General features: G+C 40.7%; 2 protein-coding genes and 1 pseudogene across 2 annotated transcripts; all 3 read left to right on the top strand.

Moving 5' to 3' along the window:
- Positions 1-25,107: 25,107 nt before the first annotated feature.
- Positions 25,108-59,212, top strand: Fcar (Fc alpha receptor). The gene is made up of 5 exons (NM_201992.1): positions 25,108-25,175; positions 25,847-25,882; positions 37,251-37,532; positions 55,312-55,599; positions 58,145-59,212. The coding sequence occupies exons 1-5, from the start codon at positions 25,142-25,144 to the stop codon at positions 58,345-58,347; spliced, it is 843 nt and encodes a 280-aa protein (NP_973721.1). The 5' UTR covers positions 25,108-25,141; the 3' UTR covers positions 58,348-59,212.
- On the top strand, positions 37,779-44,492 carry LOC134485277 (thioredoxin domain-containing protein 11-like; annotated as a pseudogene).
- Positions 59,213-63,075: 3,863 nt separating the features above from the next.
- On the top strand, positions 63,076-70,922 carry Ncr1 (natural cytotoxicity triggering receptor 1). The gene is made up of 8 exons (NM_057199.2): positions 63,076-63,143; positions 63,222-63,257; positions 63,444-63,728; positions 66,050-66,328; positions 66,532-66,582; positions 68,614-68,661; positions 68,771-69,066; positions 70,694-70,922. Exons 1-7 carry the CDS (start codon positions 63,110-63,112, stop codon positions 69,013-69,015), a joined length of 978 nt encoding a protein of 325 aa, NP_476547.1. The 5' UTR covers positions 63,076-63,109; the 3' UTR covers positions 69,016-69,066; positions 70,694-70,922.
- Positions 70,923-72,089: the final 1,167 nt, after the last annotated feature.

The following is a 72,089-nucleotide window of genomic DNA, read 5'->3' as shown; positions in this document are numbered from 1 at the left end:
TCTGTATCAATTCACTGGAATATATCGTGCATGTTTTATAAAACTTTCTTCCAGTTTTTCATATAATATGCCCTATAGCAAAATAATAATTGCAAACTATACTATGAAAAAATTTATTCTAATTATATTAGTTTTCTGATGCTTTATTAGAAAATATTGTGAGTTAGAAGTGTAACAAACTATCCACTGTGTACAGTAGTGTAGGTCTAGGAATATCACAGGAAATTTCTCTGTTCTGAATTCCTTGGGTCTGAAGTCATGATATGATATGAAAGTCTTCATTTTTATCCAGTACTCATCATCCTCTACAGGATTTCTCTTTTGTCTTAGAGATGGTTTTGCATGTCCATCTAAAATTGCCTTACCTGAAAGCTTGCTTTCTAAGATAGTAGTCCTGGAAAGCAGAGGGTATTTAAAGATCTAGGTCCCAGTATGAGGTTCTTAGGTCAGTCAAGGAGCTACCTTCAAGGGGATTAAAGTAAAGACACTGTTAGAAATGCTCAAAACTCTACTTCCAATCAGTCTTCCTATCTTCTTCTAAGATACGATATTTATCAGAAAGCCAGTAACTAGGAGCACTGACAAACCTGAGAGCAGAGGTAAGACTAACTCTTCTGCTCTGAACAACCTGCCTGCAGGCCTCAATACACACAAAGCCAGGAGCAGTCTGGGACAGAACACTTCAGGTTTCTGCCTTCTCCTGGAACTGAACGGGTCTCACAGCTCTCTATTCCAAAGCCCATAGGGGAGAGAGATAGACACTCAGAAATGAGGATATTACTGAGAGCTCAGGAAAGACATCCACTTCTGCTTACATTCCCAGCCCAAGAAGAACCAGTCTAGTGCCCCCTGGGCACAGGAAGCTAGGAACAATCTGGGGCAGGACCCTTCTTGTTTCTGTGTGGACCCAGAGCTGAAAGCCAGTTGCCAGGAGTGGTGACACACTTGAGAGCAGAGGGAAGACCAATACTACTGCCATGAACAACCTGCCTGGAGGCCTCAGGACACACAAACCCAGAAGCAGTCTTGGAAAGTGACCTTCCAGTTTCTGCCTGTGCCTGAAGCTAAACTGGTCCCACAGTTCTCTGTACCCAGATCAGTCTGAAAGCAAACAGGTCTACAGGACAGCAGACATGTGAGAGGCAATGGCAGAAACATAACCAACATAAAAAAATAATACTTGGTATCATCAGAGCGCAGTTCACTCACCAAAGCAAATACTGGATACACAGAAACACCCACCCCGGAAAAGAAAGGTTTGGATTAAAAATCACATCTCATGATGATGATAGAGGACTTTAAGGACATAAATAACTCCCTTAAAGAAATACAGAACAACACAAGTAAGCAAATAGAAGCACTTAAAGAGGAAACACAAAGATCCCTGAAAGAATTACAGGAAAACACAACCAAACAGGTGAAGGAATTGAACAAAACCATCCAGGATTTAAAAATGGAAATAAAACAATAAAGAAATCACAAAGGGAGATAAACCTGGAGATAGAAAACATAGGAAACAATTCAGGAGCAATAGACAAAAGCATCACCAACAGAATACAAGAGATAGAAGTGAGAATCTCAGAGGCAGAAGATACCATAGAAATTGTTGACACAACTGTAAAATAAAATTAAAAACACAAAAGCTCCTAACCCAAAACATCCAGGAAATCCAGGACAAATTGAGAAGATCAAACCTAAGAGTAATAGGAATAGAAGAGAACAAAGACTCCAAAATTAAAGGTTAAGTAAATATCTTCAACAAAATTATAGTAGAAAACATCCCTAACCTAAAGAAAGAGATTCCCTCTTCTGGTTTTTAGCGGGAATCCCAATCTCATGCTCCCTGCCTCCAGCTCACTGCTCCCAAAACCCGTGGGGGAGAGAGCTCACCGCCCGGACAGGTGGGCATTCCTGAGACTGCAGAGCGGAAGAGACCACCAACACTGCCCACCCCTGCCCACATCCCTGGCCCAAGAGGGAACTGTATACGGCCTCTGGGTTCCTGTAGATAAGGGCACAGGAGCAGCAGGTCTGCAGCGTCTGAGACACCACTGGGACCTGAAGGGACCGACCTGATAAACAGTTATCTGCACCCAAATCCCATGGGAGGGAGAGCTAAACCATCAGGGAGGCAGACACGCCTGGGAAACCAGAAGAGACTACACTCAGCCCACATCTCTGACTCCAGATGAAAACACCAAACGAAATCTGGGACTCTGGTGCACGGGGGCTCCCAGAAAGAGCAGCGCAGGCCCTCCTGGTTGCTGCTCCCATGGAGAGCTCATAAGCAACACCCCACGAGCAAACATGAGCCTCAGGACCACAGGTAAGACCAACTTTTCTGCTCCAGGCGACCTGCCTGGTGAACTCAGGGAACAGGACCACAGGAACAGCTGAAGACCTGTAGATAGGAAAAACTACACACCCGAAAGCAGAACACTCTGTTCCCATAACTGGATGAAAGAAAATAGGAAAACAGGTCTACAGCACTCCTGACACACAGGCTTATACGACAGTCTAGCCACTGTCAGAAACAGCAGAACAAAGTAATACTAGAGATAATCTCAGGGCGAGAGGCAAGTGCAGGAACCCAAGCAACAGAAACCAAGACTACATGGCAACATCGGAGCCCAATTCTCGCACCAAAGCAAACACAGAATATTGAAACACACCAAAAAAGCAAGATCTAGTTTCAAAATAATATTTGATCATGATGCTGGAGGACTTCAAGAAAGACTTGAAGAACTCCCTTAGAAAAATGCAGGAAAACATAAATAAACAAGTAGAAGCCTACAGAGAGGAATCCCAAAAATCCGTGAAAGAATTCCAGGAAAACACAATCAAACAGTTGAAGGAATTAAAAATGGAAATAGAAGCAATCAAGAAAGAAGACATGGAAACAATTCTGGATATAGAAAACCAAAGGAAAAGACAAGGAGCCACAGATACAAGCATCACCAACAGAATACAAGAGATAGAAGAGGGAATCTGAGGAGCAGAAGATTCCATAGAAGTCCTCGACCCAACTGTCAAAGATAATGTAAAGCGGAAAAACATACAGGTCGAAAACATACAGGAAATCCAGGACTCAATGAGAAGATCAAACCCAAGGATAATAGGTATAGAAGAGAGTGAAGACTCCCAGCTCAAAGGACCAGTAAATATCGTCAAAAAAATCATAGAAGAAAACTTCCCTAACCTAAAGAAAGAGATGCCCATTAACATACAAGAAGCCTACCGAACTCCAAATAGATTGGACCAGAAAAGAAACACCTCCCATCACATAATAGTCAAAACACCAAGTGCAAAAAATAAAGAAAGAATATTAAAAGAAGTAAAGGAAAAAGGTCAAGTAACATATAAAGACAGACCTATCAGAATCACACCAGACTTTTCACCAGAGACTATGAAAGCCAGAATATCCTAGACAGATGTCATCCAGATACTAAGAGAACAAAAATGCATGCCCAGGTTACTGTATCCTGCAAAAAGCTCAATTAACACAGATGGAGAAACCAAGATATTCCATGACAAAACCAAATTTACACAATATCGTTCTGCAAATGGTAAAGCCCAACATAAGGAGGGAAGCTACACACTACAATAAGCAAGAAACTAATCATCTTGGCAACAAAACAAAGAGAAGAAAAGGACACAAACATAAACTCACATAACAGGAAGCAATAATCACTATTCCTTAATATCTCTCAACATCAATGGCTTCAACTTCCCAATAAAAAGACATAGATTAACAAACTGGATACTCAATGAGGACCCTACATTCTGCTGCCTACAGGAAACACACCTCAGAGACAAAGACAGACACTACCTCAGAGTGAAAGGCTAGAAAACTACTTTCCAAGCAAATGTTCAGAAGAAGCAAGCTGGAGTAGCCATTCTAATATGAAATAAAATCAATTTTCAACTGAAAGTCATCAAAAAAGATAAGGAAGGACACTTCATATTCATCAAAGGAAAAATACACCAAGATGAACTCTCAATCCTAAATATCTATGCCGCAAATACAAGGGCACCTACATACATAAAAGAAACCTTAATAAAGCTCAAAACACACATTGCACCTCACACAATAATAGTAGGAGATTTCAAAAACCCACTCTCATCAATGGACAGAACATAGAAACAGAAATTAAACAGAGACGTAGACAGACTAATAAAAGTCATGAACCAAATGGACTTAACAGATATTTATAGAACATTCTATCCTAAAGCGAAAGGATATACATTCTTCTCAGCTCCTCATGGTACTTTCTCCAAAATTGACCATATAATTGGTCAAAAAACGGGCCTCAACAGGTACAGAAAGATAGAAATAATCCCAAGTGTCCTATCAGACTACCACAGCCTAAAGCTGATCTTCAATAAAAATAAGGGAAGAACGCCAACATATATGTGGAAGTTGAACAATGCTCTACTCAATGATAACCTGGTCAAGGAAGAAATAAAGAAAGAAATTAAAGACTTCTTAGAATTTAATGAAAATGTAGGTAAAACATACCCAAACTTATGGGACACAATGAAAGCTGTGCTAAGAGGAAAACTCATAGCTCTGAGTGCCTGCAGAAAGAAACAAGAGAGAGCATATGTCACACCTAAAAGCTCTAGAATAAAAGAAGAGAATACACCCAGGAGGAGTAAAAGGCAGGAAATAATCAAACTCGGAGCTGAAATCATCCAAGAAGAAAGAAAAAGGACCATAGAAAGGATCAACAGAACCAAAAGTTAGTTCCTTGAGAAAATCAACACGATAGATAAACCCTTTGCCAGACTAACAAGAAGACAAAGAGAGTGTGTCCAAATTAACAAAATCAGAAATGAAAAGGGAGACATAACTACAGATTCAGAGGAAATTCAAAAAATCATCAGATCTTACTATAAAAGCCTATATTCAACAAAACTTGAAAATCTGCAGGAAATATACCAGGTACCGAAATTAAATCAGGAACAGATAAACCAGTTAAACAACCCCATAACTCCTAAGGAAATAGAAGCTGTCAATAAAGGTCTCCCAACCAAAAGAGCCCAGGTCCAGACGGGTTTAGTGCAGAATTCTATCAGACCAACATAGACGACCTCATACTAATACTATTCAAACTATTCCACAAAATTGAAACAGATGGAGCACTACCGAATTCCTTCTATGAAGCCACAATTACTCTTATACCTAAACCACACAAAGACCCAACAAAGAAAGAAAACTTCAGACCAATTTCCCTTATGAATATACACACAAAAATGCTCAATAAAATTCTGGCAAACCCTCTTTCTTGCCTGCCTGCCTGCCTTCCTCGTGGGACGGAGCCACTGTTAAATCCTTGGACTTCCATTCACAGCTGCTGCCGATCGTTGTTGGGGAGTTGAACTACAGACTCAGCTCTCTGCTCCCAGACCCTGTGAGAGAGAGACCCAACCGCCTGGTCAGGTGGGGACTCCTGAGGCTGCAGAGCGGAAGAGACCACCAACACTGCCCACCCCTGCCCACATCCCTGGCCCAAGAGGAAACTGTATAAGGCCTCTGGGCTCCCGTGGGGGAGGACCCAGGAGTGGCAGGACCCCTGCCTGAGACACCACTGGAACCTGAAGGAAACAGACCGGATAAACAGTTCTCTGCACCCAAATCCCGTGGGAGGGAGAGCTAAACCTTCAGAGAGGCAGACAAGCCTGGGAAACCAGAAGAGACTGCACTCTGCACACACATCTCAGACGCCAGAGAAAAACACCAAAGGCCATCTGGAACCCTGGTGCACTGAAGCTCCCGGAAGGGGCGGCGCATATCTTCCTGGTTGCTGCCGCCACAGAGAGCCCGAGGACAGCACCCCGCGAGCGAACTTGAGCCTCAGGACCACAGGTAAGACCAACTTTTCTGCTGCAAGTGACCTGCCTGGTGACCTCAAGACACAGGCCCACAGGAACAGCTGAAGACCTGTAGAGAGGAAAAACTACACACCCGAAAGCAGAACACTCTGTCCCCATAACTAACTGAAAGAGAGGAAAAGAGGTCTACAGCACTCCTGACACACAGGCTTATAGGACAGTTTAGCCACTGTCAGAAATAGCAGAACAAAGTAACACTAGAGATAATCAGATGGCGAGAGGCAAGTGCAGGAACCCAAGCAACAGAAACCAAGACTACAAGGCACCATCGGAGCCCAATTCTCCCATCAAAAAAAACATGGAATATCCAAACACACCAGAAAAGCAAGATCTAGTTGCAAAATCATTTTTGATCATGATGCTGGAGAACTTCAAGAAAGACGTGAAGAACTCCCTTAGAGAACAAGTAGAAGCCTACAGAGAGGAATCGCAAAATGCCTGAAAGAATTCCAGGAAAACATAAATAAACAAGTAGAAGCCTATAGAGAGGAGACACAAAAATCCCTGAAAGAATTCCAGGAAAACATAAATAAACAAGTAGAAGGCCATAGAGAGGAGACACAAAAATCCCTGAAAGAATTCCAGGAAAACACAACCAAACAGTTGAAGGAATTAAAAATGGAAATAGAAGCAATCAGGAAAGAACACATGGAAACAACCCTGGATATAGAAAACCAAAAGAAGAGACAAGGAGCTGTAGATACAAGCTTCACCAACAGAATACAAGAGATGGAAGAGAGAATCTCAGGAGCAGAAGATTCCATAGAAATCATTGACTCAACTGTCAAAGATAATGTAAAGCTGAAAAAGCTACTGGTCGAAAACATACAGGAAATCCAGGACTCAATGAGAAGATCAAACCTAAGGATAATAGGTATAGAAGAGAGTGAAGACTCCCACCTCAAAGGACCAGTAAATATTTTCAACAAAATCATAGAAGAAAACTTCCCTAAACTAAAGAAAGAAATACCCATAGGCATACAAGAAGCCTACAGAACTCCAAATAGATTGGACTAGAGAAGAAACACCTCCCGTCACATAATTGTCAAAACACCAAACGCACAAAAAAAAGAAAGAATATTAAAAGCAGTAAGGGAAAAAGGTCAAGTAACATATAAAGGCAGACCTATCAGAATCACACCAGACTTCTCGCCAGAAACTATGAAGGCCAGAAGATCCTGGACTAATGTCATACAGACCCTAAGAGAAAACAAATGCCAGCCCAGGTTACTGTATCCTGCAAAACTCTCAATTAACATAGATGGAGAAACCAAGATATTCCATGACAAAATCAAATTTACACAATATTTTTCTACAAATCCAGCACTACAAAGGATAATAAATGGTAAAGCCCAACATAAGGAGGCAAGCTATACCTAGAAGAAGCAAGAAACTAATCGTCTTGGCAACAAAACAAAGAGAATGAAAGCACACAAACATAACCTCACATCCAAATATGAATATAACGGTAAGCAATAATCACTATTCCTTAATATCTCTCAACATCAATGGTCTCAACAACCCAATAAAAAGATATAGATTAACAAACTGGATACTCAACGAGGACGCTGCATTCTGCTGCCTACAGGAAACACACCTCAGAGACAAAGACAGTCACTAACTCAGAGTGAAAGGCTGGAAAACAACTTTCCAAGCAAAGGGTCAGAAGAAGCAAGCTGGAGTAGCCATTCTAATATGAAATAAAATCAATTTTCAACTAAAAGTCATCAAAAAAGATAAGGAAGGACACTTCATATTCATCAAAGGAAAAATCCACCAAGATGAACTCTCAATCCTAAATATCTATGCCCCAAATACAAGGGCACCTACATACATAAAAGAAACCTTACTAAAGCTCAAAACACACATTGCACCTCACACAATAATAGTGGGAGACTTCAACACCCCACATTCATCAATGGACAGATCATGGAAACACAAATTAAACAGAGATGTGGACAGGCTAAGAGAAGTCATGAGCCAAATGGACTTAACTGATATTTATAGAACATTCTATCCTAAAGCAAAAGGATATACCTTCTTCTCAGCTCCTCATGGTACTTTCTCCAAAATTAACCATATAATTGGTCAAAGAACGGGCCTCAACAGATACAGAAAGATAGAAATAATCCCATGCGTGCTATCGGACCACCACGGCCTAAAACTGGTCTTCAATAACAATAAGGGAAGAATGCCCACATATACGTGGAAATTGAACAATGCTCTACTCAATGATAACTTGGTCAAGGAAGAAATAAAGAAAGAAATTAAAAACGTTTTAGAATTTAATGGAAATGAAGGTACCACATACCCAAACTTATGGGACACAATGAAAGCTGTGCTAAGAGGAAAACTCATAGCGCTGAGTGCCTGCAGAAAGAAACAGGAAATAGCATATGTCAGCAGCTGGACAGCACACCTAAAAGCTCTAAAACAAAAAGAAGCAAATACACCCAGGAGGGGTAGAAGGCAGGAAATAATCAAACTCAGAGCTGAAATAAACCAAGTAGAAACAAAAAGGACCATAGAAAGAATCAACAGAACCAAAAGTTGGTTCTTTGAGAAAATCAACAAGATAGATAAACCCTTAGCCAGACTAACGAGAGGACACAGAGAGTGCGTCCAAATTAACAAAATCAGAAATGAAAAGGGAGACATAACTACAGATTCAGAGGAAATTCAAAAAATCATCAGATCTTACTATAAAAACCTATATTCAACAAAACTTGAAAATCTTCAGGAAATGGACAATTTCCTAGACAGATACCAGGTATCAAAGTTAAATCAGGAACAGATAAACCAGTTAAACAACCCCATAACTCCTAAGGAAATAGAAGCAGTCATTAAAGGTCTCCCAACCAAAAAGAGCCCAGGTCCAGACGGGTTTAGTGCACAATTCTATCAAACCTTCATAGAAGACCTCATACCAATATTATCCAAACAATTCCACATTATTGAAACAGATGGAGCACGACCGAATACCTTCTACGAAGCCACAATTACTCTTATACCTAAACCACACAAAGACACAACAAATAAAGAGAACTTCAGACCAATTTCCCTTATGTATATCGATGCAAAAATACCCAATAAATTTCTGGCAAACTGAATTCAAGAGCACATCAAAACAATCATCCACCATGATCAAGTAGGCTTCATCCCAGGCATGCAGGGATGGTTTAATACAGGGAAAACCATCAACGTGATCCATTATATAAACAAACTGAAAGAACAAAACCACATGATCATTTCAATAGATGCTGAGAAAGCATTTGACAAAATTCAACACCCCTTCATGATAAAAGTCATGGAGAGAATAGGAATTCAAAGCCCGTACCTAAACATAGTAAAAGCCATATACAGCAAACCAGTTGCTAACATTAAACAAAATGGAGAGAAACTTGAAGCAATCCCACTAAAATCAGGGACTAGACAAGGCTGCCCACTCTCTCCCTACTTATTCAATATAATTCTTGAAGTTCCAGCCAGAGCAATCAGACAACAAAAGGAGATCAAGGGGATACAGATCGGAAAAGAAGAGGTCAAAATATCACTATTTGCAGATGATATGACAGTTTATTTAAGTGATCCCAAAAGTTCCACCAGAGAAATACTAAAGCTGATAAACAACTTCAGCAAAGTGGCTGGGTATAAAATTAACTCAAATAAATCAGTTGCGTTCCTCTATACAAAAGAGAAACAAGCCGAGAAAGAAATTAGGGAAACGACACCCTTCATAATAGACCCAAATAATATAAAGTACCTCTGTGTGACTTTAACCAAGCAAGTAAAAGACCTGTACAATAAGAACTTCAAGACACTGAGGAAAGAAATTGAAGAAGACCTCAGAAGATGGAAAGATCTCCCATGCTCATGGATTGGCAGGATTAATATAGTAAAAATGGCCATTTTACCAAAAGCAATCTACGGATTCAATGCAGTCCCCATCAAAATACCAATCCAATTCTTCAAAGAGTTAGACAGAGCAATTTACAAATTCATCTGGAATAACAAAAAACCCAGGATAGCTAAAACTATCCTCAACAATAAAAGGACTTCAGGGGGAATCTCTATCCCTGAACTCAAGCAGTATTACAGAGCAATAGTGATAAAAACTGCATGGTATTGGTACAGAGACAGACAGACGAATGGAATAGAATTGAAGACCCAGAAATGAACCCACACACCTATGGGCACTTGATTTTTGACAAAGGAGCCAAAACCATCCAATGGAAAAAAGATAGCATTTTCAGCAAATGGTACTGGTTCAACTGGAGGTCAACATGTAGAAGAATGCAGATCGATCCATGCTTATCACCCTGAACAAAGCTTAAGTCCAATTGGATCAAGGACCTCCACACCAAACCAGACACACTCAAACTAATAGAAGAAAAACTAGGGAAGCATCTGGAACACATGGGCACTGGAAAAAATATCCTGAACAAAACACCAATGGCTTATGCTCTAAGATCAAGAATCAACAAATGGGATCTCATAAAACTGCAAAGCTTCTGTAAGGCAAAGGACACAGTGGTTAGGACAAAACGGCAACCAACAGATTGGGAAAAGATCTTTACCAATCCTACAACAGATAGAGGCCTTATATCCAAAATATACAAAGAACTCAAGAAGTTAGACCGCAGGGAAACAAATAACCCTGTTAAAAAATGGGGTTCAGAGCTAAACAAAGAATTCACAGCTGAGGAATGCCTAATGTCTGAGAAACACCTAAAGAAATGTTCAACATCCTTAGTCATAAGGGAAATGCAAATCAAAACAACCCTGAGATTTCACCTCACACCAGTGAGAATGGCTAGGATCAAAAATTCAGGTGACAGCAGATGCTGGCGAGGATGTGGAGAAAGAGGAACACTCCTCCATTGTTGGTGGGATTGCAGACTGGTACAACCATTCTGGAAATCAGTCTGGAGGTTCCTCAGAAAATTGGACATTGAACTGCCTGAGGATCCAACTATACCTCTCTTAGGCATATACCCAAAAGATGCCTCAACATATAAACGAGACACGTGCTCCACTATGTTCATCGTAGCCTTATTTATAATAGCCAGAAACTGGAAAGAACCCAGATGCCCTTCAACAGAGGCATGGATACAGAAAATGTGGTACATCTACACAATGGAATATTACTCAGCTATCAAAAACAACGAGTTTATGAAATTCGTAGGCAAATGGTTGGAACTGGTAAATATCATCCTGAGTGAGCTAACCCAATCACAGAAAGACATACATGGTATGCACTCATTGATAAGTGGCTATTAGCCCAAATGCTTGAATTACCCTAGATCCCTAGAACAAACTCAAGACGGATGATCAAAATGTGAATGCTTCACTCCTTCTTTAAATGCGGAAAAAGAATACCCTTGGCAGGGAAGGGAGAGGCAAAGATTAAAACAGAGACTGAAGGAACACCCATTCAGAGCCTGCCCCACAGTTGGCCCATACATATACAGCCACCCAATTAGACAAGATGGATGAAGCAAAGAAGTGCAGACTGACAGGAGCTGGATGTAGATCGCTCCTGAGAGACACAGCCAGAATACAGCAAATACAGAGGCGATTGCCAGCAGCAAACCACTGAACTGAGAATAGGACCCCCGTTGAAGGAATCAGAGAAAGAACTGGAAGACCTTGAAGGGGCTCGAGACCCCATATGTACAACAATGCCAAGCAACCAGAGCTTCCAGGGACTAAGCCACTACCTAAAGACTATACATGGACTGACCATGGACTCTGACCTCATAGGTAGCAAGGAATATCCTAGTAAGAGCACCAGTGGAAGGGGAAGCCCTGGGTCCTGCTAAGACTGAACCCCCAGTGAACTAGACTGTGGGGGGGAGGGCGGCAATGGGGGAAGGGTTAGGAGGGGAACACCGATAAGGAAGGGGAGGGGGGAGGGGGATGTTTGCCCGGAAAACGGGAAAAGGAATAACACTCGAAATGTATATAAGAAATACTCAAGTTAATAAAAAAAAAAATTCTGGCAAACCGAATCCAAGAGCACATCAAAACAATCATCCACCATGATCAAGTAGGCTTCATCCCAGGCATGCAGGGATGGTTTAATATACGGAAAACCATCAACGTGATCCATTATATAAACAAACTGAAAGAACAAAACCACATGATCATTTCATTAGATGCTGAGAAAGCATTTGACAAAATTCAACACCCCTTCATGATAAAAGTCCTGGAAAGAATAGGAATTCAAAGCCCGTACCTAAACATAGTAAAAGCCATATACAGCAAACCAGTTGCTAACATTAAACAAAATGGAGAGAAACTTGAAGCAATCCCACTAAAATCAGGGACTAGACAAGGCTGCCCACTCTCTCCCTACTTATTCAATATAATTCTTGAAGTTCCAGCCAGAGCAATCAGACAACAAAAGGAGATCAAGGGGATACAGTTTGGAAAAGAAGAAGTCAAAATATCACTATTTGCAGATGATATGATAGTATATTTAAGTGATCCCAAAATTTCCACCAGAGAACTACTAAAGCTGATAAACAACTTCAGCAAAGTGGCTGGGTATAAAATTAACTCAAATAAATCAGTAGCCTTCCTCTACACAAAAGAGAAACAAGCCGAGAAAGAAATTAGGGAAACAACACCATTCATTATAGATCCAAATAATATAAAGTACCTCGGTGTGACTTTAACCAAGCAAGTAAAAGATCTGTACAATAAGAACGCCAAGCCTCTGAAGAAAGAAATTGAAGAAGACCTCAGAAGATGGAAAGATCTCCCATGCTCATGGATTGGCAGGATTAATATAGTAAAAAAGGCCATTCTACCAAAAGCGATCTACAGATTCAATGCAATCCCCATCAAAATACCAATCCAATTCTTCAGAGATTTTGACAGAACAATTTGCAAATTCATCTGGAATAACATGAAACTCAGGATAGCTAAAACTATCCTCAACAATAAAAGGACTTCAGGGGGAATCACTATCCCTGAACTCAAGCAGTATTACAGAGCAATAGTGATAAAAACTGCATGGTATTGGTACAGAGACAGACAGATAGACCAATGGAATAGAATTGAAGACCCAGAAATGAACCCACACACCTATGGGCACTTGATTTTTGACAAAGGAGCGAAAACCATCCAATGGAAAAAAGATAGCATTTTCAGCAAATGGTGCTGGTTCAACTGGAGTTCAACATATGGAAGAATGCAGATCGATCCATGCTTATCACCCTGAACAAAGCTTAAGTCCAAGTGGATCAAGGACCTCCACATCAAACCAGATACACTCAAACTAATAGAAGAAAAACTAGGGAAGCATCTTGAACACATGGGCACTGGAAAAAATTTCCTGAACAAAACACCAATGGCTTATGCTCTAAGTTCAAGAATCAACAAATGGGATCTCATAAAACTGCAAAGCTTCTGTAAGGCAAAGGACACTGTGGTTAGGACAAAACGGCAACCAACAGATTGGGAAAAGATCTTTACCAATCCTACAACAGATAGAGGCCTTATATCCAAAATATACAAAGAACTCAAGAAGTTAGACCACAGGGAAACAAATAACCCTATTAAAAATGGGATTCAGAGCTAAACAAAGAATTCACAGCTGAGGAATGCTGAATGGCTGAGAAACACCTAAAGAAATGTTCAACATCTTTAGTCATAAGGGAAATGCAAATCAAAACAACCCTGAGATTTCACCTCACACCAGTGAGAATGGCTAAGATCAAAAACTTGGTGACAGCAAATGCTAGCGAGGATGCGGAGAAAGAGGAACACTCCTCCATTGTTGGTGGGATTGCAGACTGGTACAACCATTCTGGAAATCAGTCTGGAGGTTCCTCAGAAAATTGGCCATTGAACTGCCTGAGGATCCAGTTATACCTCTCTTGAGCATATACCCAAAAGATTCCCCAACATATAAAAAAGACACTTGCTCCACTATGTTCATCACAGCCTTATTTATAATAGCCAGAAGCTGGAAAGAACCCAGATGCCCTTCAACAGAAGAATGGATACAGAAAATGTGGTACATCTTCACAATGGAATATTACTCAGCTATCAAAAACAATGACTTTATGAAATTCGTAGGCAAATGAAGGGAACTGGAAAATATCATCGTGAGTGAGGTAACCCAATCACAGAAAAACACACATGGTATGCACTCATTGATAAGTGGCTATTAGCCCAAATGCTTGAATTACCCTAGATGCATAGAACACATGAAACTCAAGACGGATGATCAAAATTTGAATGCTTCACTCCTTCTCTAAAAGGGGAACAAGAATACCCTGGGCAGGGAATAGAGAGGCAAAGATTAAAACAGAGACAGAAGGAACACCCATTCAGAGCCTGCCCCACATGTGGCCCATACATATACAGCCACCCAAGTAGACAAGATGGATGAAGCAAAGAAGTGCAGGCCGACAGGAGCCGGATGTAGATCTCTCCTGAGAGACACAGCCAGAATACAGCAAATACAGAGGCGAATGCCAGCAGCAAACCACTGAACTGAGAACGGGACCCCCGTTAAAAGTATCAGAGAAAGAACTGGAAGAGCTTGAAGGAGCTCGAGACCCCATATGTACAACAATGCTAAGCAACCAGAGCTTCCAGGGACTAAGCCACTACCTAAAGACTATACATGGACTGACCCTGGATTCTGACCTCATAGGTAGCAATGAATATTCTAGTAAGATCACCAGTGGAAGGGGAAGCCCTTGGTCCTGCTAAGACTGAACCCCCAGTGAACGTGATTGCTGGGGGGAGGGCGGCAATGGGGGGAGGATGGGGAGGGGAACACACATACAGAAGAGGAGGGGGAGGGGTTAGGGGGATGTTGGCCCGGGAACCGGGAAAGGGAATAACACTCAAAATGTAATAAGAAATACTCAAGTTGATAAAAAAAAAAACCCTCAGGTGACTTTAGACGCTCTGAGGATGTGGAGAAAGAGGAACACTCCTCCATTGCTGGTGGGATTGCAGACTGGTACAACCATTCTGGAAATCAGTCTGGAGGTTCCTCCGAAAATTGGACATTGAACTGCCTGAGGATCCAGTTATACCTCTCTTGGGCATATACCCAAAAGATTCCCCAACATATAAAAAAGACACTTGCTCCACTATGTTCATAGCAGCCTCATTTATAATAACCAGAAGTTGGAAAGAACCCAGATGCCCTTCAACAGAAGAATGGATACAGAAAATGTGGTACATCTACACAATGGAATATTACTCAGCTATCAAAAACAATGACTTTATGAAATTCGTAGACAAATGGTTGGAACTGGAAAATATCATCGTGAGTGAGGTAACCCAATCACAGAAAAACACACATGGTATGCACTCATTGATAAGTGGCTATTAGCCCAAATGCTTGAATTACCCTAGATGCATAATACATGAAACTCAAGATGGATATTTAAAATGTGAATGCTTCACTCCTTCTTTAAAAGGGGAACAAGAATACCCTTGGCAGGGAATAGAGAGGCAAAGATTAAAACAAACAGAGAAGGAACACCCATTCAGAGCCTGCCCCACATGTGTCCCATACATATACAGCCACCCAATTAGACAAGATGGATGAAGCAAAGAAGTGCAGGCTGACAGGAGAGGGATGTAGATCTCTCCTGAGGGTCACAGCCAGAATACAGCAAATGCATAGGCGAATGCCATCATTAAACCACTGAACTGAGAACGGGACTCCAGTCGAAGGAATCAGAGAAAGGACTGAAAGAACTTGAAGGGGCTGGAGACCCCATATGAACAACAGTGTCAACCAACCAGAGCTTCCAGGGACTAAGCCACTACCCAAAGTCTATGCATGGAGTTACCCTGGGCTCCAACCTCATAGGTAGCAATGAATATCCTAGTAAGATCACCAGTGGAAGGGGAAGCCCTGGGTCCTGCTAAGACTGAACCCCCAGTGAACTAGACTGTGGGGGGGAGGGCGGCAATGGGGGAAGGGTTAGGAGGGGAACACCGATAAGGAAGGGGAGGGGGGAGGGGGATGTTTGCCCGGAAAACGGGAAAAGGAATAACACTCGAAATGTATATAAGAAATACTCAAGTTAATAAAAAAAAAAATTCTGGCAAACCGAATCCAAGAGCACATCAAAACAATCATCCACCATGATCAAGTAGGCTTCATCCCAGGCATGCAGGGATGGTTTAATATACGGAAAACCATCAACGTGATCCATTATATAAACAAACTGAAAGAACAAAACCACATGATCATTTCATTAGATGCTGAGAAAGCATTTGACAAAATTCAACACCCCTTCATGATAAAAGTCCTGGAAAGAATAGGAATTCAAAGCCCGTACCTAAACATAGTAAAAGCCATATACAGCAAACCAGTTGCTAACATTAAACAAAATGGAGAGAAACTTGAAGCAATCCCACTAAAATCAGGGACTAGACAAGGCTGCCCACTCTCTCCCTACTTATTCAATATAATTCTTGAAGTTCCAGCCAGAGCAATCAGACAACAAAAGGAGATCAAGGGGATACAGTTTGGAAAAGAAGAAGTCAAAATATCACTATTTGCAGATGATATGATAGTATATTTAAGTGATCCCAAAATTTCCACCAGAGAACTACTAAAGCTGATAAACAACTTCAGCAAAGTGGCTGGGTATAAAATTAACTCAAATAAATCAGTAGCCTTCCTCTACACAAAAGAGAAACAAGCCGAGAAAGAAATTAGGGAAACAACACCATTCATTATAGATCCAAATAATATAAAGTACCTCGGTGTGACTTTAACCAAGCAAGTAAAAGATCTGTACAATAAGAACGCCAAGCCTCTGAAGAAAGAAATTGAAGAAGACCTCAGAAGATGGAAAGATCTCCCATGCTCATGGATTGGCAGGATTAATATAGTAAAAAAGGCCATTCTACCAAAAGCGATCTACAGATTCAATGCAATCCCCATCAAAATACCAATCCAATTCTTCAGAGATTTTGACAGAACAATTTGCAAATTCATCTGGAATAACATGAAACTCAGGATAGCTAAAACTATCCTCAACAATAAAAGGACTTCAGGGGGAATCACTATCCCTGAACTCAAGCAGTATTACAGAGCAATAGTGATAAAAACTGCATGGTATTGGTACAGAGACAGACAGATAGACCAATGGAATAGAATTGAAGACCCAGAAATGAACCCACACACCTATGGGCACTTGATTTTTGACAAAGGAGCGAAAACCATCCAATGGAAAAAAGATAGCATTTTCAGCAAATGGTGCTGGTTCAACTGGAGTTCAACATATGGAAGAATGCAGATCGATCCATGCTTATCACCCTGAACAAAGCTTAAGTCCAAGTGGATCAAGGACCTCCACATCAAACCAGATACACTCAAACTAATAGAAGAAAAACTAGGGAAGCATCTTGAACACATGGGCACTGGAAAAAATTTCCTGAACAAAACACCAATGGCTTATGCTCTAAGTTCAAGAATCAACAAATGGGATCTCATAAAACTGCAAAGCTTCTGTAAGGCAAAGGACACTGTGGTTAGGACAAAACGGCAACCAACAGATTGGGAAAAGATCTTTACCAATCCTACAACAGATAGAGGCCTTATATCCAAAATATACAAAGAACTCAAGAAGTTAGACCACAGGGAAACAAATAACCCTATTAAAAATGGGATTCAGAGCTAAACAAAGAATTCACAGCTGAGGAATGCTGAATGGCTGAGAAACACCTAAAGAAATGTTCAACATCTTTAGTCATAAGGGAAATGCAAATCAAAACAACCCTGAGATTTCACCTCACACCAGTGAGAATGGCTAAGATCAAAAACTTGGTGACAGCAAATGCTAGCGAGGATGCGGAGAAAGAGGAACACTCCTCCATTGTTGGTGGGATTGCAGACTGGTACAACCATTCTGGAAATCAGTCTGGAGGTTCCTCAGAAAATTGGCCATTGAACTGCCTGAGGATCCAGTTATACCTCTCTTGAGCATATACCCAAAAGATTCCCCAACATATAAAAAAGACACTTGCTCCACTATGTTCATCACAGCCTTATTTATAATAGCCAGAAGCTGGAAAGAACCCAGATGCCCTTCAACAGAAGAATGGATACAGAAAATGTGGTACATCTTCACAATGGAATATTACTCAGCTATCAAAAACAATGACTTTATGAAATTCGTAGGCAAATGAAGGGAACTGGAAAATATCATCGTGAGTGAGGTAACCCAATCACAGAAAAACACACATGGTATGCACTCATTGATAAGTGGCTATTAGCCCAAATGCTTGAATTACCCTAGATGCATAGAACACATGAAACTCAAGACGGATGATCAAAATTTGAATGCTTCACTCCTTCTCTAAAAGGGGAACAAGAATACCCTGGGCAGGGAATAGAGAGGCAAAGATTAAAACAGAGACAGAAGGAACACCCATTCAGAGCCTGCCCCACATGTGGCCCATACATATACAGCCACCCAAGTAGACAAGATGGATGAAGCAAAGAAGTGCAGGCCGACAGGAGCCGGATGTAGATCTCTCCTGAGAGACACAGCCAGAATACAGCAAATACAGAGGCGAATGCCAGCAGCAAACCACTGAACTGAGAACGGGACCCCCGTTAAAAGTATCAGAGAAAGAACTGGAAGAGCTTGAAGGAGCTCGAGACCCCATATGTACAACAATGCTAAGCAACCAGAGCTTCCAGGGACTAAGCCACTACCTAAAGACTATACATGGACTGACCCTGGATTCTGACCTCATAGGTAGCAATGAATATTCTAGTAAGATCACCAGTGGAAGGGGAAGCCCTTGGTCCTGCTAAGACTGAACCCCCAGTGAACGTGATTGCTGGGGGGAGGGCGGCAATGGGGGGAGGATGGGGAGGGGAACACACATACAGAAGAGGAGGGGGAGGGGTTAGGGGGATGTTGGCCCGGGAACCGGGAAAGGGAATAACACTCAAAATGTAATAAGAAATACTCAAGTTGATAAAAAAAAAAAACCCTCAGGTGACTTTAGACGCTCTGAGGATGTGGAGAAAGAGGAACACTCCTCCATTGCTGGTGGGATTGCAGACTGGTACAACCATTCTGGAAATCAGTCTGGAGGTTCCTCCGAAAATTGGACATTGAACTGCCTGAGGATCCAGTTATACCTCTCTTGGGCATATACCCAAAAGATTCCCCAACATATAAAAAAGACACTTGCTCCACTATGTTCATAGCAGCCTCATTTATAATAACCAGAAGTTGGAAAGAACCCAGATGCCCTTCAACAGAAGAATGGATACAGAAAATGTGGTACATCTACACAATGGAATATTACTCAGCTATCAAAAACAATGACTTTATGAAATTCGTAGACAAATGGTTGGAACTGGAAAATATCATCGTGAGTGAGGTAACCCAATCACAGAAAAACACACATGGTATGCACTCATTGATAAGTGGCTATTAGCCCAAATGCTTGAATTACCCTAGATGCATAATACATGAAACTCAAGATGGATATTTAAAATGTGAATGCTTCACTCCTTCTTTAAAAGGGGAACAAGAATACCCTTGGCAGGGAATAGAGAGGCAAAGATTAAAACAAACAGAGAAGGAACACCCATTCAGAGCCTGCCCCACATGTGTCCCATACATATACAGCCACCCAATTAGACAAGATGGATGAAGCAAAGAAGTGCAGGCTGACAGGAGAGGGATGTAGATCTCTCCTGAGGGTCACAGCCAGAATACAGCAAATGCATAGGCGAATGCCATCATTAAACCACTGAACTGAGAACGGGACTCCAGTCGAAGGAATCAGAGAAAGGACTGAAAGAACTTGAAGGGGCTGGAGACCCCATATGAACAACAGTGTCAACCAACCAGAGCTTCCAGGGACTAAGCCACTACCCAAAGTCTATGCATGGAGTTACCCTGGGCTCCAACCTCATAGGTAGCAATGAATATCCTAGTAAGATCACCAGTGGAAGGGGAAGCCCTGGGTCCTGCTAAGACTGAACCCCCAGTGAACTAGACTGTGGGGGGGAGGGCGGCAATGGGGGAAGGGTTAGGAGGGGAACACCGATAAGGAAGGGGAGGGGGGAGGGGGATGTTTGCCCGGAAAACGGGAAAAGGAATAACACTCGAAATGTATATAAGAAATACTCAAGTTAATAAAAAAAAAAATTCTGGCAAACCGAATCCAAGAGCACATCAAAACAATCATCCACCATGATCAAGTAGGCTTCATCCCAGGCATGCAGGGATGGTTTAATATACGGAAAACCATCAACGTGATCCATTATATAAACAAACTGAAAGAACAAAACCACATGATCATTTCATTAGATGCTGAGAAAGCATTTGACAAAATTCAACACCCCTTCATGATAAAAGTCCTGGAAAGAATAGGAATTCAAAGCCCGTACCTAAACATAGTAAAAGCCATATACAGCAAACCAGTTGCTAACATTAAACAAAATGGAGAGAAACTTGAAGCAATCCCACTAAAATCAGGGACTAGACAAGGCTGCCCACTCTCTCCCTACTTATTCAATATAATTCTTGAAGTTCCAGCCAGAGCAATCAGACAACAAAAGGAGATCAAGGGGATACAGTTTGGAAAAGAAGAAGTCAAAATATCACTATTTGCAGATGATATGATAGTATATTTAAGTGATCCCAAAATTTCCACCAGAGAACTACTAAAGCTGATAAACAACTTCAGCAAAGTGGCTGGGTATAAAATTAACTCAAATAAATCAGTAGCCTTCCTCTACACAAAAGAGAAACAAGCCGAGAAAGAAATTAGGGAAACAACACCATTCATTATAGATCCAAATAATATAAAGTACCTCGGTGTGACTTTAACCAAGCAAGTAAAAGATCTGTACAATAAGAACGCCAAGCCTCTGAAGAAAGAAATTGAAGAAGACCTCAGAAGATGGAAAGATCTCCCATGCTCATGGATTGGCAGGATTAATATAGTAAAAAAGGCCATTCTACCAAAAGCGATCTACAGATTCAATGCAATCCCCATCAAAATACCAATCCAATTCTTCAGAGATTTTGACAGAACAATTTGCAAATTCATCTGGAATAACATGAAACTCAGGATAGCTAAAACTATCCTCAACAATAAAAGGACTTCAGGGGGAATCACTATCCCTGAACTCAAGCAGTATTACAGAGCAATAGTGATAAAAACTGCATGGTATTGGTACAGAGACAGACAGATAGACCAATGGAATAGAATTGAAGACCCAGAAATGAACCCACACACCTATGGGCACTTGATTTTTGACAAAGGAGCGAAAACCATCCAATGGAAAAAAGATAGCATTTTCAGCAAATGGTGCTGGTTCAACTGGAGTTCAACATATGGAAGAATGCAGATCGATCCATGCTTATCACCCTGAACAAAGCTTAAGTCCAAGTGGATCAAGGACCTCCACATCAAACCAGATACACTCAAACTAATAGAAGAAAAACTAGGGAAGCATCTTGAACACATGGGCACTGGAAAAAATTTCCTGAACAAAACACCAATGGCTTATGCTCTAAGTTCAAGAATCAACAAATGGGATCTCATAAAACTGCAAAGCTTCTGTAAGGCAAAGGACACTGTGGTTAGGACAAAACGGCAACCAACAGATTGGGAAAAGATCTTTACCAATCCTACAACAGATAGAGGCCTTATATCCAAAATATACAAAGAACTCAAGAAGTTAGACCACAGGGAAACAAATAACCCTATTAAAAATGGGATTCAGAGCTAAACAAAGAATTCACAGCTGAGGAATGCTGAATGGCTGAGAAACACCTAAAGAAATGTTCAACATCTTTAGTCATAAGGGAAATGCAAATCAAAACAACCCTGAGATTTCACCTCACACCAGTGAGAATGGCTAAGATCAAAAACTTGGTGACAGCAAATGCTAGCGAGGATGCGGAGAAAGAGGAACACTCCTCCATTGTTGGTGGGATTGCAGACTGGTACAACCATTCTGGAAATCAGTCTGGAGGTTCCTCAGAAAATTGGCCATTGAACTGCCTGAGGATCCAGTTATACCTCTCTTGAGCATATACCCAAAAGATTCCCCAACATATAAAAAAGACACTTGCTCCACTATGTTCATCACAGCCTTATTTATAATAGCCAGAAGCTGGAAAGAACCCAGATGCCCTTCAACAGAAGAATGGATACAGAAAATGTGGTACATCTTCACAATGGAATATTACTCAGCTATCAAAAACAATGACTTTATGAAATTCGTAGGCAAATGAAGGGAACTGGAAAATATCATCGTGAGTGAGGTAACCCAATCACAGAAAAACACACATGGTATGCACTCATTGATAAGTGGCTATTAGCCCAAATGCTTGAATTACCCTAGATGCATAGAACACATGAAACTCAAGACGGATGATCAAAATTTGAATGCTTCACTCCTTCTCTAAAAGGGGAACAAGAATACCCTGGGCAGGGAATAGAGAGGCAAAGATTAAAACAGAGACAGAAGGAACACCCATTCAGAGCCTGCCCCACATGTGGCCCATACATATACAGCCACCCAAGTAGACAAGATGGATGAAGCAAAGAAGTGCAGGCCGACAGGAGCCGGATGTAGATCTCTCCTGAGAGACACAGCCAGAATACAGCAAATACAGAGGCGAATGCCAGCAGCAAACCACTGAACTGAGAACGGGACCCCCGTTAAAAGTATCAGAGAAAGAACTGGAAGAGCTTGAAGGAGCTCGAGACCCCATATGTACAACAATGCTAAGCAACCAGAGCTTCCAGGGACTAAGCCACTACCTAAAGACTATACATGGACTGACCCTGGATTCTGACCTCATAGGTAGCAATGAATATTCTAGTAAGATCACCAGTGGAAGGGGAAGCCCTTGGTCCTGCTAAGACTGAACCCCCAGTGAACGTGATTGCTGGGGGGAGGGCGGCAATGGGGGGAGGATGGGGAGGGGAACACACATACAGAAGAGGAGGGGGAGGGGTTAGGGGGATGTTGGCCCGGGAACCGGGAAAGGGAATAACACTCAAAATGTAATAAGAAATACTCAAGTTGATAAAAAAAAAACCCTCAGGTGACTTTAGACGCTCTGAGGATGTGGAGAAAGAGGAACACTCCTCCATTGCTGGTGGGATTGCAGACTGGTACAACCATTCTGGAAATCAGTCTGGAGGTTCCTCCGAAAATTGGACATTGAACTGCCTGAGGATCCAGTTATACCTCTCTTGGGCATATACCCAAAAGATTCCCCAACATATAAAAAAGACACTTGCTCCACTATGTTCATAGCAGCCTCATTTATAATAACCAGAAGTTGGAAAGAACCCAGATGCCCTTCAACAGAAGAATGGATACAGAAAATGTGGTACATCTACACAATGGAATATTACTCAGCTATCAAAAACAATGACTTTATGAAATTCGTAGACAAATGGTTGGAACTGGAAAATATCATCGTGAGTGAGGTAACCCAATCACAGAAAAACACACATGGTATGCACTCATTGATAAGTGGCTATTAGCCCAAATGCTTGAATTACCCTAGATGCATAATACATGAAACTCAAGATGGATATTTAAAATGTGAATGCTTCACTCCTTCTTTAAAAGGGGAACAAGAATACCCTTGGCAGGGAATAGAGAGGCAAAGATTAAAACAAACAGAGAAGGAACACCCATTCAGAGCCTGCCCCACATGTGTCCCATACATATACAGCCACCCAATTAGACAAGATGGATGAAGCAAAGAAGTGCAGGCTGACAGGAGAGGGATGTAGATCTCTCCTGAGGGTCACAGCCAGAATACAGCAAATGCATAGGCGAATGCCATCATTAAACCACTGAACTGAGAACGGGACTCCAGTCGAAGGAATCAGAGAAAGGACTGAAAGAACTTGAAGGGGCTGGAGACCCCATATGAACAACAGTGTCAACCAACCAGAGCTTCCAGGGACTAAGCCACTACCCAAAGTCTATGCATGGAGTTACCCTGGGCTCCAACCTCATAGGTAGCAATGAATATCCTAGTAAGATCACCAGTGGAAGGGGAAGCCCTTGGTCCTGCCAAGACTGAACCCCCAGTGAATGTGAGTTTTGGGGGGAGGGCAGTAATGTGGGAGGATTAGGATGGGAACACGGATAGAGAAGGGGAGGGGATAGGGGCTAGGGGGGATGTTGGCCTAGAAACCGGGAAACAGAATACCAATCGACATATATATAAGAAATACCCAAGTTAATAAAGGTGAAAAAAAAGTGTATCATCTCTGACACTGCCTTGAGGACCAGACACCAGAGGGTTGATAGCCCAGAAGGCATACAACCAAACAGAACTGGGGGAAAAGGTCAGTGACATTATGCCAAATAATATTCTGCTATATTCATAGATTGGTACCTAACCCAACTGTTATCTGAGAGATTTCATCCAGCACGTGAAGGAAAAAAATGCAGAGAGCCACAGCCAAACATTAGGCAGAGTTCTTGGGATCTAGTGGAAGAGGGAAGGAAGAATTATAGGAATCATAGGGTCCAAAAACACCACAAGAAAACTCATAGAGACAACGAGCCTGAATGCACAGGGGCTCACAGAGACTGAAGACAACCAAGAAGCCTAGAAGAACTGACCTGGGCCCTCTGCATATATGTGTAGCTTTTTGTTTTGTGGTATTCCAAACATAGGGAGCAGAGGCTGTTTCTGTTGCTTCTCCCTGCTTGGGGACCCTTGTCCCCCTATTGGGTTGCCTTGTCCAGCCCTAATATGAATGAGGTGCCTAATCTTATTGCAACTTGATATGTCATGTTTGACTGATATTTATGGGAGGCTGGCCCTTTTCTGAAAGGAAACAGAGGAGTGTATAAGGAGGGAACGGAGGAAAGGGTTATAAAGGTGCCAAATTGGGGAGGGGAAACATCCAGATGTAATATATAAGACAATAAATTAATTTTAAAAATTAAAAAGAGATTCAGGAATGTGAACACCACTGGACATTGTTTTCTTGTGTGAAATATAAACTGAAGGATTTTTTGCTCTCTTCAAATAGTCCAACCAAGAGCAACGGAGAAATAAGTGTTTCAAGGAGAAACTTCCTTTTGCTATGGAGCAACAGGTGTAGAAATCTAGTGGTCAGGAACTGAGACAACACACATCCTGTTGGTCTTACTGACTCACAAGTATCTGTTGTCTGTGAATGTACACAAACAAGAAGCTAACTGGTCTGAGGCCATATCAGCATCATGGCCCCTCAGGACAACACCTTCCTATGTCTTGGTAAGTGCTGAAATGGAAGTGAGTTAGAAAGGAAGAAATGTCTCCCACAAAAGGTAGACTCTCTCTTAACATGAAGACTAGGTGATTTTAGTGGCAGCCAAGGATAGTTTAATTTCCTTAGCATTCTGCTGAAGTGGCTATAACTGTGTCTCTGTTCAAATCTGAGCTGTGGGGCTTGATGGCCCCTATTCAAGCCATGATGTACTATTAGGGCTTCATGATGACTGCTGAGGGGAGACTAAAGGATTGAAAAGAGTGACTCCTAAGGCTGTGGTTATCTTGTAAAAAGCACTATTTTGAATATACATAAATACATGGGAAGCTAAAGCTAGACAAATGATATTCAGACAAATGTAGATGATATATGTAAGAAAGGTAGGTAATACACAAATTATTGAAACTGACTGGCAGATACATACATTACACACACACACACGACAAATAATAGATAATAGAGAAATGACTAAAAATTATCATAGATAATAGATATGTGGTAGATAGATATAGAAAGTAGATACACAAACACACACACATACATACATACATACATACATACATACATACATACATACATACATACATACGTTTGTTCTGAACTCATTATGCAGGAGTATCTGTACTAGAAGTTGTGTACAAGTGGGCTAAATTTTCACCAATGGGTTCTCTTCCAGTGATCTGCCTGGGTCAGACAATTTGGGCACAAGAAGGTAAGTATCCCATCCTTTGCCCCACCTTAGGTACTGTTCACAACAGCTCTGGAGTAAAATAATGGAAATATTGTCTGAAAGCCCAAGTAAATTCTCCTTCCAGTACCCACTCTTGCGTATTTTGTTTCCTTCAGTATGTTACCTCACTCTGGAGACACACAAACCCTCTGGAGATACAGCCTTGTCCTCTGCTAGCTGCATATCTCAAAAAGGCATATGTTTTACTGAATATTCATAACAGGAAGTCATGATTTGTCTTTGCCTAACAACCTTCTGAGTGTTGATTCCTTTTTTCTCCATAACCAAGTTTATTTACTTTACTTATTTAGAGGAAGTCACCTAACCTAGCACTTTTGTACACCCATGTACACAATGTTGAGCCTGAAGTAATACTGAGGAAAGCACCAACTTAAACTAAAGGGAGTACTAACAGTGTTAAGTTCTGAATATCCTGATATTCTTAACTCCTGTTTTGGTCTCCTAGTACATATGACCCCCTCATCTAACCATGTCTTATCTCTCCAGACGCCTTTTAAAGATGAGTCATTTGTATGCTTAAGATACAGTTCTCTGTATCTCCCTCTTATAGCTCCTCAGATCTGTCTTAGGTGAGTCCTGCAATGTCCCAAGCTCACTTCTACCTTCTTCTTCACTCACTCTTGCTCTTATTGAGCTTACCATTCCGTTTTTCCATTTTTCAACTCTCAGCCTCCTCTTATGGCCCCTTCTCTCTGCTGTGCTCCATGACCTCCTTGACACACCTCCTTGGCAATTTCTATCTTTGTACACGAAAAGACCACATAATGCATACAAAGATCAGAGGACAACCTCAGATATATATATATCTTTTACTGTAGTGTTACATTATGTTTAACGCCTTCTAATTCCTCTTACTTTTCATTCATCAAATATATAACAGATTGTTGGAAACTGTAGCCATATAGCTGTGAAGAAGAGAACTAGTATTTATCTAAATGTGTCCATTTTTCACCTGCCCCCCACTCCCTCATACTTGCCGACCTCTAGAAACTACTATTGTACATTCAAGTCAACTTTTACTGTCATCATCAATTATTCTTTGGAATTAACCTTGAATCTACAGGGCAAATTTTTTTTTACATTTTATGATATAAATGAAGATTTATTACAATTTGGTTATTTATTACAATTGGTTATTGATCAAATCAACACATAAAAATATAATTGTCTTTCATCTGCTCGCACAAGAAACAAAAAATTCACCCTTAACTGATCTATGTTCCTTACAGAATCCATACAATAAGCTTAAGAGTACTAGAATTTGGGTTGTAAGATTCATATATTACAAAATGCACAACCCTGACAAGACTGATCCACAGGGACACTACAAAGACCTGGTGTTCTAGCTACCTGCCTCCCAAAACAATTTCGAAAATCACAACTAATTCTCCATAGACTTGGTTCATTCATTGTTTCAGAGAGATTCAGTCTAAACTTCAGTGAAGTCCTGAGCCTTCTAAATATACCTAGACTAGATAACAGATAATGAAGCTAGCTTTCTTAAGTTTGACCACATTTTCTACATTTCCTTCTCCTCTCCACCCCATGAAAAATTTTTCCTCATCCCTCTTCAACAGAAAGAAGCTGTACACACTTGTCATCCTGTTCCCTTGGGTTTGGGTGTCTGGTTTTAGTTATTTTATAAATTATAGATAGGTTGTCGTTTTAAGAGATAATTTGGAAATGTTCATAATTTTGAACAGGGAAGAAATAGGTGAGATACGTTACTAAATTTATTCTTAAACAAATAGTCATATAACTACATTGATAGAAATCTTTATTTTTTTATTACTTTTTTTATTAAATTAAGTATTTCTTATTTACATTTCGAGTGTTATTCCCTTTCCCGGTTTCCGGGCCAACATCCCCCTAACCCCTCCCCCTCCCCTTCTTTATGGGTGTTCCCCTCCCCATCCTCCCCCCATTGCCGCCCTCCCCCAGCAATCACGTTCACTGGGGGTTCAGTCTTAGCAGGACCAAGGGCTTCCCCTTCCACTGGTGATCTTACTAGGATATTCATTGCTACCTATGAGGTCAGAGTCCAGGGTCAGTCCATGTATAGTCTTTAGGTAGTGGCTTAGTCCCTGGAAGCTCTGGTTGCTTGGCATGGTTGTTCATAAGGGGTCTCGAGCTCCTTCAAGCTCTTCCAGTTCTTTCTCTGATTCCTTCAACGGGGGTCCCGTTCTCAGTTCAGTGGTTTGCTGCTGGTATTCGCCTCTGTATTTGCTGTATTCTGGCTGTGTCTCTCAGGAGAGATCTACATCCGGCTCCTGTCAGCCTGCACTTCTTTGCCTAATCCATCTTGTCTAATTGGGTGGCTGTATATGTATGGGCCACATGTGGGGCAGGCTCTGAATGGGTGTTCCTTCTCTGTTTGTTTTAATCTTTGCCTCTCTATTCCCTGCCAAGGGTATTCTTGTTCCCCTTTTAGAGAAGGAGTGAAGCATTCACATTTTGATCATCCATCTTGAGTTTCATGTGTTCTATGCATCTAGGGTAATTCAAGCATTTGGGCTAATAGCCACTTATCAATGAGTGCATACCATGTGTGTTTTTCTGTGATTGGGTTACCTCACTCAGGATATTTTCCAGTTCCAACCATTTGCCTATGAATTGATAGAAATCTTTATAATTGATACAAAATTAAAGTTATAATTTCTTGCATTGGCACAAGATTTATATATTGTTACAGATTTAAGGTTTTAATTGACATAAATTTTTATATAATGATAAATATTTAAAGCTAATATTATTACTCTTAGATAGACATTGTGCCTATATGACTCATTTAAAAATCCAAGGCTTCGACTCAGTCCTTCTAGCTACTAATGCAAACTATTTTTTTAAACTTTAGATTCATGTGAGGATAACAAATTTTAAGAACCAAATCGAATTGACCAACAGTGATCTCCAGAAAGTGTGTAGACACCTGCACTTAAGGAGAAGTCTCTTGAGGCTCGATCCCAAACAGGTGGAAGGCAAAAGCCACCAAACACAATTAGCTGCAAGCCACACACCTCTGCCACGGCTTAATCTCGCAGCCTGTGAGAACTCTGTCATCTTAAACACTCTGTTACTGTCCTGGGGACTGGAGCTGCTCTGTGGGGTTAGAGATACAGGGTGTTTACAGATTAACTTTTTGCATTAGAGAATCTTAGTAGGACTTCAGGTTAAGGAAAATTAAAATTAAAGTAGTTTTGATTCATAGGAGTATGATCTCTTGTTGCTAGATTCATAAAGCTAGGTAGAAAAAGACAATAGTAGAGAAGAAGTTCAGAAAACTGTTGTATTAGTTACATTACTGCTGCTGTGACAAAACACCATGACCAAGGAAATTTAGAAAGTGTTTAATTGGGATTAGGGCTTTAGAGGATTATGGTTTCCGCGTATGGAAACATGAGGACAGTTAGCTAGAACCTATAGCTGAGAGCTCACACCACACAAACAGGAGACAGAAAGCACTAACTGTAAATAGCATGAGTCTCTTGAAACCCCAAAGCACACTCCCAGTGACCCACCTTCTCCAACACGGCCACACCTCCTAATTCTCTATACATAGTTCCACCAACTAGAGACTAAATATTCAAACATATGAATCTCTGAGGCTATTTTCCTTTTTTTTTTTTTTGCAATCAGCAAGAGGGTTTATTGGAAAACACAGGTACCTGCGGGCACACAGTCTCTTCGGAGGACTTGCGCGCCCAGCAGCTCCAGCATGGGGCTTTTATAGGGATTGGGGAAGCAGAAGCGGGCGTACAGAAGCAGATGCATAGTTACGGGGATTGGTGGATTCAAACGAGGCACATGGACATGTTCACATATGATTGGCTATTTCACATGATGAGGTAATAAGGTATAGCTACACACATTGGCAGGTTTGGCGCGTCCTGGATGTCGGGGGCTGGGGGTTTATCTCTTCCTGCCAGGTGGCCTGTGAGTCAGATCCAGTACTCCTGGTCTGTTCTGCATTCCTTTCCTTTTATGGTCTGTTAGTTCTAGCGGCAGGGCGGGGCTGCCTGGACTTGCTTTTCACAGTGTTTAGTCCTGAGTTGAAACATACTCTTTTAACTTCATATTTTTAAACCTTAAATCTGTATAATTTTCCTTTCATTCCCCTCTTCTTCTACTAAGTAATTCTAATCTTAGAATTTTTTTTAACTTGAGTATTTCTTATATACATTTCAATTGTTATTCCCTTTCCCGGTTTCCGGACAAACATCCCCCTCCCCCCTCCCCTTCCTTATGGGTGTTCCCCTCCCAACCCTCCCCCCATTGCCGCCCTCCCCCCCACAGTCTAGTTCACTTGGGGTTCAGTCTTAGCAGGACCCAGGGCTTCCCCTTCCACTGGTGCTCTTACTAGGATATTCATTGCTACCTATGAGGTCAGAGTCCAGGGTCAGTCCATGTATAGTCTTTAGGTAGTGGCTTAGTCCCTGGAAGCTCTGGTTGCTTGACATTGTTGTACTTTTGGGGTCTCGAGCACCTTCAAGCTCTTCCAGTTCTTTCTCTGATTCCTTCAACGGGGGTCCTATTCTCAGTTCAGTGGTTTGCTGCTGGCATTCGCCTCTGTATTTGCTGTATTCTGGCTGTGTCTCTCAGGAGCGAACTACATCCGGCACCTGTTGGTCTGCACTTCTTTGCTTCATCCATCTTGTCTAATTGGGTGGCTGTATATGTATGGGCCACATGTGGGGCAGGCTCTGAATGGGTGTTCCTTCAGTCTCTGTTTTAATCTTTGCCTCTCCCTTCTTAGAATTTTGATATCAAGTCTCGTATTTGGTCTCACCAGTTGTCCTAACTGACTGGTACTGTTGTCTCAGAACCATCAACCGCACAGCACTCACTCGATTTGTAACAAAAGCAATTAACCTGTTTGTCACGCAGGGTCCAAAAACTAAAACCAAGAAAATTATTAGTAATGGCCCAGCCATATAGCAGAGAGTAGGGTAGTCATCCAGGGAGACCGAGTGAACCAAGACTCAAACCAACCTTGTTGAGCATCTCTATCTTTTTGTAGGAGTCAAACCTATTAACTAGTTTCTCTAACACACATGGACCTATAATCAGAAGCAGAAGCAAAACTAAGAAGGGTCCCATAAGGGAAAATACCAGAGTAGTCATCCAAGGAGATCTACTAAACCAGCTCTCAAACCATCCCTGATGCGCTTCTCTGTCTACCTTTTGTCTAACCTTTCTCTAAGTTTATTCATGGAGTCTTTAATTACCCCTGAATGGCAGTTCTGAATTCTCTATAAGCCTTGCATTGCAACAGCAGATGTCCTTGTGCTGCCCTTGCAGCACCTAGATAGCCTTAGCCCTAAGTAATTCTCAACTCCTTTTTTTGTGTCTTACTAAGTCTTTAGCATCAGGATTCCAATCTGGACACTATCTAAACCTACACACCAAGGTCATGACTAGCTTTTAGAACTTCTAAACTTATACATATTGTGATCTCTGAGGCTATTTTCATTCAAACCGCCACAAAGGTGTTCAATCTTAACTTCAAGAAAGGTAGTCACATCAGATTAGACTTGAAGTCCTTGGTTCCTAGTTTTATTTCTGTTTCTGTAATAAACACCGTGATCACAGATTTGGGCCTTGAGGGTTTTCTTATCTCTTCTTTTAGGCTGTGGCTCCTTCCATCACTCCCAGCCCATCTCTGTAACACTTCCAATTTATAAGTCATTTAGAAGACATGGATGGAGTATTTACACACATATATCTCCCTTATGACTAAAGATGTTGAACATTTCTTTAGGTGCTTCTCAGCCATTCGACATTCCTCAGCTGCGAATTCTTTGTTTATCTCTGAACCCCATTTTTAATAGGATTATTTGTCTCCCTGTGGTCTAACACCTTGAGTTCTTTGTATATTTTGCATATAAGCCCTCTATCTGTTGTAAGATTGGTAAAGATCTTTTCCGAATCTGTTGGTTGTCCTTCTGTCCTAACAACAGTGTCCTTTGCCTTAGAGAAGCTTTGCAGTTTTATGAGATCCCATTTGTCTATTCTTGATCGTAGAGCATAAACCATTGGTGTTTTGTTCAAGAAATTTTCTCCAGTGCCCATGTGTTCGAGATGCTTCCCCACTTTTTCTTCTATTAGTTTGAGTGTATCTGGTTTGATTCGGAGGTCCCATTTGTCGATTCTTGATCTTACAGCTTAAACCACTGAAGTTTGGTTCAGGAAATTTTCTCCAGTGCCCATGTGTTCCAGATGCTTCCCCACTTTTTCTTCTATTAGTTTGAGTGTATCTGGTTTGATGTGGAGGTCCTTGATCCACTTGAACTTAAGCTTTGTACAGGGTGATAAGCATGGATCGATCTGCATTCTTCTACATGCTGACCTCCAGTTAAATCAGAACCATTTGCTGAAAATGCCATCTTTTGTCCATTGGATGGTTTTGGCTCCTTTGTCAAAATCAAGTGACCATAGGTGTGTCGGTTCATTTGTGGGTCTTCAATTCTACTCCACTGGTCTATCTGTCTGTCTCTTTACAATTACCATGCAATTTTTATCTCTATTGCTCTGTAATACTGCTTGAGATCACGGATAGTGATTCCCCAAGAAGTCCTTCTAATTTTGATGATAGTTTTAGCTATCCTGGGTTTTTTCTTATTCTAGATGAATTTTCAAATTGTTTTGTCTAACTCTCTGACGAATTGGATTGGTATTTTGATGGGGACTGCATTGAATCTGTAGATCGCTTTTGGTCAAATGGCCATTTTTATTATGTTTATCCTGCCAATCCATGAGCATGGGAGATCTTTCCATCATCTGAGGTCTTCTTCAATTTCTTTCATCAGAGACTTGAAGTTCTTATGATACCGATCTTTTACTTGCTTGGTTAAAGTCACACCGAGGTATTTTATATTATTTGGGACTATTATGAAGGGTGTCGTTTCTCTAAATTCTTTCTGGGCTTGTTTCTCTTTTGTGTAGAGGAAGCCTACAGATTTATTTGTGTTAATTTTGTACCCAGACACTTTGCTGAAGGTGTTTATCTGGTTTAGTAGTTCTCTGGTGGAACTTTTGGGATCACTTAAATATACTGTCATATCATCTGCAAATAGTGATACCTTGACTTCTTTTCCGATCTGTAGCCCCTTGATTTCCTTTTGTTCTATGATTGCTCTGGCTAGAATTTCAGGAACTACATTGAATAAGAAGGGAGAGAATGGGCACCCTTGTCTAGTCCCTGATTTTAGTGGGATTGCTTCAAGTTTCTCTCCATTTAGTTTAATGTTAGCTACTGGTTTCCTGTATATGGCTTTTACTATGTATAGGTATAGGCTTTGAATTCCTATTCTTTCCAGGACTTTTATCATGAAGGGGTGTTGAATTTTGTCAAATGCTTTCTCAGCATCTATTGAAATGATCATGTGGTTTTGTTCTTTCAGTTTGTTTATATAATGGATTACGTTGATGGTTTTCCGTATATTAATCCATCCCTGCATGCCGGGGATGAAGACTACTTGAACATAGTGGATGATTGTTTTGATGTTCTCTTGAATTCGGTTTGCCAGAATTTTATAGAGTATTTTTGCGTCGTTATTCATAAGGGTAATTGGTCTGTAGTTCTCTTTCTGTGTTGGGTTTTTGTGTGGTTTGGGTTTAAGAGTAATTGTGGCTTCATAGAAGGAATTCGGTAGTGCTCCACCTGTTTCAATTTTGTGGAATAGTTTGGATAGTATTGGTATGAGGTCTTCTATGAAGGTCTGATAGAATTCTGCACTAAACCCGTCTGGACCTGGGCTCTTTTTGGTTGGGAGACCTTTAATGACTGCTTCTATTTCTTGAGGATTTATGGGGTGGTTTAAATTGTTTATGTATTCCTCATTTAACTTCGGTACCTGGTATCTGTCTAGGAAATTGTCCATTTCCTGCAAATTTTCTAGATTTGTTGAATATAGGCTTTTGTAGTAGGATCTGATGATTTTTGAATTTCCTTTGATTCTGTAGTTATGTCTCCCTTTTCATTTCTGATTTTGTTAATTTGGACACACTCTCTGTGTTCTCTCATTAGTCTGGCTAAGGGTTTATCTATCTTGTTGATTTTCTCAAAGAACCAACTTTTGGTTCTGTTAATTCTTTGTATGGTCCTTTTTGTTTCTACTTGGTTGATTTCAGCTCTGATTTTGATTATTTCCTGCCTTCTACTTCTCCTGGGTGTATTTGCTTTCTTTTAGGTGTGCTGTCAAGCTCCTGACATATGCTTTCTCTTGGTTCTTTCTGCAGGCACTCAGAGCTATGAGTTTTCCTCTTAGCACAGCTTTCATTGTGTCCCATAAGTTTGGGTATGTTGTACCTTCATTTTCATTAAATTCTAAGAAGTCTATAGTTTCTTTCTTTATTTCTTCCATGACCAGGTTATCATTGAGTAGAGCATTGTTCAACTTCCATGTACATGTGGGCATTCTACCCTTATTGTTATTGAAGACCAGCTTTAGCCCGTGGTGGTCTGATAGCACGCATGGGGTTATTTCTATCTTTCTGTATCTGTTGAGGCCTGTTTTATGTCCTATTATATGGTCAATTTGGGAGAACGTACCATGAGGTTGTGAGAAGAAGGTATATCCTTTTGTTTTAGGATAGAATGTTCTATAAATATCTGTTAAGTCCATTTGGTTCATGACTTCTCTTAGTTTGTATATGTCTCTGTTTAATTTCTGTTTCCATGACCTGTCCATAGATGAGAGTGGGGTGTTGAAATCTCCTACTATTATTGTGTGAGGTGCAATGTGTGCTTTGAGCTTTAGTAAGGTTTCTTTTATGTATGTAGGTGCCCTTGTATTTTGAGCATAGATATTTAGGATTGAGAGTTCGTCTTGGTGGATTTTTCCTTTGATGAATGTGAACTGTCCTTCCTTATTTTTTTTGATGACTTTTGGTTGAAAATCTATTTTATTCGATATTAGAATGGCTACTCCAGCTTGCTTCTTCAGACCATTTGCTTGGAAAGTTGTTTTCCAGCCTTTCTCTCTGAGGTAGTGTCTGTCTTTGTCTCTGAGGTATGTTTCCTGTAGGCAACAGAATGCAGGGTCCTCATTGTGTGTCCAGTTTGTTAATCTGTGTCTTTTTATTGGGGAATTGAGTCGATTGATGTTGAGAGATATTAAGGATTAGTGATTGTTGCTTCCTATTATATTTGTTTTTGGATGTGAGATTATGTTTGTTTGCTTGTCTTCTCTTTGTTTTGTTGCCAAGATGATTAGTTTTTTGCTTTTTCTAGGGTGTAGCTTGCCTCCTTATGTTGGGCTTTACCATTTATTATCCTTTGTAGGGCTGAATTTCTAGAAAGATATTGTGTAAATTTTTTTTCATGGAATATCTTGGTTTCTCCATCTATGTTAATTGAGAGTTTTCCTGGATACAGTAACCTGGGCTGGCATTTGTGTTCTCTTAGGGTCTGTATGACATCCGTCATAGTCTCTGGTGAGAAGTCTGGTGTGATTCTGATAGTTCTGCCTTTATATGTTACTTGACTTTTTCCCTTACTGCTTTTACTATTCTTTCTTTGTTTTGTTCATTTGGTGTTTTGACTATTATGTGATGGGAGGTGTTTCTTTTCTGGTCCAATCTATTTGGAGTTCTGTAGTGTTTTTGTATGTTTATGGGCATCACTTTCTTTGGATTAGGGAAGTTTTCTTCTATGATTTTGTTGAAGATATTTACCGGTCCTTTGAGCTGGGAGTCTTCACTCTCTTCTATACCTATTATCCTTAGGTTTGATCTTCTCATTGAGTCCTGGATTTCCTGTATGTTTTGGACTAGTAGCTTTTTCCGCTTTACATTATCTTTGACAGTTGAGTCAATGATTTCTATGGAATCTTCTGCTCCCAAGATTCTCTCTTCTAACTCTTGTATTCTGTTGGTGATGCTTGTATCTACGGCTCCTTGTCTCTTCCTTTGGTTTTCTATATCCAAGGTTGTCTCCCTTTGTGCTTTCTTTATTGCTTCTATTTCCATTTTTAATTCCTTCACCTGTTTGATTGTGTTCTCCTGGAATTCTTTCAGGGATTTTTGTGATTCCTCTTTATAGGCTTCACCTTGTTTATTTATGTTTACCTGTGTTTCTCTAAGGGAATTCTTTATGTCTTTCTTGAAGTCCTCCATCATCATGATCAAATGTGATTTAAAATCTAGATCTTGCTTTTCTGTTGTGTTTGGATATTCAGTGTTTGCTTTGGTGAGAGAATTGGGCGCTGATGATGCCATGTAGTCTTGGTTTCTGTTGCTTGGTTTCCTTCGCTTGCCTCTAGCCATCAGGTTGTCTCTGGTGTTACCTTGTTCTGCTATTTCTGACAGCGGCTAGACTGTCTTATAGGCCTGTGTTTCAGGAGTGCTGTAGACCTGTTTTCCTCTTTTCTCTCAACCAGTTATGTGAACAGAGTGTTCTGCTTTCAATGTGTAGTCTTTCCTGTCTACACTTCTTCAGCTGTTCCTGTGGGCATGTGTCCTGAGTCCACCAGGCAGGTCGCTTGGAGCAGAAAAGTTGGTCTTACCTCCAGTCCTGGGCCTGAAGTTGCTCTGGGAGCTTTGTTTCAGCTCTCCATGAGTGCAGCAACCAGAAGGGCCTGCCCTGCCTTTTCTCTGGCCCCTGTTCACAGGGGTCCCAGACGGCATTAGGTGTTTTCCTCTAGAGTCAGAAATGTGGGCAGTGTGTAGTCTCTTCTGGCTTTTCAGGCATGTCTGGCCCTCTGAAAGTTTAGTTCTCCCTCCCACGGGATTTGGGCGCAGGGAGCTGTTGACCGGGTTCATTCACGTCCAGGCAGTTTCTTGACCGCAGGGTACCTGCCGCTTGAGTGCCCCTATCTTCCTGTTCCCAGAGGCCCTATACAGTTTCCTCTTAGGCCAGGGATGTGGGCAACGATGCGCAGTATTGGCAGTCTCTCCCACTCTGCAGTCTCAGGAATGCCTACCTGTCTGGGCGGTAAGCTCTCTCTCCCATGGGGTTTGGTCGAAAAGCCCAGTCTTATGCAGGCTCATTGCTGGCAGTGACTTTTGCTGCTGTGAAATATGTTTGCATTAATTATGTCATCCTTGAGTGGCCATCAAGCCCAGATATCTACTTGCCTCTGCTTTTTTTTGTGGGGTTACAAGTATACACCACCACTCCTGATTATTTATATGGGTTCTGGGAAGACAAAGCCTGGTGCTCATCCTTGCAAGTCAAGCATTTTATCAACTGAAATATCACTCCAGACATCCAAAATACTATATTAAAATTAAGTGTTTATAGATCCTTTGCAATTTAACTCATGTCCCCCTACATAGAAAGAAAATAGCTTCTTCAAGCCATCTGAGTCCATGCTTTGTTTCATTACAGATTTTCCCATTCCCATCATATCCACTGCAACAAATCCTATGGTTTCCTGGAATGAGTCTGTGAGGATCCTGTGCAGGGGAACACCGGAAGCCTTCCTGTATCAGTTGTCCCTGATGAAAAACTCCACACAAACAGTTATAGAGAAGAAACTAGGATTTCAAAAAGAGGCTGAATTCATTATCAACCACATGAATTCAACACTGGCAGGATGTTATCAGTGTCAGTATAGGAAGAAGAACCACTGGTCAGAGCAGAGTAAACCCCTGAAGCTAGTGGTGACAGGTAAGAAGTTATCTTGTGAGCCTACCTTCTCCTAGTTATTTTGCCTTAATTGTAGCAGGCCTTGGTTTTGTGGTTGTTGTTGTTGTTGTTGTTGTTGTTGTTGTTGTTGTTGTTGTATGTTAATTGCATTTGTTAGTAGATAATTTCATAGTGTACACAATTCATACTGATCACTCTCATCCCCACTTCTATTCATTTTGTTTCATAAACTGCTGAGATTGACTACAGCCATACCTATTAGTAAGCATGTGGTGGTATCTTCTGGAGCCTGATGGGATCAGCAGTAGGTACACAACTCAAGACAATGATTCCCTACTTCCTACAGCCTAAAATTAGCCAATGGTTTCACTATAACGTGTGAAACACTAGATTACTTCCTCATCCCCCAACTCCCCAACTCCCCTACGTCCTTGACATATTGTTGACAGGGAGGCTCTCATGTGGGCCCAGTGTGGACAATTATAGTTGTTGTATGTTAATCATGGTGATGGTTCTAGAGAATAATATTTAGTAGCCCTCACCCTTTCTTCTGACTCATATAATTCCATCCACCTTTTGGCAGTGTTCCTTAAGTCTTAGACAGGAGTGGTATAAATGTCTTCATGTCTTGGCCCACAACCATCATTATTCTCTGCATCCTGGGCAGCGATGAGTCTGTATTCAATGATGTTCACATGTCAGGAGCCATAACAGGACAAGCTAATAACTAGCAGGTGATCATCCTGAGATGCCTGACTCAGACTATTATATAATCTGCAACCAGTTCGCCCTTATTAAGCAAGACTATAAGGGATTCGTTTTAGGAAAGAGTCCTGCTATTAAAATGCTTTTCCTGTTATTATTAAACACATATAACAATCATTAAGTAATAGCACACCCCTTTGGAGCAGATCTACAAAGATGCACTGTCTCGTAGTGATGCTATATAGACAAATAGATGAATTCTTGTCTTAATATGATTCTATAAGAATTCCTAAAATTAAAAGTGATTATCAAGCTCTTCTATAGTGGGACTGCTATCAAGTCTTTTTCTGATAGCCAAAACTGCAGCGAAAACTCTGCCAGTCTCCCAAGTGTCACCAGTTAATTGCTCTTAAATTGTAACCAAACTTTCTCCTACTCAGAGCACATTCCAAGAGGTTGTAAAACAATTAACCAAAGTTCATAAAAAGGGAACTAACGATTTATTACAGGTGCTAGAGCAGAGGATAAAATATTGACTGTGTTTATCTATACAAAACTTCACTAATAACTTAGTTATGGTTTTAAACCTTCAGTGAACCTGTAGAGCTGAGACAGGTGATGGATATTTAGCCAGATAATTACCCCTAATGGATATGCATGTAAACATTCTCTGCTGTAAACTTCTATCTCAATTTATGACTTGATTTTTTTGGTATGAACTTGCGATGAACTTTGTAACATGTGATAGTGTATTCTGAATGATGTTTAAATACTGAGGACAAAAGAGAAAAGTGAGAACCGAGCTGACGAGAGCTGAGCAGAACTGAGCTAAGAAGATTTGAGCTGAGAAAAACCGAGCTGAGAGAGGAACTAAGCTGAGGAGAAGTTTACAGAGAGAACATTGCTAGACAGAACATTTTTTAGACAGAACTGAACTCAAGAAGGACTTAGAATAGGCATAGCACTGGGAGAAAAGGCATTGAGAGTAAGGGCATTATTGGGACATCCTAGCAGGAAGAGAGAGCAATATTAGATGGAGAATTCAGAGTAGAATAACTTAAAGACTAAAGGTAACATAAAACACTACGAGAACAATGTGCAGAATGCAGAAGGAAAGAGAAAAAAAGAAGCTGCAGAGAACGGAAGGAGCAGACAGGCTCTTCCTTACCATGGGATAGAACAGGCCCTTTCTTAATAACAAGGCAGAGGCTTAATCTTATTAAAAGGAACAAGCTTTTTTTTTCTTACAAACTTGGGTTTAATTCATTTAGCATTAAAAGGGTAGAAGCTTTTTCTTTTTCTATGCAATAAAGATTGGAGCTCATTTTTCATCTACAATGAGTGAGTTCTTTCTGCACGGGTGCTTGGTATTTTGCTCCATATGCATATGTAAGTATGGATGTGTGTGTAAGTATGTAATTGTGAGAATGTATGCATGTGTATGTGTAAGAATGTAATTGTGAAAATGCATGCAAGCTGAACCCAGCTTCTTTAATGGAAATGTATAAATGCACATTCACAAATCTGTGTATGAACTTATATAAGTTTATGCATATTCGCCTATGTAAAAGTTTTTCCGGGGTTCCCGGGCCCAAGGTGGTGGCAGCGGCGGTATAAAGCGGGCCACCAGGAGCATGTAATATCAGAATGCGGAGGCTTTGGCGGCGGCGGCAGAAACAACAGCGAGGACGCTGAGGACAAGGGTGGCGGCCCCCAGCTCCCTCAGCCCTGCCCGGGCGGCGGCGTCCTCAGAGGGCAGGATCCGCCGCGAATTGCACGGCGCCTTGCTTATGGCGTGCCAGCGGCCGGAGCTACTGTGCAGTTCCCTGGCTCTCGGCTGTGCCCTGCTCTTCGCCCTCAAGTTCACCTGCAGTCGAGCCAAAGACGTGGTAATACCAGCAAAGCCGCCTGTCAACCTTTTCTCCTCGAGGTCTCCAGTCCTTGACCTCTTCCAGGGGCAGATGGACTACGCTGACCATGTCCGCCAGGATTCTGAGGTGGTGGTGCTGTTCTTCTATGCCCCATGGTGCGGCCAGTCCATTGCTGCCAGGGCAGAAATTGAGCAGGCAGCCAGCCGGCTTTCAGATCAGGTATTGTTCGTGGCAGTAAACTGTTGGTGGAACCAGGGGGAATGCAGAAAACAGAAGCATTTCTTCTACTTCCCTGTGATACATCTGTATCATCGGAGTCTTGGACCAATTGAATACAAAGGCCCCATGAGTGCTGTTTAACATTGAGAAGTTTGTTCGCCAGGTGATGAAACCTCTTCTCTATATCCCATCTCAATCAGAATTGCTAGATTTTCTCTCCAACTATGAGCCTGAAGTACTCGGCTACTTCGAATTCAGTGGTTCTCCCCAGTCTCCTGGATACTTGACCTTCTTCACCTCAGCACTGCACTCTTTAAAGAAAGATTACCTAGGAACAGTACGATTTGGAACAGAACAAATAAACATCTTGCGAAACTGGTATCCTTAGCACACTCTGGAAGTGTGTATTTACATAGACATTTCAACACATCATTTGTCTTCCCCAGGGAAGTCATGAACTTCACAGCTGAGAACATCTATAAGTGGGCCTCAGAAAACCAGGAGACCCTCTTCCGATGGCTACAACCCCATGGAGGCAAGAGTCTGCTGTTGAACAATGAGCTGAAGAAAGGACCAGCACTCTTCCTGCTCACACCTTTTGATCCCTTAGCCGAGAGGCATCCTCTCCTAGATGAGATCACCGAAGTGGCCTTGGAGTACAGTAACTGTCGTGGGGACCAGGTGGTGGAGCGCCTCCTTCAGCACCTGCAGCGGGGAGAAGCACCCGTGTTCCAGTCCCTGGCACCAGAGCTGCAAGCCCCTCTGCCTGATACTGAGCTGATGGCAGCGTCCCCCTGCTGTAACACAGTGGTGCTGCCACAGGGGCCAGCCCTCTCCAGGACCCACAATGTCTGTGAGCTGTGTGTCAACCAGTCAGTGGGTACCAGGCCTAGCTCAGTGAGTGTGCCACAGTGCAGCTTCTTCGAGATGGCAGCCGCTCTGGATTCTTTCTACCTCAAGGAGCAGACTTTTTATCGTGTGGTGTCAGGCAGCATAGAATGCAGCAATTATTTAACCTCCTATAGTCCTTTCAGCTTCTACACTGCATGTTGCAGGACTATATCCCGGGGCACGACAAGTTTCTCTGGCTCTGCACAGGACGTCTTCACAGCCCCAGCCATCGAATTCTCTGCCTTAGAGAAAGAGCTGCTGCCCGAGCTCCATTCCTCACATTGAGGAGAATAGGTACCACTTTCCTGAAGTGGGCCTCTCTAGCACAGCCTTCACAGGCCTGAGCTGCAGAACCAACAAGACTCTGAACATCTACCTTTTGGATTCCAATTTATTTTGGTTATATGCAGAGAGACTGGATGCCCCCAAGCTCTGCTCCCGTGAAGGAGTTTGCCACAATTGTCGATGTGAAAGAAGAATCTCACTATATCCTGGATCCCAAACAAGCCCTCATGAAGTTCACTCTGGGTACTGTAGGTGGTTTGCTCCCTCCACATAGAAAGCGTTTGTTAGCTTAAGAGCTGTAATTTGCATTGATGGTCTTATTCCTGATCATGGGGATGACACCAGCTTCATAGCTCATTTTCAGTCTTTAGACAACTGATCAAAAATTGTCTTTATCTGTTGGTTGGCCAATTTGAAAAGAAACTAGTGGGCTGTAGAGATGGCTCAGTGGTTAAGAGCACTGACTGCTCTTCCAGGGGTTCTGAGTTCAAATCCCAGCAACCCCATGGAGGCTCACAACCATCTGTAATGAGAGATCTGATGCCCTCTTCTGGTGCGTCCGAAGACACCTACCGTGTGCTGATACACATGAAAAGAAACTAGTTTGTCCAGGAAATAAAGCAGAAGCTTCTGTCTGTCAGATTTTGGTTCAGTTTGTCAGCTAACCTGTAGGGGCTAAGAGTCTAAGACTGGCAACTTCTGTCACATTTCTAAAGCTGAGCAAATATTAATCACAAGGAACCTGGCTCCCATTCCAGACAAGTGGTGAGAGCATTTCTAGTGGGATGTGTAGGGGCTGACAAACAGGGCCAGTAATAGCACACAGTTGAACCTGCATTGTCTTGCTCACTCTTGTTCCACAGGGTTGAATGTATGAGTCTCAGGGCCACCAGGCCCCACTTGTTGTGCTGGACTTTTATAGCATGTTGAAGAAGCCTGTCTCAACCCCCAGTGCTACATGGCCATGCACGAGTTTTGAGAGCAGGTTGCAGTAGCAAGCACGTGAGGTGACCTAAGCCTTTGCACTGTGGGAAAGCAGCCCAGAGCTGACTCCCAGGGCTTGGCAGCAGCAAACGGACTTATGCTGTTCCCGGACTTTGCTGAAGTTCCTGACATGCAGCACAAGAAACTAAATTCAAAAGCCTCATTAGTTCAGCATCACTGGAGAAGCAGGAAGAGCCAATGCTTGCCAAGTGGAGGAGGGAGGAGTGCAATAGTGAGAGGACCTTGAGTTCTAAGTTTAGAGACTGAAGGCAGTGCGAACACAGCTCCTTAAGTACTAGTCCTTTCGTCTGTTCTTGTGGAGCATTCCCATTAGCCACCTTTATAAAGGACTCACAAAATGTTGGTTATTCTGTGTCACATTACATATTATAATCACAAGAGCTCTTTGATGCTCAACACAAACCTGCCAGGTACCTTATGGAGTACAGTCAGTCACTCCCAATTTATGATATGTTGGGATATTTGGCTTTCTTAAAGTGAAACAAATGTGTATTTTATTTTGATGTTTATTTTTTATGTGCATGAATGTTTTGCTGCATGTATGTCTGTATACCACATGTGTGCTGTATCTGCAGAAGCCGTAAGAGGATGTCAGATCCCCTGAGTCTGAAGCTACAGGAGGCTCTGAGCCACTATGTGGATGCTGGGAATCAAACCTGGGTCCTCTGGAAAAGCAGTCAGTGCTCTTAAGCCATTTCTCCATCTCCCCAAGCATGTGGTTTAAGTTTTTATGTTATTTTTCTACGTATATGATATTTTGCCTGTATGTATGTATGGTACCCAGAGAAGCCAGAAGAGGTATTGAATCTCCTGGAACAAGCAATTGTGAGCTACCTTGTAGATGCTGAAAACTGAACCCAGGTCCTCTGAAAGAGCAGCTATCTCACCACAGCTCCCAGCTATGTTTTTTTGTTGTTGTTGTTGTTGTTGTTATCTAGTTTTTGCCCTCCTTTGAAACAGGGTTTGTCTACATAGCTTTGGCTTTCCTAGAACTCACAGTGTAGACCAAGCTGGCCTCAGACTCAGAGATCCTCCTGCCTCTGCCTCCCAAGCACTAGAATTAAATGTGTGCGCGTGTGTGCCACCACACCCAAATAAACATGTAAGTTCTAAAGCAAGCAGTGATTGGGTTCTCTGGATTCTGTGAGTAATACTCAGCTCAGAGAAGCTCATAACACTACTTTGAATTTCCAGGTTTTCTGAAAGAAACCCTCTTCAGGTTTCATTTCATCTTTTGTATCAACTCTGGCTCAGCTATTTTCTCTGTTCTGTATTTTGTAGCAGATTTGGGAGTGGTTCAGAATTTAGGCTTCATTCATATTGGGAAGTCATGGACTCAAAGTCCAAAATTATAGCCCACAAAGTTTTACTGAGCTATGACAAAGACGTGTCTTTAGTGTTCATGGCACTCTCCCTACCTCCTGCTTCTACAGAGCGAGTCATTGTCTGTCAAGACCTCCATTGGAGGGAGTTGGAAGAGAGAAGGAAGTTTATAGACTAGTGCTGCCTCCCTGAGGCAGAGGGCTCTGAGATGTGGCATTGGTGGCAAGGGTGAGACTGTTGGCGTAAGTTAGGACTTTTATTACTTACAGGTTTATTTATCTATTTCCCGCCATGTATAATTGTTTGCTTTTGTTAGCTTTTTTAAAAAGGAAACTTGAAGAACTTTAATAAAGAAAACAAAAAAAAAGTTTTTCCTTCTGCAAGCCCTATTCACTTCTCTTGATTCAATAGAAGTTTATTGCTCCAAATTTCCCCCTAGCCTGACAAGCAAGAGGCATAAAGGGAAGTGGCTCTAGTAATTAAACCTTTACTTTATCTCCTGCTGTTTAAGAATAAGGTGCTAAGTGCCAGAGATTGCAGTTTCTGGCCTCAGAGGAACACAGAAGGCAGGTAGGCTACAGTAGCATAACATAGTAACTTAGTCATAGATAAGTAAATCAGCTACAGTAGCATAGTAACTTAGACTTAGATAAGTACACTTATTATTTTACATCAACCCTAAATATCTCGTAAGACAAAGCCTTAGCCCTGTATCTTGTAAGACGAAGTCTTACCCTCCACTGATGCTCTTCCTCCTCTGCTGCCTCAAGAAGAACCAACAAGAAAGAAGACCCATAGAACTGAAAGGGACCGACTGGATAAACAGTTCTCTGCACCCAAATCCCATGGGAGGGAGAGCTAAACTTTCAGAGAGGCAGCCACGCCTGGGAAACCAGAAGAGACTGCACTCTGCACACATCTCTGACGCCAGAGGAAAACACCAAACACCATCTGGAACCCTGGTGCATGGAAGTTCCCGGAAAGGGCGGGGCAGATCTTCCTGGTTGCTGCCACCGTGGAGAACTCGTAGGCAGCACCCCAGGAGCAAACTTGAGCCTTGGAACCACAGGTAAGACCAACTTTTCTGCTTCAAGTGACCTGCCTGGTGAACTCAAGACACAGGCTCACAGGAACAGCTGAAGACCTGTAGATAGGAAAAACTACACACCCGAAAGCAGAACACTCTGTCCCCATAACTGGCTGAAAGAAAACAGGAAAACAGGTCTACAGCACTCCTGACACACAGGCTTATAGGACAGTCTAGCCACTGCCAGAAATAGCAGAACAAAGTAACACTAGAGATAATCTGATGGCGAGAGGCAAGCACAGGAACCCAAGCAACAGAAACCAAGACTACATGGCATCATCGGAGCCCAATTCTCCCAACAAACCAAACACAGAATACCGAAACACACCAGAAAAGCAAGATCTAGTTTCAAAATCATATTTGATCATGATGCTAGAGGACATCAAGAAAGATGTGAAGAACTCCCTTAGAGAACAAGTAGAAGCCTACAGAGAGGAATCGCAAAAATCCCTGAAAGAATTCCAGGAAATCATAAATAAACGAGCAGAAGCCCATACAGAGGAGTCACAAAAATCCCTGAAAGAATTCCAGGAAAACACAAACAGTTGAAGGAATTTAAAATGGAAATAGAAGCAATCAAGAAAGAAGACATGGAAACAACCCTGGATATAGAAAAACAAAAGAAGAGACAAGGAGCTGTAGATATGAGCTTCCCAACAGAATACAAGAGATGGAAGAGAGAATCTCAGGAGCAGAAGATTCCATAGAAATCATTGACTCAACTGTCAAAGATAATGTAAAGCTGAAAAAGCTACTGGTCCAAAATATACAGGAAATCCAGGACTCAATGAGAAGATCAAACCTAAGGATAATAGGTATAGAAGAGAGTGAAGACTCCCAGCTCAAAGGACCAGTAAATGTCTTCAACAAAATCATAGAAGAAAACTTCCCTAACCTAAAAAAACAGATACCCATAGGCATACAAGGAGCCTACAGAACTCCAAATAGATTGGACCAGAAAAGAAACACCTCCTGTCACATAATAGTTAAAACACCAAACGCACAAAATAAAGAAAGAATATTAAAAGCAGTAAGGGAAAAAGGTCAAGTAACATATAAAGGCAGACCTATCAGAATCACACCAGACTTTTCGCCAGAAACTATGAAAGCCAGAAGATCCTGGACAGATGTCATACAGACCCTAAGAGAACACAAATGCCAGCCCAGGTTACTGTATCCTGCAAAACTCTCAATTAACATAGATGGAGAAACCAAGATATTCCATGACAAAACCAAATTTACACAATATCTTTCTACAAATCCAGCACTACGAAGGATAATAAATGATAAAGCCCAACATAAGGAGGCAAGCTATACCCTAGAAGAAGCAAGAAACAAATCGTCTTGGGAACAAAATGAAGAAAAGAAAAGCAAACAAACATAACCTCATATCCAAATATGAATATAACAGGAAGCAATAATCACTATTCCTTAATATCTCTCAACATCAATGGCCTCAACTCCCCAATAAAAAGACATAGATCAACAAACTGGATACACAACGAGGACCCTGCATTCTGCTGCCTACAGGAAACACACCTCAGAGACAAAGACAGACACTACCTCAGAGTGAAAGGCTGGAAAACAACTTTCCAAGCAAATGGTCAGAAGAAGCAAGCTGGAGTAGCCATTCTAATATCAAATAAAATCAATTTTCAACTAAAATCCATCAAAAAAGATAAGGAAGGACACTTCATATTCATCAAAGGAAAAATCCACCAAGATGAACTCTCAATCCTAAATATCTATGCCCCAAATACAAGGGCACCTGCATACGTAAAAGAAACCTTACTAAAGCTCAAAACACACATTGCACCTCACACAATAATAGTAGGAGATTTCAACACCCCACTCTCATCAATGGACAGATCATGGAAACAGAAATTAAACAAAGACGTAGACAGACTAAGAGAAGTCATGAGCCAAATGGACTTAACAGATATTTATAGAACTTTCTATCCTAAAGCAAAAGGATATACCTCCTTCTCAGCTCCTCATGGTACTTTCTCCAAAGCTGACCATATAATTGGTCAAAAAACGAGCCTCAACAGGCACAGAAAGATAGAAATAATCCCATGCATGTTATCAGACCACCACGGCCTAAAACTGGTCTTCAATAATAATAAGGGAAGAATGCCCACATATACATGGAAATTGAACAATACTCTACTCAATGATAACCTGGTCAAGAAAGAAATAAAGAAAGAAATTAAAGACTTCTTAGAATTTAATGAAAATGAAGGTACAACATACCCAAACTTATGGGACACAATTAAAGCTGTGCTAAGAGGAAAACTCATAGCGCTGAGTGCCTGCAGAAAGAAACAGGAAAGAGGATATGTCAGGAGCTTGACAGCACACCTAAAAGCTCTAGAACAAAAAGAAGCAAATACACCCAGGAGGAGTAGAAGGCAGGAAATAATCAAACTCAGAGCTGAAATAAACCAAGTAGAAACAAAAAGGACCATAGAAAGAATCAACAGAACCAATAGTTGGTTTTTTGAGAAAATCAACAAGATAGATAAACCCTTAGCCAGACTAACGAGAGGACACAGAGAGTGTGTCCAAATTAACAAAATCAGAAATGAAAAGGGAGACATAACTACAGATTCAGAGGAAATTAAAAAAATCATCAGATCTTACTATAAAAACCTATATTCAACAAAATTTGAAAATCTGCAGGAAATGGACAATTTCCTAGACAGATACCAGGTACCAAAGTTAAATCCAGAACAGATAAACCAGTTAAACAACCCCATAACTCCTAAGGAAATAGAAGCAGTCATTAAAGGTCTCCCAACCAAAAAGAGCCCAGGTCCAGATGGGTTTAGTGCAGAATTCTATCAGACCTTCATAGAAGACCTCATACCAATACTATCCAAACTATTCCACAAAATTGAAACAGATGGAGCACTACCGAATTCCTTCTATGAAGCCACAATTACTCTTATACCTAAACCACACAAAGACCCTACAAAGAAGGAGAACTTCAGACCAATTTCCCTTATGAATATTGATGCAAAAATACTCAATAAAATTCTGGCAAACCGAATCCAAGAGCACATCAAAACAATCATCCACCATGATCAAGTAGGCTTCATCCCAGGCATGCAGGGACGGTTTAATATACGGAAAACCATCAACGTGATCCATTATATAAACAAACTGAAAGAACAAAACCACATGATCATTTCATTAGATGCTGAGAAAGCATTTGACAAAATTCAACACCCCTTCATGATAAAAGTCCTGGAAAGAATTGGAATTCAAGGCCCATACCTAAACATAGTAAAAGACATATACAGCAAACCAGTTGCTAATATTAAACTAAATGGAGAAGCATTCCCACTAAAATCAGGGACTAGACAAGGCTGCCCACTCTCTCCCTACTTATTCAATATAGTTCTTGAAGTTCTAGCCAGAGCAATCAGACAACAAAAGGAGGTCAAGGGGATACAGATTGGAAGAGAAGAAGTCAAAATATCACTTTTGCAGATGATACGATAGTATATTTAAGTGATCCCAAAAGTTCCACCAGAGAACTACTAAAGCTGATAAACAACTTCAGCAAAGTGGCTGGGTATAAAATTAACTCAAATAAATCAGTAGCCTTCCTCTACACAAAAGAGAAACAAACCGAGAAAGAAATTAGGGAAATGACACCCTTCATGATAGACCCAAATAATATAAAGTACCTCGGTGTGACTTTATCCAAGCAAGTAAAAGATTTATACAATAAGAACTTCAAGATTCTGAAGAAAGAAATTGAAGAAAACTTCAGAAGATGGAAAGATCTCCCATGCTCATGGATTGGCAGGATTAATATAGTAAAAATGGCCATTTTACCAAAAGCGATCTACAAATTCAATGCAATCCCCATCAAAATACCAATCCAATTCTTCAAAGAGCCAGACAGAACAATGTGCAAATTCATCTGGAATAAGAAAATACCCAGGATAGCTAAAACTATCCTCAACAATAAAAGGACTTCAGGAGGAATCACTATCCCTGAACTCAAGCAGTACTCCAGAGCAATAGTGATAAAAACTGTGTGGTATTGGTACAGAGACAGACAGATAGACAAATGGAACAGAATTGACGACCCAGAAATGAACCCACACACTTATGGGCACTTGATTTTTGACAAAGGACCCAAAACCATCCAATGGAAAAAAGATAGCATTTTCAGCAAATGGTGCTGGTTCAACTGGAGGTCAACATGTAGAAGAATGCAGATCGATCCATGCTTATCATCCTGTACAAAGCTTAGGTCCAAGTGGATCAAGGACCTCCACATCAAACCAGATACACTCAAACTAATAGAAGAAAAACTAGGGAAGCATCTGGAACACATGGGCACTGGAAAAAATTTCCTGAACAAAACACCAATGGCTTATGCTCTAAGATCAAGAATCGACAAATGGGATCTCATAAAACTGCAAAGCTTCTGTAAGGCAAAGGACACTGTGGTTAGGACAAAACGGCAACCAACAGATTGGGAAAAGATCTTTACCAATCCTACAACAGATAGAGGCCTTATATCCAAAATATACAAAGAACTCAAGAAGTTAGACAGCAGGGAGACAAATAACCCTATTAAAAAATGGGGTTCAGAGCTAAACAAAGAATTCGCAGCTGAGGAATGCCGAATGGCTGAGAAACACCTAAAGAAATGTTGAAAATCTTTAGTCATAAGAGAAATGCAAATCAAAACAACCCTGAGATTTCACCTCACACCAGTAGAATGGCTAAGATCAAAAACTCAGATGACAGCAGATGCTGGCGAGGATGCGGAGAAAGAGGAACACTCCTCCATTGTTGGTGGGATTGCAGACTGGTACAACCATTCTGGAAATCAGTCTGGAGTTTCCTCAGAAAATTGGACATTGAACTGCCTGAGGATCCAGCTATACCTCTCTTGGGCATATACCCAAAAGATTCCCCAACATATAAAAAAGACACGTGCTCCACTATGTTCATCGCAGCCTTATTTATAATAGCCAGAAGCTGGAAAGAACCCAGATGCCCTTCAACAGAGGAATGGATACAGAAAATGTGGTACATCTACACAATGGAATATTACTCAGCTATCAAAAACAATGCCTTTATGAAATTCGTAGGCAAATGGTTGGAACTGGAAAATATCATCCTAAGTGAGGTAACCCAATCACAGAAAAACACACATGGTATGCACTCATTGATAAGTGGCTATTAGCCCAAATGCTTGAATTACCCTAGATGCCTAGAACAAATGAAACTCAAGACGGATGATCAAAATGTGAATGCTTCACTCCTTCTTTAAAAGGGGAATAAGAATAACTGTGGCAGGGAATAGAGAGGCAAAGATTAAAACAGAGACAGAAGGAACACCCATTCAGAGCCTGCCCCACATGTGGCCCACACATATACAGCCATCCAATTAGACAAGATAGATGAAGCAAAGAAGTGCAGGCTGACAGGAGCCGGATGTAGATCGCTGCTGAGAGACACAGCCAGAATACAGCAAATACAGAGGCGATTGCCAGCATCAAACCACTGAACTGAGAATAGGACCCCCGTTGAAGGAATCAGAGAAAGAACTGGAAGAGCTTGAAGGGGCTAGAGACCCCATATGTACAACAAAGCCAAGCAACCAGAGCTTGCAGGGACTAAGCCACTACCTAAAGACTATACATGGACTGACCCTGGACTCTGACCTCATAGGTAGCAATGAATATCCTAGTAAGAGCACCAGTGGAAGGGGAAGCCCTGGGTCCTGCTAAGACTGAACCCCCAGTGAACGTGATTGTTGGGGGGAGGGCGGCAATGGGGGGAGGATGGGGAGGGGAACACCCATAAAGAAGGTGAGGGGGAGGGATTAGGGGGATGTTTGCCCGGAAACCGGGAAAGGGAATAACACTCGAAATGTATATAAGAAATACTCAAGTTAATAAAAAAAAGAAAGAAAGAAAGAAAGAAAGAAAGAAAGAAAGAAAGAAAGAAAGAAAGAAAGAAAGAAAGAAAGAAGGAAAGAAAGAAAGAGAGAAAGAAAGAGAGAAAGAAAGAAGACCCATGACGAGGCTGGCTCCCCAGCATTCATATTTTAATCTTTATTTAAATTTCATTTATTTACATTTCATATAATGTAATTTTTCATACTCCCCCTCCCACCCCATTCATCCCAGATCCTCCTCACCTCCCATAATTTTAGGATAGCTTTAGGTTCATAAAAAACTGAGAAGAGGTTGAAAGTCATTTCCATCTCTCCAGGGTACAGATTCTCTATTGCTAACATCCATCATCAGTAAAAAAAAGTTTCTCACCAAGAATGAATGAATAAATATCAATACACCCTTCATAGCTGATTGCACAGTATATTCAAATTTCCTTAGTTGCTATCTAAATGACCTTTATCTTATCTTTACCCCTTCAAAGATCTTACATTGCATTTAGTCCTCTCTCAGATATCACAGTTTCTAATGTCTTTTATATTCTTAGCAGTTTCAAAGAGTAGAGGTAAGTATTTTCTGGGACTTACTATTTTTAGTAGTTGTCTGATACTTTTCTTATGACTACTCTGAGTCATGGGTCACTACAAAAAGACCAGAAGCAATTCATGTTGTACTCCAACTGTTCTTGCCACCAAAAAAAGCATGTGTGAAACATAAGCTAATTCACCCTAACTAGCCATTATATATATATATATATATATATATACATATATACATATATACATGTATCAAGCATTACAGTATGCATGATAAATACACAACACCATTTAGTTTAAAAATAAGACAGATGTGATCATGCACAGTAATAATCCCAGAGGCAGAAGCAGGAGGAACAGAAATTCTAGGCCATCTGTGGCTATATAATGAGTTTGAAGTTAGCCCAGGCTACATAAAAGCCTGTTGAAAGAGGTGTGCCAGGGGACAGCCTCAGCTGAGGGCAGGGTGCATGCAACAGCAGTGAAGGGAAAAAAGGATCATACATGAGGCATCATTCACTTCATGAGAGACCAGACAGAGAGGAAGCACATCTTGGTATGGCTTTTTCTATTCTGACAACTTTTGTCTCTTTCAAGCTTTATTTATACATAAAATCATTTCCTCAGAAATTTTATGCATTTATTACACAGCTTTTCAAAACACATTTTCTTATAAAGTCTTCCTTGATTACACAAGAATATTTAAAGAGGAACAAAGTGAGTAAACAGCAATTTTATAAGAACTAAAAAGTAACATTATGATAAAAACAATTTTCTTTAAACTCAATGTCTTCCTCCTTAAGACTTACGTTGTAAAGCCTTACAGTTACAGAAGTGCTAGACAGGATGACTTCGTTAGATTTCATTCTGTCTCAGTTTGGCATAAGATTAATAGATCAAAACTTATTTCCTATTACCTGTTACATCTAACTTGGCCTTCTACAAAAGTTCAATCTCTGACCCCCTATTTACTTCTTCCTTTTCTTCCTCTATTATTTCTTTTATATTTGGCATAGGACAATAGTACTTGTTTGTTTGTTTGTTGATTGATTCTTAAAATATTGTGCAACCCCTTAATTAATCAAAGGGAGTCTAACAGTAAAGCTCTGGACTGACAAGTCTATTCAGAGAGACAGGCAGTTCACTGAACCAGGATGCCTTCCTCTGTGTCTGTCATGAACCCTTGTTTTAGTACAATCCCTATCTTTATGACAATTCTGTAAAGAACAGAAGAATATCAGAATTCCCAAAACTGCTGACTTTTGCCTTCAGAAAGGTACCACGGCCTGTCATTAACTGTATGATCAAAATCTCTTCCTATTCATACAAGTTCCTTATTTCTAAAGTTGGGCATAAAATTACAGTTTGTCAGCTTCCACTATTTCCTTAAGATTTTTTTCTTTAATAATTCTTCTCAAATCCTCTGTCTCATGCTTACTAACAATACTCTCTAAGACATAAATGTTTATTTAAGTAGTAAGTTCTTAACAAAGACTCAATTTTCTGCATAACTATTTTTCCAGGGAACTTTCATTAATTTCATTCTTATTTACACTAGTTTTTTCTTATCCCAGCTCAAGCTTTTGGAGAGAGACCTTTAACAGCAAGAAGCATAAGTATAGCAAAAGGTGTGCAGCAAGTATCCAGCAAGGGCAGTGAATGATCAGTCCAGATTGCCCGAACACTGTAACTTTGTCAAACAGCACCTTCAGGATTCTTGACATCACCAAAGTGGCGTGCAAAGGAAGGAAAGGAGGGATAGAACAAAGGAAGAAGAGGGGATAGAATGGGAATGGAGGGAAGTAGAGAGGAGAAGAGGAAAGGAGAAGCTTAGTATGTTGGTATAAGTCAGTAATCTCACCACTCAAGAAGCTGAGACAGAAGGTTCATGAGTTCAAAGCTAACCTGAATTACGTTTCAAGACCCCATCTCAAAACCTAAATAATTTTTTAAATCAGTGTATAAAAAGTTGTACAGTGTTTGTGTATTGTACATAAGACCCTGGATCCAATACGCATCACAAATAATAAATTTGCTTTTGTTCTTTTTGGGGTTTTTTGTTTGTGTTTAGTATTGCTTATACTTTCATGTCACTAGTCGTACATTAATTTATGTATCTATGTAAAAGCCTAGGGTCCACAAAGGAGAAAACATAATACTTTTTGTGAGTCTGACTTAATTAACTTAATATAAAAATCCTCAGTCACATCCACTTTCCTACCAATGACATAACTTTGTCTTTTTGGTTGGAACCAACCCTGCTGTGCATTGCATTGCAGCACACAGGCTTTTCTAGATGTCAGTCTCAGTCCCACTATGTATCCCATGCTAACCTTAACTCATGACTTTCAAATTCTCCTCTCAAGTGCTGAGATTTTGTTCACAAAACATAACACCTACCTGGCTGCAAAAAAAAATTAAACAGGAAAAAGATGACATCTTTTTTTAGAGGAAATCTTTTAGTTGATTTATTCGACTGAATTTTCTGTTAAAAAATATGTATGTATGAGGGTGTTTCTATGAATGTATGTCTGTATACTAGAAGAGGGCATAAAATCCCATTAGACTACAGTTAAAGATAGTTGTGAGCCACCATGTAGGTTCTGAGAATTGAACTCGGCATCCCTATAGGAGCAGTGTTCTTAACTACTGAGCCATCTCTCCAACACCATCAATTGATTTTTTTCCATCTTAATTAATTGGGTATTTCTTATTTATATTTTGATTGTTATTCCCTTTCCCGGTTTCCAGGCCAACATCCCACTAGACCCTCACCTCCCCTTCTATATGTGTGTTCCCCTCCCCATCCTTCCCCCATTACCGCCCTCCCCGCAACAATCACGTTCACTGGGGTCCAGTCTTGGCAGGACCAAGGGCTTCCCCTTCCACTGGTGCTCTTACTAGGATATTCATTGCTACCTATGAGGTTGGAGCCCAGGGTCAGTCCATGTATAGTCTTTGGGTAGTGGCTTAGTCCCTGGAAGCCCTGATTGGTTGGCATTGTTGCTCATATGGGGTCTCAAGCCCCTTCAACCTCTTTCACTCCTTACTCTGATTCCTTCAACAGGGGTCCTGTTCTCAGTTCAGTGGTTTGCTGCTGGCATTCGCCTATGTATTTGCTGTATTCTGGCTGTGTCTCTCAGGAGAGATCTACATCCGGTTCCTGTTGGCCTGCACTTATTTGCTTCATCCATCTTATCTAGTTTGGTGGCTTTATATGTATGGGCCACATGTGGGGCAGGCTCTGAATGGGTGTTTCTTCTGCCTCTGTTCTAAACTTTGCCTCCCTATTCCCTCCCAAGGGTATTCTTGTTCCCCTTTTAAAGAAGGAGTGAAGCATTCACATTTTGGTCATCCTTCTTGAGTTTCATGTATTCTGTGCATCTAGGGTAATTCAAGCATTTGAGCAAATAGCCACTTATCAATGAGTGCATACCATGTGTGTTTTTCTGTGATTGGGTTAGCTCACTCAGGATGATATTTTCCAGTTCCAACCATTTGCCTACGAATTTCATAAAGGCATTGTTTTTGATAGCTGAGTAATATTCCATTGTGTAGATGTACCACATTTTCTGTATCCATTCCTCTGTGGAAGGGCATCTGGGTTCTTTCCAGCTTCTGGCTATTATAAATAAGGCTGCTATGAACATAGTGGAGCATGTGTCTTTGTTATATGTTTGGGCATCTTTTGGATATATGCCCAAGAGAGGTATAGTATAGCTGGGTCCTCAGGTAGTTCAATGTCCAATTTTCTGAGGAACCTCCAGATTGATTTCCAGAATGGTTGTACCAGTCTGCAATCCCAATCATCCAGAACTGGGGTTACAAACAATTGTGACTCTGGGAATTCAGTCAGTGCTTTTACCTGTTGACCCATTGCTCCAGTCCCTGAAAATCTTTGTTTTAAATAACAAAATTTTGCTAACACCTCCTTATCTACTCTTCCAGGCTTGTATGACAAACCTGTCCTCTCCACAGATCAAAGCCTTGTGTTGTTACCAGGAGAGAACGTTTCCTTCAAGTGTAGTTCAGCCCACAACCTGTTCAACAGATTTTCACTGGCCAAAGAGGGAGAAGCTTCCTTGCCATTGCACCAACATAAGGAGTCTCAAGGCAACTTCCACCTGGGTCCTGTGAACGCTGACTTCATTGGAAAATACAGATGCTACGGCTGGCACAACAACAGCCCCTATGTGTGGTCAGCCCCCAGTGATGCCCTGGAGCTCATTGTCTCAGGTAGATACAACATGGCCCAGCTCTTTGTTCTTTACCAAGGCTGTCTCTAAGTGAGGGTATAAATAGGTGTCCTGAGATAAGTGAGTATGGCAGTAGAAACTCACTCCCCTGAGTAACATGAATAGAAAGAGGCATCTCACTTACTCCACACTACACCTCTCTGTGTGTCTGTGTCTGTGTGTCTATGTGTGTGTATCAAACTAAAAGTCCCAAATTCAAAATAGATTATCAGGGATCCATGTTGAAATAGAACACAGTCTACTGTAGCGTATCATTGGAATTTTGAAATCTTAGTAACTAGCAATCCTTAAACTCAGTTTCAGAATTTACTGAGAGTGATTGGCCAGGAAAAAATATAAAGACTGAATCATGAAACTCATTTATTATGTTCTTTACATATAACACAGTACTTAAAGGAAGGAGAAAAGGTGAGACTTGTGAGAAAAAAACAATTGCTGGTAACTGAGTGGGCTGACCACATTCAGCCTCTTATATCTATCTTTTGAAAAGAGCGTTATCACTCTAGTCATGCTATGAGCTTATGCATTGTGATAGCTGTGGATAACAATGTTGTAGAGCTAGACAGGTCTTTTCAATTAGCAGAATAGACAAAACTCAATTTTCATACAAAAGAATCAAAGTACAATTAAAGAACCAATCCCTGATGACTTAGAGAACTAACTGCAAAATATACCTAGTGAAAGACCACAGGAAAAAAAATCATCTTGACCTTGACACAGAAAATAGTTTTTAAAACAAGATATATGACTTGCTTTCTCTAAGGAAAAGAACTAATAAACTCAACCAAACTAGATTTTAAAATGCTTGTTCATGATAATGATAAAAGAAAAAAATCACATTTCATATAACTAAGAAATAGAACTAAGTCTTTTTCATAAGATAGAATATCACTCACATGTGCATGCTAGGAAAACCCTCTTTTTTTGGGTGTTCTTTTTTTTCGGAGCTGGGGACCGAACCCAGGGCCTTTCGCTTCCTATGCAAGCGCTCTACCACTGAGCTAAATCCCCAACCCCGGAAAACCGTCTTTTAAAAAGAGGATGCTATTAAATGTTTAAATTTTCTGACTATTGTAAGCATATTATTATATTATACCCTTTAAAAACATAGGTTGGTAAAATAAAGAGCATCTAACATGAAGAAATAAAAATGAGTAACTTACTGGGCATCATTGTCTGGTCCTATGGAGGTTTGATGCCCCAGAGAACAGGGATCAGGGAATGCTAGAAGAGTAAGGCAGGAGTGGGTGGGTAGGTGAGAGAGTACCTTGTTAGAGGCAAAGGAGAGGGGGATGGGGTGGGAGGTTCATGGAGGGGAGACCAGGAAGGGGGAAGACATTTAAAATGTAAACAAATGAAATGATTAATAAATTTTTAAAAAGAAAACTTTTATAAATTAAAAAAAAAATGCCAGCAACCACATGGTGGCTCACAACCACCTATAATCAGGTCTGGTGCCCTCTTCTGGCCTGTAGTTGCATACATGCAGACAGAAAGCTGTATGATGTATACATAATAAATAAATAAATGTCAAAAAAAATTTTAAAAGAGTTCTCCCTTAAAAGGGGGGGAGGGCTGGAGAGATGGCTCAGTGGTTAAAAGCACCCGACTATTCTTCCAGAGGTCCTGAGTTCAATTCCCAGCAACAACATGGTGGCTCACAACCATCTGTAAAGAGATCCGATGACCTCTTCTGGTGTATCTGAAGACAGCTACAGTGTACTTATATATAATAAATGAATAAATCTTTTTAAAAATGGAGATGAACTACCAAAAGAATATACATGGACTGACCCAGGGCTCCAACTGCATATGTAGCAGAGAATAGCCTTGTTGGGGCACCAGTGGAAGGGGAAGTCCTTGGTCCTGCCAAGGTTGGACCCCCAGTGCAGGGGAATATGGGGGGGCAATAAGGGAGATGTATAGAGGGAATACCTGCATGGGGGAAGAGGAGGAGAGGAAATGGGGGCTTATGGACAGGAAACTGGGAAGGAGAATAACGTTTGAAATGTAAGTAAAGAAATATATCTAATAAAAATATTTTTTAAAAATGGGGATGATAAATTGGACTGAAATTGAGTAACAGAATGCCTACCTAGCATGCATAAAGCAATGGGCTCTATCCCCATCATAATAAGAATAGTTTTTAAGTAAAGGAAATTTTTTTATCTGAAATCTTGTCATATACATATCTCCCAGGCAACAATTAATAAATTCCCATGTAGGGTGAGGAAAGTATGAAGGAAAAAATTTACAACTCCAGACACAGGGTTAATGAAACCACCCAGTGAGATGAGAAAGACAAGGAACAACCTCCCCATAATCACCTTCATTCCCAGGAACCACAGTTTCTCACCTGTGACCTCCCTCTGTCCCATACAACCTAAAAGTGTGAGGTCTGTGAATATAGGAGTTTATTAAAAAGGACCACATTTTGGCACATCAATATAGGAATGAGCCCCTTATTCAAAGACATAAAATTAGGCTAGAATGGACCATGACCAACAATCACCTCTTTCTTTCAGTTACATCTCTAGACTCCGAGAAGCATGATTACGTGATGGAGAATTCAATCCGGATAGGTATGGCTGGGCTGGTCCTTGTCATACTCTTGGTGATAGTATCTGAAGATTGGTACAGCCACAGGATCTCACACAAGGAATGCTGTCAGGAACGGGCTGCAAAGAGATGGAGCAAACAGGGTGTCAGACCTAGTGACTGTAGATAAATACTGGGAACCACAGGTTCTTGCAAACAGGAAAAGCCATTAAAAGCTTGGATCTATCTGAAGGCTACAAGGTTTGAGCGAAAAGTGTCCACCACAGGCTCATGTGTTTGAATACTTACTCTCCAGCAGAGGATGCTGTTTGGGGAGATGTATAGAACCTTCAAGTTGTGATATATATAGTTCACTGGAGGCTACTCTTTGAAGGTTATAGTCACTTCAGGTTCCCATCTAGATGTCTACCACCATACACTCCCATGGAACTGCTTCTATGATATTCCTTTCTGCCATGATAGAATACTCCCTCTGAAAAGATGAGCCAGAATCAGTCTCGTCTTTCTTCCTGTCAGGTGGCAAAAAAATTAACCAATACACAGAGACATCAGATGGTATGGTCATGGATTGATCTGGTGCTATATCTTCTCTATTAGTTAGCACACAACTTTGGCGTTTTAATACATTTTTCTTTTATTTGTGAGCTTATAATATAATTACACAATTTCATTCTTCCCTTGGATAGGTTTTGTCAACTTGAAACAAACTAGGAGCATCTGGGGAGAGGGTACTTTAATTGAAAAAATACTTCAGTCAGCTTGCCCTTCAAGCAAGCCTGTGGGGTATTTTCTTGATTAACGGTTGCTGTGGGAGCAGGGAGGCCAGCTCACTGTGGGTGGCATCTCCCTGGGCAGGTGTTTCTGGGTTTTAGGAAAAGCAAACTGAGCAAGCCATGGAGAGCAAGCCAGTAAGCAGCATTCTTTCGTGGACTCTGCCTTCAGCTCCTGCCTCCATGCGTATGCTTTCACTTTCTACCCTGGCTTCCCCTGATGATGGAATGTAACCTGTAAACCAAATAAATCTTTTCCTCCACAAGTTGCTTTGGTCATGGCATTTTATGACAACTATAGAAAGCAAATGAAGAAAAATGATCATAATTTTCCATCTCTTTATACCATTTTGATTTTTCTCCTTTTTGTAGTAGTGTGGATTGAACAAAAGGTCTCATGTATGCTAAATGAGTTATCTACAAATGAGTTACATCCCTAGCCCTCTTTTTATTTTAAGACAAGTTTTCATAGCATTTTCCCAGCTGGCCTTGAACTTACTTTGTGGCACAGTCTCACCTCAAACTTGTGATCCTCTGTGCAAACGGTTTTTCTAAGAAATGATGTTTAAAGTTTGCCTTTACAAACCAAACTTTCATTCAACTTGTAATCAATTTAATAATGTGATTTAAGATCTTTATAGCTATGTACTAATTCTTCTGACATACTATATACTCAGCCTGTTCAGAATTAGTTGACATGTAGAATAACCTTACAATCAAACATACTATACTTTGAACGTCCAATGTAAGCAACTCTTCCAAGCTCAGCTGAATGCACAGTCTCAATTATACCATATTTCCTATTTCAGCTTTCTGACACATTAGTGCCCTGATGCAAAAGTGAGTGTGTGTGTGTGTGCATTTATATTCACTATTGCTTCTTATATTAGAATATTATTATTAAACTCTACTACCTCTAGAGTAAACCAGGCCCATACTTGGGTAATCAAACCAAGAGTCTTTCTTCTTTTATAAATCACCACAATCTTCAAGCATCAGTTTGTTGGGTAGCTAGGATAACAGGCCTGCAACATCAGACCAGAACCTCCCTTTTAATCCTCATGTTTTCTTTATTCTTTGTATTTCTTCTTTATATTTTTATTTTTACTGTTTGAAATTTTTATGCATGAATGTATTTTGAAGAAATCCACTCCCATCTCCTCCCCTTCAATTCCTTTCCTATCCATATACCCACTATGCCCACCCCACCCTTGCATATTCTATTTTAAAATTTGTTAAACCTAGTTAGTGCTGCCAGTATGTGCATGCTGTAGGGGCATCTAGTGGAACATGGGCAACCTCTTAATGGCTGCATCCTCAGGGAAAAAAATCTGACTCCCTCTCCTAGCAGCCATCAATTGCCAAAAGAGTTCCTTGGCTAGGGATGCAACGTTGTGACTCCTCTCTCCCATCTACACTGGAATTTGGAAGTTTTTAAAGTGTCTCTACTAATTATAAGTGACTGGTAGACTGGCTAAAATCGTAAGTGCCCCCCCTTTGACTTTAAGGTATTGGTATTGTCTAAATGTAAATTAAATTCATAAACATGAGAATAAATAAAGGACACAATGATATTAGAATATGAAACTGTATTAAATGGCAACTTCATTTCAGGCACAAAATCTTCACTTGCAACTTTAAATGATGCTGGAGTTCTATCTTATAACAATACTAATGCATTTCAAACTATTGAATCAATAATTGATTGTTTCAAAAAGTTAGAATATGCCAGTCTCACCAACACCAATAACATATATATTCTATACTAAGTGTAATCTGAAGTTGGAGGAAGACTTAAAGTAAGATGAGGATTATTAGAGATGTGGAATGGCAAAATGGGAAGGGTAATTAAAAGTAATGGCTCTTTTGTGGAAAGACCACAAAGCTGTATGTATTCCACACATGTATGGAATGTCATACCAAAAGCCTCATTTACACGATTAATACATGCTAATAAAATTTAGGGAAATCATGAGGAAATTATTTTGGAGATTCATATCATAAAAGAAATCTTGAGGGCTAGAGAGACGGCTCAGCCATTAAATGCTAAGCTCACAACCAGAAATATAAGAAATCATGAGTTTGAAAAAAATAGGGTGTGAATTCCTGCCTTGACACGAACACATAACTGTTAGCCAAATAAACCATTTCTCCTCAAGGTGACTTTTCTCAGGGTAACTTATCACAGCAACAGAAATTAAACTAGAACAATGGTTAAAAGAAAAAATCTGAAAATCCACCAGATGACAAAAATGTTGAAAAAAAATGAAGGTCTAGAAAATCTATAAAGTCAAATTACAGCAGAAAGCTTCCCAAGTCTAGACATAAATATTCAAATACAAGTTACCTTGAACTCCAACTAGATATATAATCAGAGTAAAAGACATAATACAATCAAGATATCAAAACTATGAGACAAAGAAAGAATATTAAAAACTGTAAGAGACAGACACCAACTCACTTATAAAGCCACAAATATCAGTACAATATCAGGTCTCTCAGGAACTCTAAAAGGCAGAAAAATGTGGAATGATGTACTTCAAGACCTGAAACTGATTAACTCAACTATATTAACTATATTATTATTATTATTATTATTATTAACTCTATACAGAAAAAAATTGTGCCATGCAACTGACAAGACAGTAAGGACTTTTCCATGTAAACACCAACTAAAGATTGTCATGACCACCACACAAGCCTCCCAGAAGATGACAAAACTAATACCATGCACAGAAAGGAAAAAAAGATGCTCTCAGTTGCAGGGATACAAGAAATAATAAATTTCATGAGAGAAAAAGATAAGACAGGAAGGAGTAATTGCTGTCCAACACAGGAAAACAGCAAAACACAAAATTAATAGAGGAGAATGGAAGGAGCAAATAACCTGACCAACAACTCAGTAAAACGCTTACCTAACAAGTAGGAGACTCTCAGTTCAGTCCTCAAAAGCCTCAAAGAAAATAAAGCCTAGCAGAAGCTAGGAAGGTGGCACAGTGGTTCAAAGCACCCATGTCAGAAGGCTCACAACCACCTGTAATTCCCGCCCTAGGGAATCCTATGCTCTCTTCTGGCCTCTTTGGGCACTCATGTGTATATACCCACACAGAAACACACATAATTAAAAAATTGAATCATTAAATATAAGAGCCAAGTGTGGTAGCAAATTATTATATAATAATTGTGCTGGAAGAGAGAGATAGGTGGTTACCTAGGGCTCGTAGGTCAGCCAACCTTGCATACTTGGCAAGCTCCTGGCTCTTGAGGTACATTTTATCAAAAAAAAATAAATAAATGGACATGTATGCAAATACACATACATCTAATAAGCGTTGAGGAGATGGTTCACTGATTAAAATCCTTGCTATGCTAGTGTAAAGACAAGAGTTTGTCTCCCTAGAGCTTACATAAAATGTCAGATGGACATAGAAGCCCACTTGTAATTCCAGCCTGGGAATGCAGAGACAAGGAATCCACAGAACAAGTTGGCTAGGGAGATTCATCCCATTGATGAGCTCTGGGTTTGATTGAGAGACCCTGCCTCGGTAAATAAGATGGAGGAGCAACCAAGGATGATCCAAGACATCAACCTCAGGCCTCCACACGCACACATGTACATAGATGTGTCTATATACATATGCAAAATGCATACAAGTGCATGCCACACATGCACATGAAGATAAAAATAGAATAATAGCATTTTACTGGGACAAATAGAAAAATTATTAATATTGTATTAATGTTGCTTTTCTGTTAAACTAATTATCAAATCCAAACACATGTATGTTGCACATGGGAATGCAAAGATTAAAATCCCCATATTGGGAAATCCTCAGACCTTTTGCTCTGTGAATCTCCTCCATGCCTTCCTTTGAATGGATTTGTAGGTTAACCCAGAAATCGATTGCAGACTGAGCAGTTGATGGTCAGAGTAACCTTCTAGATCCAAAATGTGGTTAAATGTGTTATGTAAACCAAGCCTTTGTCTAAAGTCCAAGATCAATGGTAAAAGGAGAGCTGTGAATCTTTCTGTTTTTAAAAAAAAATGTGTGAAAGTCGCATGCTGATTAGCGTTAGGCCTCACCCACCACATCCTGTTCATCTCCCTCACCCACAGGATTCAGTCCACATACACTATTCAGCACCGGACTGGCTACTGGTATGCTGCCAACACTCACTGCCCTACTCTGCCTTGGTGAGTCCTTCGCTAAAGGGGAGAGGAATGGAGAGCAGGTGTGGGGAGAGACTGTATATCATTATCACTGTTTTCTAGGTCTATGTCTGAGCCAAAGGATCAACACTGAAAAACGTAAGTCCTTCCCTCGGAGTCTTAGGGTCATTCTTATGGGTATGTGTTAGAGGTCCATCTGAGAACCTCCAGAGACAGAGGCAAGCATTCTGCCTTGCTAGGGTGGCCTTAAGCTGGTGGCTGAGAAAAAATGGTATAGATAGGTAAATGGTTCACCTGGGATGCCTACCTCTGGTCCCTTTTCAGAGACTCTCCCAAAACCCATCATCTGGGCCAAACCTAGTATCATGGTCACAAAAGGAAACTCGGTGAACATCTGGTGTCAGGGGGCTCAGAGTGCTTCTGAGTATCAACTGTACTTTGAAGGAAGCTTTTTTGCCTTGGAGAGACCAAAGTCATCGAGATCGATGAATAAAGTCAAGTTCTTCATTTCACAAATGACCTCACATACTGCAGGGATCTACACCTGCTTCTATCAGAGTGGAGAGCTCTGGTCAGAGTCAAGCAACCCCCTGAAACTGGTGGTAACTGGTAAGTGTCTTGATTTTTTAGATGCAATATCACCTTGGCATGATCACAGGGAGTGCCTGTGTACATGAATGCTGAAAACTATCTAAACCCTACTCTGACACTGCATATCTTGGCTGGAACTCGGGGGATGTGTCCAATCATAGCTACTTCCTACAAGGACAATAGTTGTGGTAAGATACCTGTCCTAGAAACAAGTGTGTCTTAGGTCAAGATCTCTGAGAAAAAATTATTCTGCAATAGGCCACTGTGTGCAAGGGTAAGACTAAGAGAATCAAAGCTGGGTGGGAGGAGGTTGATCTGTGATGGAGTTTGGTCAGAAAATGTAGCCACACACACAGTTCTCAAATTTAACCAAGCTTGAAAACAGCTATTTTGCATACATGTTCATGAGATTATTAGTCGCAATAGCTAAAAGGTTAGATGGTTCATGAATAACAGACCTTGCCTGTTCAAGTATGAGAACCTGAGTTCGAATCTACAGAACTCACATAAAAAGCCAGGTGTTCCTATGACACTAGAACTGGACAAGGAACAACATAAGATTGCTAAGGCTTGATAGACACCATCCTTGCTGTTGGTTCCTTCAGACCCTATTTTAAAGAAATAAGATGAAGAGGTATAGACCAGGGTACCCAATGTCTTCCTTTAGCACATGCATATAAACAGACAGGACCATACACCACACATACCACACACAAATACACAGAGGAAAAAAAATAGAGAAACTAGATAAATAAATAATTAGCTAAAAGGTACTGATAACACTGGTATCTCTGGATTAACAAAATGTGCTATATCTATACAGTGGAATATTACTCTACCTTGCAAAGAAAATGCTAGCATTTTCCTATATCTTCCTATGACATGGCTGAACCCTGAGGACATTATGCTAATGAAGACAACCCAGTCACAAGAGAACAAATACTATCTGTTTGCAACTTAACTGAGTTACATGAAATAGTCAAATTCACAAAGACAAAAATAAAATGTAGAAGGGTGGTTACCAGACCATGGGAAAAAGAAAGGGAATTATTTAATGGTGTAAAAGTTTCTGGTTTTGAGAAGAAAAATTTCTGGAGGTGAAGCATACTAATGGTTTGTAGCAGTTGCATATGTTTAATAACTAACCAAGTGTTCATGCATGTAGAGTGGTGTGTGTGTGTGTGTGTGTGTGTGTGTGTGTGTGTGTGTGTGTGTGTGTGCCTAAGAGCATGTTATTTTCCAGGAATTGCTTGCCTTATTTTTTGAGAGGGTCTCTCACTGGTATCTTGGGCTCACCAAGTACATATACTAGGATAGCTGGCCAAAAAGTATGCCTATCCTTCTCCAGCAGTGCCATGCATCACATGCCCCAGTTTCTATGTTGATATTGGCAATCAAACCCATACCTGAGGATCAAATTCATGTCTTTACCAACTGAGTTACCTCCACAGGCTTCCAAAAAATTATTTCTTTAGGACAGGGGAAAGCCCAGAAGGCCTCAACCTACACACAGAACTAAAGGCAAGTAAGGAATGCTGAGAAAAGGGGCTGGGGATTTAGCTCAGTGGTAGAGCGCTTACCTAGGAAGCGCAAGGCCCTGGGTTCAGTCCCCAGCTCCAAAAAAAAAAAAAAAAGAAAAAAAAAAGGAATGCTGAGAAAAGGAGAAAGTCTTACCCAGAACACACCAATTGGTTAGCCCATACTTAAATGTCAACCCTGAAAACATACAAACAAGTAACAGTAAACAGTCTGAATAGGTTGTTGTACTTGTGTATTTAGGAATATGCATATTCATAGATATAGATGTAGATATAGATATAGATGTAGATATAGATATAGATATAGATATAGATAGATATGTGTATAAACCCATACATTTAAGCATGTGTGGGGTGTGTGTGTGTGTGTGTGTGTGTGTGTGTGTGTGTGTGTGTGTGTAGAACAAAAGAGGCCACAGATTTGAAAGAGAACAAGGAGGGGTATATAGATTTGTTTATAAAATTCTAAAACAAAAAAATTTTAAAGTGCAAAAGGCTATCCTATCCCTGGGATTCTAATGCTATGATTCTGGGTAGAGGCAGTGATCTGAAAGATTCCAGGTAATTCTGGTGTTTTTGGTGCTAGAAACCAAACTCAGAAACATGGGCAGAGATGCAGAAGCTGTGATCCATGTGTCTTAATCTCAACAGATTATGGATCCATCTGAAACAACAAAAGGTATAGAAAACATAAGGAGCCCAGATTCCGAGTGATATCTGATCATAAGGACAGAGAGACAGGAGATGGAGAAGTCATGGTGTGAAAATGTTTTCTATATACCATTCCCACTTTTCTCACAGGTCTGTATGACACACCCACCCTCTGGGTTCACCCAGGGCCTGAGGTAACCTTGGGGGAGAATGTTACCTTCTCTTGCCATCTGAAGACTGCAACAAGCAAATTCTTTCTGCTCAAGGAGAGAGAATCCAACCATATCCAGCATAAATATGGGAACATCCAAGCAGAGTTCCCCATGGGCCCTGTGACTAGAGCTCACAGAGGGACATACAGATGTTTTGGCTCTTACAACGACTATGCATGGTCTTTTCCCAGTGAGCCTGTGACACTACTCATCACAGGTAAAGACATTTTTCCTGTATCTTAATCCCAGTCCTTAGGGATATCCTTGATTGTAATGAAAAAGATAGCAAAATTTCTCTGCTTGTTAGAGAGCCAACACTTGGGCACTTGGAAAACAAGGGGGGCAGAGAAAGATGAAGGAATAGAGAATAGAAGCAGAGAGCTAAAATTCTCACTTTTTAAAAGTATTTTCCATTTCTAGGAGAGGTTGAGAACACCAGCCTTGCACCCACAGACCCTGTTTCTTCTCTTGGTGAGTCACTTCTAATTTTACCAGAAAGGAGCTGTGGAATTGGTAAAGTGCTTTCCACACAAGCTTGAGGACCTAAGTTGAATCCACAGTGCCCATGTACAATTCAGGCATGGTGTCTTATTCCTGTAATCCTGGTGCTAGGGAGAGAGAGAGATAGGATCCCTGAGGCTCAACATTAAGCTAGTCTAGTTAAATTTCAAGGTTTATTGAAGGATCCTAGCTCACAAACTAAGGTAGAAAGGATTTGATCATTGGTCCACATGCACACAAACACACACACACACACACACACACACACACACACACACACTCATAGAAAAGATCAAAGCTTCCTAATAACACTAAAAATGTGATAATTTACTCAGAACATCCATTTAGTGCATAGCACCTACTGCACTCATTCAGCTCACTCAAGCCTTTGTGAAACTTATAGCCCAGTAATAAAAAAACAAACCAAGAGTCAAGTCAGGACCAATAAATGTGTTTTCTATCACACACAGAGGAAGTGGTGATGCAAGAAAAGAAAATGTCTTAAATTGATCGGGATGGAAGATAGCAAAATGAAGGAGGATTTTTCAGAGGGAAGTCTCTAAGATAAAGGAAACTGGAAAAAATACATGGAGGTACAAAGAGAGAGAGAGATTCATAGCCATGTGGAGACAGCCTCAGGCAGGAAGATGATTTGGGTGATATAGAACAGTAGTGAGGTCAATGAGGTTGAAAACACTTGTATGGGCTAGTTTCATTTCATTTTTAAAACTTTTATTAATTATTTGAGAATTGTATATAATGTTCCAATCATATTCCACTCATAAATTTACCCCCTTTTTACCCAACTTTTATGTCTTTTTTTTAATTCATCAAATACAGTTTGTGCTCTGCATAGTTCTTGAGTATGTAGCCTTCCACCAGAGCATGGCCAACCAAGCAAGGGGCAACCCCCAGCAGCTAACAATGCCAATGACTCCTCATCATACTGGGCTGGAACTTTGGGCCTATGTCCTCTCTCCATGTTGGGAGTGAGTCTATCTTGAGCTTGCACAGGTCTTATGAATGCTAACATAACAGCTGAAAGTTTATATGTGCAACTGCTCTGTTGTAGTCTCAAGACATTAGTTTCTTGTGGTCATCCATCACCTCTGGCTCTTACAAACTTTCCAGCCGTTCTTGAATAATAATCCCTGATCCTTAGGAGGAAGGATGTGATAAAGCCCATTTAGGACAGAGAATTCCACAGAGTCTTATTCTCTGGCCTTTGTTCAAGTTACCTTCTTTTCTAGTGATAATTTCTGTTGCTCTAATAAAACACCCTGGCTAAAAGCAAATCTGAAGGGGAAATGACTTATTCAGCTTCTACTTCTAGGCCATCATGGTGAGAAAATCAAGATAACAGTTCAAGCAGGTAGTCATATCCACAGTCGAACACAGAGAAAATAAAATACATTTATGTTACCTGTTTCAGTTATAATCAGGTGTTATGACCTGTATCATTCATACACTCCTGCCTAGGAAATGGTGACATCCACAAAAGGCTGGGGTCTTCACACACCAATTAATTATCAATGCACTCCTGCACAGACATACTCATAGGCCAACTTGATCTAAACAATTCCTCATTTGACCTCTCTTTTCAGGAAATTCTATATTGTGGCAAATTTTCATTTAAAACTATCTATCATAGAGGTGATAGTGGGGTTGGAGATAACTCATGTCAGACAGTGAAGAAAATGTGCAAATTTGTCTTCAGTGAGGAGAAAGAAATTTTATTGAATAAATAAGGAAAATGAGGCTTCCTTAGAGGATCTGCCTGGCAATGCAAACACCTGTTTTAATTAGCACTGTGAATGAATTCATACTTGAGTTCATCCATCTCTTTACTAGTCTACTCTATTGTCAGATTAAGCCCCTACAGCCTGGAATTCTGGGTGGGGACCAACCTGGAAATGCATAGCATGAAATATAAAAGAAAGGTTTCAAAGGAAAGATTGAACACCATCATCTCTTCATCCCCTTTTCATCCTTTATCCTCAGATTATTGGGAGTTTGACCTTTCAACCAAAGAATCAGGATTGCAGAAGGGTAAGTGAAAGTCTAAAACCATCGTCTCTGGGGAAGGTACAAGAAAAACAAGGGGGAATATGGGGTAGGTATAGCCTCTATCAGCAGTCTCCCTGTCTTCTGAATCCAGACTCTGCCTTCTGGGATCACACAGCCCAGAATCTCATTCGGATTGGCCTGGCATGCATAATCGTGATGGCTCTAGTATGGCTTTTGGCTGAAGACTGGCTCAGCAGGAGGAAGGATCATGAGAAGCTCAATAGATTAACAAGTTGGGAATGCAGGGGAAGACGGAGAATGCATCGTTACCATGAAGAGGAGCAAAGAGATGCAATATCTATGAGGGAACTGAAGGCAACTCCTGGGGATATGTGAGCTCCATGTTACCCCCTGGAGGAAGAAAGAGGTCTTTGCAGGAATGGAGGGGTAAGAGTGTTACTAAGTTAGGCAAAGCATCCTAAAGGACATGGTGAGAGGAAGCCTCTAAATTTCTACTGTGAACAAATTCTCACTGTCTCTGTTAAGCTTTAAGTACTTTGATGCTTATTTACTGCAAGTTATATTTTAGGTTACTCTGGTCTTTCCTAGAAATAACTACATTCCATGTGATGGCCATGGGAACATTTTCTATCTACCTTGGGACTTATCATTGTTTCTTTTTCTAATTTTATTTATTTATTTTATGTACATGGTGTTTTTCGGGCATGTGTGTCTGTGCACTATATGTATAGCTGGTGTCAGATCCCAAAGAACTTGAGTTAAGATAACTGTGAGCTACCATGTGGATGCTGGGAATTGAACCCAAGTTATCTGGAGGAGCAATAAGTGCTCTGAACCACTAACCCATGTCTCCAGCTCCACCCTCAATATTTTATACTGTGTATACATGTCTGTATGATGCATGCACGCACACACACATATAGATAGATAGATAGATAGATAGATAGATAGATAGATAGATAGATAGATAGATAGATAGATAGAGATATATGCTATGCCAATTAAATGAAGGTCAATGGAAATACAATTTTCTATTTCTAATTTCTAACAATTCTTCTATTTTTTGAGAATATAATTACATCTTTCCCCTGCCTTTCACTTTTTTCCCTTCAAACACTCTTTCTTCTTTCCTTTGTCTTCAAGAATTTCATTCAAAATAAGTACCAAACAGCAATACTAGTAAGTATACATATACAGCCTTGGCTAATATTATGTCAACTTGATAAATGTTAGAGTTATTCTGAAAAGGAAACTTCAGTTGAAAAAAGGTTTCCACGGGATTGATCTGTAGGACCTACAGTGCATTTTCTTGATGGATGAGTGAAGTAGGAAGGCCCAGTTTACTGTGGGTAGTGTCATTCCTAGAAGATCCTGGGTGCTATAAGGCTGAGCAAGCCATCAGGAATAAGCCAGTAACCACCACCACACTCAAGCTGCATCAGCTCTTGTCTCCAGGTTCCTGTCCTGACGTCTCTCAGTGATTTGTTGTGTTATAAAATTATAAGATAAAATAAATCCTTTTCTCCCCAGGTTACTTTTGGTCATGGCATTTTATCACAGCATTAGTAGCCCTAACTAAGACATGTACCAATTGTTTTAGGAACCACTGCAGCCACAACCAATAGAAATGCAAACTATAAACAAATAGTACAGAGACATAGGTGAGTCCCAACTAGAGCTTGGTTTCCCCATGTGGGTCCTGGGGATTAAATTGATTAGTCTTGGTGACAAGTGGGTTTTCCATTTGAGCCATTACAACAGCCCTTGGTATTTCCTTATAACAACTCCAGAACTCTGTCAATGTGCATATGTCCGTGTTCCCATCTGCACCATGGGTCCATTTAAGTTGAGCCTGTCAGCTCAGTGATTACATTCTCAGTTCTCCAATAAACTATCAGGAAACATACTGAATGAATGGGTGCATGAATACAATACAGAACTTGAGACTCCTGGGTCTGGATATGGGATGTGGGGTACAGCAGCTCTTTCCTCCTTGAACTATTTGATTGTCCTGTTAATATATTTATATGCTTCACCATTCCTTCCTATACAGGTACCTCAGTCTGGATCAATGGGAGTGGAGGCCCTTGTTCCTGTGAAGGCTTGATGCCCCAGCATAGGGGAATGCTAAGGCAGTAAGGCAGGGATGGATGGGTGGGGGAGCACCCTCATAGATGCAGGGAGGAGGGGATGGAACAGGGAGTTTTCAGAGGGGAAACCGGGAAGGGGGATAACATTTGAAATGTAAATAAATAAAATAACCAATAAAAATTTTAAAAATATATCAAAAGAATAGACTGTGCCCACTCCTCATAATAGTAAATAAAATCTGCATAATAAGAAATACAATGAGTTTTCATATTGGGCTAAACGGATATATAAGCTTGGGGAAAATCTGTGTTCAAGGAAAAGTATTCAGGCCCAAGGATGAAGTCCCAAGTTTGCACTTTGATAAGACAAGGCCATGTAAAACTGTTGCTTTGAACTTTTAATGAGCATATAAAATGAAACACTGCTTTGATCTTAGTATCAACATCCTTTTGTAACTCCAATTTTGTCTAAAACTTTATGAGGCAGTTTTCTAAAAACCTTTGTCTATAAAAATGCTAGAGAAAAATAAAGACGGCGGAGTGACTTGGATGTCTCTACACCAATCATCCATCCATCCATCCATCCAAATGTAGTCATATAGCCATTTTCTGCTTCATCTGGTGTGTGTGTGTGTGTGTGTGTGTGTGTGTGACTTTCTTTTTGGTTCACAAAGAGTTAACTAGCCTGACAAGCAAGGTGCTCCTGGCCTACTAGAAAGCCAGTTAGCAATAAATCCTTTTACTTTTTGTGTGGTGGAAATGTTCTAAGAATGAACTACTGTGGTGCTGGCATCATGCCACAATCTGTACTTAACAGGAGGGAGTTTTGTGGCATATAAACTAAATTCAATAAAACTTTTTATAAGTGTACAACTATACATACACACACACACACACACACACACACACACACACACACACACACACACACACCATATCAAGGGTTAGGAACACGGAAAGGAACAGAGAAATTGAAGGAAAAAAACACTAGAGGTCCAGAAGACTGCAGTGAAACACTGTCCCCTGGACACAACAGGACTGGATCACTGCACTCATGAACCTAGAGCAGCTGTAGTTGCCTGTATATGATGAAGCCATTCCATACAGCAAGGTGGAGAGAGAGGGCTCATGGGACTCCCATGGGTAAATAAGGAAATTATGAAGAGGAACCTCTTCGGGTTCCATATAACCAGTGTTGTGAGTCTCGGCTAAGGTCACCCTTATTGATTCTTGGGTTCCTTCCCTTTCCCAGGTCCCTGGCACATACTAGAGTTGCCCCCTTCCTCCCAATCCCTGCCAGTGGCAGATTTCTATTCATTCTCATGGTCGTCTCCCACAAATCCAGCAGCTGACTCAGAC

This window comes from Rattus norvegicus, chromosome 1 (genome assembly GCF_036323735.1).
Source record: "Rattus norvegicus strain BN/NHsdMcwi chromosome 1, GRCr8, whole genome shotgun sequence".
In the NCBI taxonomy this organism is placed as follows: domain Eukaryota; kingdom Metazoa; phylum Chordata; class Mammalia; order Rodentia; family Muridae; genus Rattus; species Rattus norvegicus.
Note: the sequence above shows the minus strand (reverse complement) of the source record. Positions and strands in the feature narration are given on the sequence as shown.

Coding starts and splice junctions, on each gene's coding strand:
- Fcar (NM_201992.1), top strand. CDS start 25,142: ATGGCCCCTCAGGACAACACCTTCCTATGTCTTG. Junction 25,176..25,846: donor CAACACCTTCCTATGTCTTG/GTAAGTGCTGAA, acceptor GTTCTCTTCCAG/TGATCTGCCTGGGTCAGACA. Junction 25,883..37,250: donor GACAATTTGGGCACAAGAAG/GTAAGTATCCCA, acceptor GTTTCATTACAG/ATTTTCCCATTCCCATCATA.
- Ncr1 (NM_057199.2), top strand. CDS start 63,110: ATGCTGCCAACACTCACTGCCCTACTCTGCCTTG. Junction 63,144..63,221: donor CACTGCCCTACTCTGCCTTG/GTGAGTCCTTCG, acceptor ACTGTTTTCTAG/GTCTATGTCTGAGCCAAAGG. Junction 66,583..68,613: donor AGACCCTGTTTCTTCTCTTG/GTGAGTCACTTC, acceptor CTTTATCCTCAG/ATTATTGGGAGTTTGACCTT.